General features: G+C 50.3%; 2 protein-coding genes and 2 long non-coding RNA genes across 4 annotated transcripts in view; 3 read left to right on the top strand and 1 right to left on the bottom strand.

Annotated features, from left to right (window-relative positions):
• Nucleotides 1-14,542: 14,542 nt before the first annotated feature.
• On the top strand, nucleotides 14,543-15,877 carry LOC122384032. Its single transcript, XR_006256946.1, has 3 exons — nucleotides 14,543-14,753; nucleotides 14,892-15,006; nucleotides 15,358-15,877. It is a non-coding gene; the product is annotated as an uncharacterized LOC122384032 (long non-coding RNA).
• Nucleotides 15,878-17,380: 1,503 nt separating this feature from the next.
• On the bottom strand, nucleotides 17,381-27,016 carry LOC122384033. Its single transcript, XM_043370999.1, has 3 exons — nucleotides 26,888-27,016; nucleotides 19,068-20,627; nucleotides 17,381-17,747 (listed from the first exon to the last, which is right to left on the bottom strand). The coding sequence occupies exons 2-3, from the start codon at nucleotides 20,528-20,530 to the stop codon at nucleotides 17,564-17,566; spliced, it is 1,647 nt and encodes a 548-aa protein (XP_043226934.1). The 5' UTR covers nucleotides 20,531-20,627; nucleotides 26,888-27,016; the 3' UTR covers nucleotides 17,381-17,563.
• Nucleotides 27,017-27,023: 7 nt separating this feature from the next.
• On the top strand, nucleotides 27,024-29,487 carry LOC122384034. The gene is made up of 2 exons (XR_006256947.1): nucleotides 27,024-28,305; nucleotides 29,072-29,487. It is a non-coding gene; the product is annotated as an uncharacterized LOC122384034 (long non-coding RNA).
• Nucleotides 29,488-33,671: 4,184 nt separating this feature from the next.
• Nucleotides 33,672-71,608, top strand: part of LOC122384035 (fasciclin-1-like) — a 59,097-nt gene continuing 21,160 nt past the window's right edge. Inside the window, exons 1-5 of the mRNA XM_043371001.1 lie at nucleotides 33,672-33,889; nucleotides 64,608-64,746; nucleotides 66,710-66,882; nucleotides 70,360-70,493; nucleotides 70,851-70,947. Of these exons, the coding sequence (XP_043226936.1) occupies nucleotides 33,791-33,889; nucleotides 64,608-64,746; nucleotides 66,710-66,882; nucleotides 70,360-70,493; nucleotides 70,851-70,947 (642 nt within the window). The 5' untranslated portion in view covers nucleotides 33,672-33,790. The remainder of the gene's footprint in view (nucleotides 33,890-64,607; nucleotides 64,747-66,709; nucleotides 66,883-70,359; nucleotides 70,494-70,850; nucleotides 70,948-71,608) is intronic.

Below are 71,608 nucleotides of genomic sequence, written 5' to 3' on the forward strand. Positions count from 1 at the left end.
ACTGGGAGGGCCCGTATCATGCCTGAGAGGGTCCATACCAGGCCTTAGAAGCCCCCTAGTAGTATAAAAAAGGTCCATATCAAGCCTCTGAGGGTCCCTACCAGTCAAGAAAGGGCCTTTGCCAGGCTCCAATGGCCATGACAAACTGAGGATCTACCGAACACCAGAAGGCCCATACCAGGCCTCAGGGGCCCAAACCAGGCTTCAGAAGGACCATATCAAGTCTCAACGGGCCAAGCCAGGTCTCTGAGGCCTCTACTAGGTCTTAGAAGTTTCATAATAGACTTAATGGGGGCCTGAAAGGTTTCCGAAGGCCCAGACCAGTCCGCAGAGGGCACCTACAAGGCCTCAGAAGGCCAATTTCAGGCCGCATAGACCGTAACAGACCTCGGAAGTCCCGTATCAAGCCACCAAGTGCCTATACCAGTCTTCAGCATGTCCACAATAGGCCTAATGGGGCGGAACAGGTCTCCGAATGCCCATTCGAGATGCATTAGGGTGGGTGTCAAGGTCACCGGAAGGTCATGGCAGGTCATTGACCTTTGATGACCTCGGTTCACTTTTTTCGAGTTTTACATGTATCTAGGCTAGTTTTTGGAGCTGAATTCGAATTTAGCAACCATTTGAACATTTACGAAGTAATTGTGGCCGTGCCTTCATAACATGTTACGAACTACGAAGCTGTCAGAGGCGGTTGCCTTCTACTACGAATACCCGGCAAAACCCTTACTGGTTGAACTGACCTGACCTGACCCGACCTGGTCTAAATGCATGAAGACATCATCTATGATCATAACTAACATGAGATTCGTGATCACCACCGCGAAAAACCTCACAGCAGCCACCCTTTACGACGTTCTGACATGTCCCGATTTTCCGACTTTTGGATCATTGACCTGACCTGGAAGGTTAGCGATGACCAAGGACCTTAAAATTGGGTATCATCGGCTTCCTCTCGTCACGGGCAGCACGCTCGTTTTTTTTCTGCGAAGGTCTAGCTTGATCAGGGGCGAAACGGCAAGGGGGGCCCAACGGACTCCCGCCCCCTATACGTTCGTGGCTGGAAAAACACCAATACGGGCGAGGGTTAACCTTCGCATGTGTGCAGCGCTTGCCAGCTTCTAATGTGTATGGGGGGGGGGGGGGTCGGTTGGACCCCTTTGCCGTTTGGCCCCTGATCGAGCTAGAGCTTCGCGAAAAAAAAGCGTGTTGCCCGTGACGAGAGGAAGCCGATGATACCTAGTTTTAACCCTCGCACGACCAGGCCATTTCTCATAACACGAACGACCAGGGGGGGGGGGTTGTTACGACCCCCCCCTGGCGTTTCGAAACGGAAGGTCGTAGAGCTTAGCGGAAAAAACCAACGGATTGCTCTCAACGAGATCTCGCGATTGGTGGTATATGTTTTGGTCCTAGGTCAACATTTGACCTACTTTTGACCGGTCAAAGGTCAAATTTTCGGAAAAATAGACTTTTTTCAACTTTCGGCGGCGATTGCGGCAAAACGGTGGGAGATATCGACTTGAAATCTTCACTATCGTGTTCTTTGATCAATTCTCTATCGTTTGGTATGTATTTCGTTTCCCTAGCTTTAAAAATGGCGCGTTGGGAGCGCCGGAAGTCGGCAAGGTCACAGTCGGCGGCAGAAATTCGAAAAATCAAAATTTAAATTTTTGAAATCTGATTGTATTTTTGGATTTGGGAGGTCCATTTGCTCCCTATAGAAGCTAATATTGCTGCATATTCCCATTGAGGTGACAAGAATTAGCAAAATAGTGGTTCGGGCGCTTTTCAAAAATAGTACCGGACGCTGTTCCTCTTGTGACGTCATAGCTCCGTGACCTGACCTGACCCGGTCAAATTTCTTATACCATATGATAGCCAATACTTGCCCCAACATGCATGGGAAGTTTCATCACGATCCATCAACCGATGTCCGTACCACCGGCAGGAAACCTCGGGCGTTGGCACTCAGTTTGTGAAAATCCGGCCGGAGGCTGTACCTCTTATGACGTCATAACTCCGTGACCTGACATGACCCGATCAATTTTTTTTTTCGGCAAAAGATGCGCAAAGGTTGCCCCAGAGGGTATTGAAAATTTCAGCCCGCTACGACAAGCCGTTTAGCGTGCACTTCGAAAAAACCTCAGGGGGGGGGTTGATACAACCCCCCCCCCCCCTAGGCGTTCTAGGGTTAAGGTCCTAGGTCATTGGTTGACCTTCCAGGTCAGGTCAATGACCCAAAAGTCACGAAAATCGGGACCTGTTAGAAAGTCGTAAAGTGTTGCTGCTAAGGGGTTATTCGCGGTGCTGCTCACGAATATCGTGTTAGTTTTGATCTCAGATATCTTTAAGCATTTAGACCAGGTCGGGTCAGGTCAGGTCAGGTCAACCAGTAGGGGTCGTGACGGGTATTCGTAGTACGTGTCAACCGCCTCTGACAGCTTCGTAACATGTTACAAAGGCACCAAAACTACTTCGTAAATGTTCAAATGGTTTCTAAATTCGAATTCAGCTCCAAAAACTAGCCTAGAAACATGTAAAACTCGAAAAAGTGAACCGAGGTCACCAAAGGTCAATGGCCTGACCTGACCTTCAGGTGACCTTGACATCCACACAAATGCATGGAAGCAACATCAAATCACATGTTTGAACGTTTGAAGCCACGAAAAGCTTGCAAACGCGCGGCTAATGCGAGCCGACATACGCCGAATCGCGATTCCGGCCAAACATGGTCTCGGAAAATAGGTCACAGGTCAAAGGTCACTTGGGTCAGGGTCATGAGATTTTAAGAGTAGGTGTAAAATTGATCAAATCGAGGGTACTGAAAGTTTCGTCTTGATCGGCCGCTTTTTGCGCGAGTTATTTGCGAAAACCCGTGGGGGGTCCATCCGACCCCCCCCCCCCTACACATGCGAGGGTTAAGAGTGTGTCTTTTAACACAAAAGTTATTGTGTAGAAGGCAACGGTTGTGGGAATGGTAGGTCAAGGGTCAAGGTACAAATAAAGGCTTGCACAATGCACAGTATTGGTGGTATTGACGATATTTCGTAAAGTTTGGGCCCCCATCTTGTTTGGGCCCTTTTTCTGAAAACCTGCCCCCGCAAGGCGAAATCCGTGGCGCCGTCCCTGCAATAGGGCTTCATACCGATTAACCGACGCGACGGACCGGTTTATAAATCGCCGTGTTTATTTGCAACATGACCAAATGTTACTGATTAACTGCTAACAAATTTAAGAGATAAGATATATATTAATATTTCCAACCGAGCTTATAATTTCACTTATTCCCTTCGTAGGTGTGTCGCAGTAGACACGTGTACGGGAGCTTGGCGGCCTCACTACAAAACAGAGCAAAATGAAAAATGGTGTTACCACGGTAGAGTCAATGCTTCACTGTCAAATTCAAGATCAACTCTAATTTTATTTCATTTTCAATTTGAATCGAACAACGTATATGTATTTACCTTAAGTATTTACCTTAACCCTATTCCTGGCGGGGGGGGGGCCTCAGGAGCCCCCCCCCCCCTGAGGTTTTTTGGTTATTTCTCCCAAACGCGTTGAGCTAGGAAGCTCAAATTTTCTGACTTTTCCTAAAAGGCTTCTACGCAACATGTCTGAAAATTTTGAGTTGATCTGACCTCAGGTCAGGTCACCAGAGGCAGTTTGGTGACCCTACCTCAGAAAAGTTTGCAATCACGCCAGAGCTAGAGTTTTTGACCGATCAATTTCTTCTCTTCAGGGTTTTGTTAGGGTACCAGTATGTGCAATTTGTGTATCTCGGAATTTTGATATCGGTGACCTAAGGTCAGGTCAATTTCGCGACCTCCCCATTATAAGTCAATGGGGGAAAAATCAACTCCCTGTTTTTACCACTAAAACGGGTCGGAGTGGCCCCATATACCATACATGACTTCATATACGATCAACCTTCACTACCTTGAGGTCTGTTTTGCTGTTGGGCAGCTGTGAGGTCATGTGACGTCATCAAAGGTCACCAAAGGTTTTTGGCCAATAACTCCGTACAGGAACAAGATACAGACGCGTGGATGGTCTCATTGTGTTCAGCTCGTCAAGGCGCATCGAATGATATGCATGATGACCTCGAGGTCACGTGACCTGAGGTCAACCTTTGACCTTGACCTTTCGAGGTCAACATATATATCATTCGATGCGGATTGACGAGAGGATCACGATGATGCCCTTAGTTTGTTCCTATCTTGACTAATTCGAAAGTTATTCGAGAAAAACTCTCCATATCTAGCGCCGCCATTTTGACTTTTTCGACCCCTGTGACGTCATCTTTGACCTGACCTGAAAATGACCTTAGTAAAAATTGTAGATCTTGGCCGTGCGTATCCGATGCCGTTTACCGCTTGTCGCTATCTTGCTTCGTTCTCGAGATCTCAGGGGGGCCGAATCGGCCCCCCCCGCCAGTTTCTTGTCCCGGCGGAGCCCGCCAGGAATAGGGTTAAGTAAAGGTCATTAGGTACCCTTTCGAGTAATCAGACCCTTTACTCAAGAGATGCCTCCTCTTCCTCTGACGAAGACGAGTAGGCTGCCATGCTAGGTGAGGCCATACATTGATGGCCACGATGATCATTAGTATGAGAACTTGTAGTTGAACTTTTCAGGGTGGTCCTTCCATTCCTTCCCCAGTCTGTACTTAAACACATCGACATTTGGAGCATCGATGGTGTGGGTTGACAGCTTGTTCCATGTCTGAGTTACTCGTGCCGCAAAGAAGGCTTTTCTGGGTCCCAATTGATGTTGAACTTGAAGTTTTTGATCGTGACCTCGGGTGACACGGCTGAGAGAGTTCTTGAACATGCTGTTGTGACAACACGGGCACTCTCTTTGGAAGTCCACCTTGTCGAAGCCTTTCAATATTTTGAAAGTCTCGATGATGTCCGACCGTTTCCGTCGGAATTCCAGAGTAGGTAAATTAAGGCTCCTGAGGCGATCTGAATATGAAAGGTGATACAGTCCGTTCACCAGCCTTGTTGCCCGCCGCTGCACCTGTTCGAGTGCATCTTTGTCCTTTTTGAACTTGGGACTCCATATAACAGTTGCATACTCGAGGTGGAGCCTAACAATGCTTTTGTACAAGGCTTGGAAAATGTCGCTGTCAATGTTTGCAAAGGTATGCTTGATTGCACCAAGAATTCTATTGGCCTTGTTAATCTGGTTAGTGACATGTTTTGAGAAGGATAGCTTCATGTCCATAGTGACTCCCAGGTCCTTTTCCTCATAGACTGCTTCAAGGGTATGTTTGCCTCCACCCATAGTTGTCATGGTATACTCACTTCCAGGATTTGTTGGTCCTAGATGCATGACCTTGCACTTGAGTGGATGAAAGATCATCTGCATTGTTTTTGCCCAATCTTGCAAAGAGTTGATGTCCTCTTGCAGATTGTGAAGTTCACCATCGCGCTCGTTGATGACTTGGTAGACCTTGGTATCGTCCGCAAACATAGAGATATGAAAATTTAAGAGGTCGGGAACATCACAGACAAACATGGAAAACAAGAGAGGCCCGAGCACTGAGCCTTGCGGCACTCCACTTGTTACATACTCCCAGTCTGAGAGTGATCCATTGACGTTCACCCTTTGCCGCCTGCCTGTTAGAAAACTCCTTATCCACTGATGAGTCTTTGCATTCACCCCTAGAGCCTGGACCTGGGCTAGAAGCCGTTCATGGGGCACAGTGTCGAACGCTTTGGCATAGTCCAGAAACACAACATCCACGGGTAAGCTGTGGCTTAGCGCTTCCGTCCAAATATCAAGAGCTTCCAGTAGGTTTGTGACCGTAGATTTCCCTGTGATGAAACCATGTTGTTGGCGAGCGATAAGATTGTTTGTCTTCAGGTGAGCAATGATGTCCTCGCATATGATCCTCTCCAGAATCTTGCATAATATTGATGTCAGTGACACTGGTCGGTAGTTCGCGGGATCACTTTTGTCGCCTTTTTTTAAATATTGGCGTGACGGTGGCCACCTTCCACTGCCGTGGAACTTCTCCAGTTTCAATACTTTTACAGAACAGAGATGTGATGGGTGTCGCAAGTTGGTCAGCAAGTTCGTGCAAAACACGAGGGTGCATGTTGTCGGGGCCTGGCGATTTATCAATCTTCAGTGTTTTCAGCTTGGCATGGACTCGCTGAACAGTTATCGCAACTTGCATCTCTGCCTCCAAAGGCTTTGGAGCTAACGTTGGGATCGATGACTTGTCTTCCTTTGTGAAAACGCTTGCGTACTGATGATTCAATATATCAGCCTTGTGTTTGTCGTTAGTTGCCAGTTCACCATTAGCACTACGCAAGTCCGAGATACCACATTTTGATTTCCTGCGACGGTTGACGTAGTTCCAAAACACTTTGTGATTTCCTTTGACTTCTTTAGCCAGCTTCGACTCGAATTCCCGCCTTGCTTTCCTGGTCGCGTGGGTACCTTCATTTCTTGCCTTGACATAACTTTGGTAATCATTACTGTCCTTGGTGTTCAGAAAACGAACCCAAGCGTGATGTTTTTTCTTCACCATTCTAAGAGCACTCCGATTCATCCACAGGGGATTTCCTCTTTTCGCTTTCTTGTTGGTGTCCAGCTTGGGCACGTACCTATCCATTAAATCCGTGATCGTTTGTTCGAGCGTATCTGCCATCTCATGCACAGATTTGCCTTCAAATAGTCCTTGCCAGTCAACGTCCAGTGCTTTCCTCATTTCTTCATAGTTGGCTTTGTGGTAATTCAGTACCACACTCTTTCTTAATGGAACGTAAGGGACAAACGATATAGTAAATGAGACACTGGCATGATCGCTTGCTCCAACCGGGTCTCCAATTGTCAGTTGTTCCACCAAGTCTCGCTCATTTGTAAAGAGTAGGTCATCGAGAGTAGAGCGCTGTCCATCTCTGTATCTTGTTGGCTCTGTTATATGCTGTAGAAAGTAGGTATCGTGTATACATTCGATAAACTTACGAGCTGGACTGTTCTGGCTGACACCTTCTGGAACTTCTGGGTCCGGGGTCCAGAATATTTCTGGGTGGTTAAAGTCACCGACTATAACCTTGTGCGAATGATTTGTGGATGCTGCCCAGCCAAGCATTTTGTGAAGATCAGGATCTTGAGGAATAGCTTTACTTGGTGATCCACTTCTGTAGATCACCCCAAAAAGCATACTTGCTCCACGCCGAGCATTAATCGTAATTCAGGTGCAATCCTGAAAGTTGCAGTCTCCCGTGGGGTAAACTTGTTTGGCCATCAGATTCTTTTTGACATAAATTCCCGTGCCCCTAGTAGCTCCGGCTGAAAAGTTGCTAGTAAATAATTCGTAGTCGGGCAGTTCCATTACAGGGTGTTCAGTAGGGTTGTTCAAAAAAACCGAATTTTGGAAAAGTATATGGGCTCATGGCTCATGTGGTGCGGTATTCTTTTCTGAGACCAATGATGCCCTTTTTACTGAAAAGTATTAACTGTTAGGGGCTCCTCAAACGGCTTAAAGAGGACCATGTTACGCCCGCCGACCGACCGGTGTCAATAAGGGCGAGAGTTCGACGCCGCACGGCGGCGGCAGCGCCTTATCGGCACCGCGCGCCACGACATCTGCCGGGCGGCCGGCTGGGCGGTGGGAAGTTATAAGTGCGTGGTCTTATTGCACACGATCGGGGTGAGCTATCCCATGTTTTCGGGGCGGAAAGTTTCAGTGCAGCATCGGTGCGTCTGCCACGGTGGTCTGTGTCGATGGTATAGAAAATAACTCAAGCAGAGCTCAGAAAAGAATGAATGATTCCGGGTAGTTGCCTCGAAACAATCCGTTTCAAGAATACAGCTGCCTTCTTTACGTACTGTATCACTTGTTAATTCTTCAAAAAGCAAACTCTGAGCAATAACACACCTCTTTGCGTTGCTGTCGACAATTTACGTTAGTTTTTGACGGTGGCTCGCACCCCAATATGCTGCCGCGCAACTTTATTCCAACGGCGAAACGGCAACTTCGCGAGAATCGAAAATTCACGATATACGTACAGCAGGGGCTGGCAATGCAGTATGCACAAGGACAGAATATGGAGGAGACCCGACAGTCATCGGCCCAAGTTTGGGGGTGGCTTTGACGAGCATATGCGTCACCAATGTCATTATTCAGATACGTTGATGTCAGATGCTGGGGCAACAGAATCGACGCCAGGTGTAGGTAACTTAGATTAGCGGGTCGAAAGAAAACATAACATGTCTGGGAATGACAGAGTGGCCACCCTGACAGTGTGACGAAGTGAGACATGAGTAGAGACATTAGCCGGAGTACCTACTCATATAAATCAAGCGCCGTTTATCCAATCCTTCGAGCATAAGCGACGCCGGCAGTCCGGCCAGGGCGGCCGTGCCCACCGATGCCGAGGGCTGTTCACGGGCCCTGTGTGCGGTTGGACCGCACACAGCCTCCAAGCTCCGCCCACTGCGTCCCTACGTCAGCCTTCCGTCACCGCACACAGCGACCGCTGTGGCCGGTCGGGACCGGCCACAGGAATCCGTCCACCGCACGCAGCCGTGACGTCAGAGCCGCCTACCCATCCCCTACCCCCACGCCTGCTGGACGCTCCGCACACACCGCACGCAGCAGTGTGCGGTGCCCGTGAACACCCCTCCGACCAAGACCCGAATCCAGACCCGGCATAGAAAACAGCTCTGCCCTGACGTGACACATTACCCCGGTGTGTCACTCATGACGGATAGACCAATGCAGGAGCCTTGTCAGCTCCTGTTGTACCTACTTCGTTAAATTTTCGATTCTCGCTAAGTTGCCGTTTCGTCGTTGGAATAGAGTTACGCGGCAGCATATTGGGGCTGCGAGCCACCGTCCAAAAGCAACTTAAATTGTCAACAGCAATGCAAAGAAGTCTGTTATTGCTCAGAGCTTGCTTTTTGAAGAATTAACAAGTGATACAGTACGTTAAGAAGGCAGCTGTATTCTTGAAACGGATTATTTCGAGGCAACTACCCGGAATCATTCATTCTTTTCTGAGCTCTGCTTGAGTTATTTTCTATACCATCGACACAGACCACCGTGGCAGACGCACCGATGCTGCACTGAAACTTTCCGCCCCGAAAACATGGGATAGCTCACCCCGATCGTGTGCAATAAGACCACGCACTTATAACTTCCCACCGCCCAGCCGGCCGCCCGGCAGATGTCGTGGCGCGCGGTGCCGATAAGGCGCTGCCGCCGCTGTGCGGCGTCGAATTCTCGCCCTTATTGACACCGGCCGGTCGGCGGGCGTAACATGGTCCTCTTTAAGCCGTTTGAGCAGCGCCTAGCAGTAATACTTTTCGGAAAAAAGAGTATCATTGGACTCAGAAAAGAATACCGCACCACATGAGCCATGAGCCCATATACTTTTCCAAAATTCGGTTTTTTTGAACAACCCTAGTGTTCAGGCATCGACCCAACTTTAGGTTTCATTTCTGTTAATGCAAGAATATCATAGCTCTCAAGTGCAGTGAGTGCCAGCATCGCGTCGTATTTGCTCATAATAGAATTGTCGATGTTGGCAAATGGCATAAAACACTTTCAATGAGTTAACAGTATGGGTTACAGGCCCGGCAGGTTTCTTGTCGTCTTGAATGTCTAGTCTCGCTGTGATGGTACCATGACAATTTCGTTCCGTTTGATCATCCATCTCTTTTCTGGAAAAGCTTGGCGCTTTTCCTGGAGCAGTGCTCACAAGTTTTTTGAAGCTTCAAGCTGGCATTTTGTCAGATCTGGACGGATAAAGACACTAGCATACGTTTCGTCGTGGCTTGTTCGCAAATCCTTCGCTTTAGCCAAGATCAGCTTCTTCTCACTCAGCGCTTCAAGTTTCACTCTTAGTATTCTGGAACCTGTGTCTTTCTTCTTTCCAAGCAAGCCGTGTCGCCTCCTGTAACTTCACAGATAGTTTAAACTCAGATTTGATCATTTCCTTAAATGCTGTAATGTCTCCTTCGCTGCTACCGGTCTCAGGGAGGTTGAAAACTGCCAAGTTGAGTTTCCTATTTTCGATGTCTTCTAGTTCACTGAGACCTCTCTTCAGGGCTCTGGTATCAGTGTCCTTTTTTACTAGGTTTGACTTTACGGTCACGGACAGTTCCTCTAGTCTGGTTTCCAATGCTGTCATGCTAGCTGCTGCTTGAGCGTAGCTGGGACTGCGCACTTATGTGATATAATGCGTCGTCATTGAGAAGTTCGAGAGCTAAAAGTTCAGTGTAGATTGTCGTATTATGAAATATGAACAATAAATAGCAGTGCACAAGCTGTTTGGAATTAGCAGCGTAGCAGTCAAGCCAAGTGACTGAAGTGGGATCTCCAGAAGGTACAGGGTGACACAAAAAAGCGGTCATCACCAAATTTCGAATAACTTCGGAAGTTTTATTCAGATCATCACCAAACGTCGGCCACTTAAGGTCACACCTATGTAGCAGACATCCACCAAGTTTCAAGTCTTCACTACGAATACTTTTAGTACAGTGTGTGTTTTACGGACGCTCCACAATGTGCTCCAGGTGAGCGCCCCGGCGCTGCAGGGCGTAGGCACACTTGCATCCGGCGGGCAAAGTTGTCGATAACCCGATGGCTGTGCACTTTACAGAGTGCAATGGCCTCTGGAGACAGTGCTCAGGGGGTGTGCTACCCCTGAAACGTTATTCTTATCGGGTTATCGGCAACTTTGCCCGCCGGATGCAGGTGTGCCTAGTGCCTAAGCCCTGCAGCGCCGGGGCGCTCACCTGGAGCACATTGTGGAGCGTCCGTAAAACACACACTGTACTAAAAGTATTCGTAGTGAAGACTTGAAACTTGGTGGATGTCTGCTACATAGGTGTGACCTAAAGTGGGCGACGTTTGGTGATGATCTGAATAAAACTTCCGAAGTTATTCGAAATTTGGTGATGACCGCTTTTTTGTGTCACCCTGTACCTTCTGGAGATCCCACTTCAGTCACTTGGCTTGACTGCTACGCTGCTAATTCCAAACAGCTTGTGCACTGCTATTTATTGTTCATATTTCATAATACGACAATCTACACTGAACTTTTAGCTCTCGAACTTCTCAATGACGACGCATTATATCACATAAGTGCGCAGTCCCAGCTACGCTCAAGCAGCAGCTAGCATGACAGCATTGGAAACCAGACTAGAGGAACTGTCCGTGACCGTAAAGTCAAACCTAGTAAAAAAGGACACTGATACCAGAGCCCTGAAGAGAGGTCTCAGTGAACTAGAAGACATCGAAAATAGGAAACTCAACTTGGCAGTTTTCAACCTCCCTGAGACCGGTAGCAGCGAAGGAGACATTACAGCATTTAAGGAAATGATCAAATCTGAGTTTAAACTATCTGTGAAGTTACAGGAGGCGACACGGCTTGCTTGGAAAGAAGAAAGACACAGGTTCCAGAATACTAAGAGTGAAACTTGAAGCGCTGAGTGAGAAGAAGCTGATCTTGGCTAAAGCGAAGGATTTGCGAACAAGCCACGACGAAACGTATGCTAGTGTCTTTATCCGTCCAGATCTGACAAAATGCCAGCTTGAAGCTTCAAAAAACTTGTGAGCACTGCTCCAGGAAAAGCGCCAAGCTTTTCCAGAAAAGAGATGGATGATCAAACGGAACGAAATTGTCATGGTACCATCACAGCGAGACTAGACATTCAAGACGACAAGAAACCTGCCGGGCCTGTAACCCATACTGTTAACTCATTGAAAGTGTTTTATGCCAACATCGACAATTCTATTATGAGCAAATACGACGCGATGCTGGCACTCACTGCACTTGAGAGCTATGATATTCTTGCATTAACAGAAATGAAACCTAAAGTTGGGTCGATGCCTGAACACCCTGTAATGGAACTGCCCGACTACGAATTATTTACTAGCAACTTTTCAGCCGGAGCTACTAGGGGCACGGGAATTTATGTCAAAAAGAATCTGATGGCCAAACAAGTTTACCCCACGGGAGACTGCAACTTTCAGGATTGCACCTGGATTACGATTAATGCTCGGCGTGGAGCAAGTATGCTTTTTGGGGTGATCTACAGAAGTGGATCACCAAGTAAAGCTATTCCTCAAGATCCTGATCTTCACAAAATGCTTGGCTGGGCAGCATCCACAAATCATTCGCACAAGGTTATAGTCGGTGACTTTAACCACCCAGAAATATTCTGGACCCCGGACCCAGAAGTTCCAGAAGGTGTCAGCCAGAACAGTCCAGCTCGTAAGTTTATCGAATGTATACACGATACCTACTTTCTACAGCATATAACAGAGCCAACAAGATACAGAGATGGACAGCGCTCTACTCTCGATGACCTACTCTTTACAAATGAGCGAGACTTGGTGGAACAACTGACAATTGGAGACCCGGTTGGAGCAAGCGATCATGCCAGTGTCTCATTTACTATATCGTTTGTCCCTTACGTTCCATTAAGAAAGAGTGTGGTACTGAATTACCACAAAGCCAACTATGAAGAAATGAGGAAAGCACTGGACGTTGACTGGCAAGGACTATTTGAAGGCAAATCTGTGCATGAGATGGCAGATACGCTCGAACAAACGATCACGGATTTAATGGATAGGTACGTGCCCAAGCTGGACACCAACAAGAAAGCGAAAAGAGGAAATCCCCTGTGGATGAATCGGAGTGCTCTTAGAATGGTGAAGAAAAAACATCACGCTTGGGTTCGTTTTCTGAACACCAAGGACAGTAATGATTACCAAAGTTATGTCAAGGCAAGAAATGAAGCTACCCACGCGACCAGGAAAGCAAGGCGGGAATTCGAGTCGAAGCTGGCTAAAGAAGTCAAAGGAAATCACAAAGTGTTTTGGAACTACGTCAACCGTCGCAGGAAATCAAAATGTGGTATCTCGGACTTGCGTAGTGCTAATGGTGAACTGGCAACTAACGACAAACACAAGGCTGATATATTGAATCATCAGTACGCAAGCGTTTTCACAAAGGAAGACAAGTCATCGATCCCAACGTTAGCTCCAAAGCCTTTGGAGGCAGAGATGCAAGTTGCGATAACTGTTCAGCGAGTCCATGCCAAGCTGAAAACACTGAAGATTGATAAATCACCAGGCCCCGACAACATGCACCCTCGTGTTTTGCACGAACTCGCTGACCAACTTGCGACACCCATCACATCTCTGTTCTGTAAAAGTATTGAAACTGGAGAAGTTCCACGGCAGTGGAAGGTGGCCACCGTCACGCCAATATCTAAAAAAGGCGACAAAAGTGATCCCGCGAACTACCGACCAGTGTCACTGACATCAATATTATGCAAGATTCTGGAGAGGATCATATGCGAGGACATCATTGCTCACCTGAAGACAAACAATCTTATCGCTCGCCAACAACATGGTTTCATCACAGGGAAATCTACGGTCACAAACCTACTGGAAGCTCTTGATATTTGGACGGAAGCGCTAAGCCACAGCTTACCCGTGGATGTTGTGTTTCTGGACTATGCCAAAGCGTTCGACACTGTGCCCCATGAACGGCTTCTAGCCCAGGTCCAGGCTCTAGGGGTGAATGCAAAGACTCATCAGTGGATAAGGAGTTTTCTAACAGGCAGGCGGCAAAGGGTGAACGTCAATGGATCACTCTCAGACTGGGAGTATGTAACAAGTGGAGTGCCGCAAGGCTCAGTGCTCGGGCCTCTCTTGTTTTCCATGTTTGTCTGTGATGTTCCCGACCTCTTAAATTTTCATATCTCTACATGTTTGCGGACGATACCAAGGTCTACCAAGTCATCAACGAGCGCGATGGTGAACTTCACAATTTGCAAGAGGACATCAACTCTTTGCAAGATTGGGCAAAAACAATGCAGATGAGCTTTCATCCACTCAAGTGCAAGGTCATGCATCTAGGACCAACAAATCCTGGAAGTGAGTATACCATGACAACTATGGGTGGAGGCAAACATACCCTTGAAGCAGTCTATGAGGAAAAGGACCTGGGAGTCACTATAGACATGAAGCTATCCTTCTCAAAACATGTCACTAACCAGATTAACAAGGCCAATAGAATTCTTGGTGCAATCAAGCATACCTTTGCAAACATTGACAGCGACATTTTCCAAGCCTTGTACAAAAGCATTGTCAGGCCCCACCTCGAGTATGCAACTGTTATATGGAGTCCCAAGTTCAAAAAGGATAAAGATGCACTCGAACAGGTGCAGCGGCGGGCAACAAGGCTGGTGAACGGACTGTCTCACCTTTCATATTCAGATCGCCTCAGGAGCCTTAATTTACCTACTCTGGAATTCCGACGGAAACGGTCGGACATCATCGAGACTTTCAAAATATTGAAAGGCTTCGACAAGGTGGACTTCCAAAGAGAGTGCCCGTGTTGTCACAACAGCATGTTCAAGAACTCTCTCAGCCGTGTCACCCGAGGTGAGGTCACGATCAAAAACTTCAAGTTCAACATCAATTGGGACCCAGAAAAGCCTTCTTTGCGGCACGAGTAACTCAGACATGGAACAAGCTGTCAACCCACACCATCGATGCTCCAAATGTCGATGTGTTGAAGTACAGACTGGGGAAGGAATGGAAGGACCACCCTGAAAAGTTCAACTACAAGTTCTCATACTAATGATCATCGTGGCCATCAATGTATGGCCTCACCTAGCATGGCAGCCTACTCGTCTTAGTCAGAAGAAGAGGAGGCATCTCTTGAGTAAAGGGTCTGATTACTCGAAAGGGTACCTAATGACCTTTACTTAAGGTAAATACTTAAGGTAAATACATAAACGTTGTTCGATTCAAATTGAAAACGAAATAAAATTAGAGTTGATCTTGAATTTGACAGTGAAGCATTGACTCTACCGTGGTAACACCATTTTCATTTTGCTCTGTTTTGTAGTGAGGCCGCCAAGCTCCCGTACACGTGTCTACTGCGACACACCTACGAAGGGAACAACATTCCCGAGGCGGTGGATATCTGCAACTGTCTGGACTCGTGGCTCGGCCTGCTGGATGTGAGTACAGTCTGCTCGCTTGCTCGTGGTTTATAAATGCTCCTGCTGCAAAAACTACGGTTCATTGATTTTGTTTCAAAATGAGGGTTTGCTTGATTCGTTGAAGCGGCTGCCTGCTACCTGCTATTTTTTTTTTTTGGCATTTGCGACTCTTCTAAAAAAGCAATGCTTACTTCAGCCTGCAGTGGCTCTTAATTTATTCAAGGCGTTACGTGCCTATATGATTCATTTGAACACATTGGCAAACTCTGTCATGCCGTTGTCCAGTTTCAGCCGGGTGCTGCTACTGCTATGCCCTTGTTAGCACGTTCTCTACTCACATCTGACATATTCTTCCCCTGTCGTGTTCAGGAGAGCCAGAAGTCCCGGCCCGACCCGAACTCTGTGCTGGGTCGCTGGCGAACGCCGCCCACCTGGTCACACCTGTTCGACCCGGCTCCCGACGCGTCGCTCTACTGAGGCGGGGTCACAGGGGACATCGGTCTTGGCATCGCTCCTCCGGCGCAGGGCCAGGTAGGGCGGGGGAGTGTCACTTGCCTGGACTGCCTACTGACTACTCTACTATGTTTCATCTGCCAGCGCTGCAAGTAAAGGTGGTATGGTTTGCTGATGTTTTCTATCATAGTTTGTGGGCGAGAACTGGAAACGGTTGTGCGGTGTGCACTTTGGGCCGACTAGCATTAAAAGACTGACGTCGTACCGTACTTCGTCAATGTTCCAGTGACTGTGTTCGGTGAGAACCTGAACTGTGATGCTATAATTTGTGGTGGTGTCAGCTCGTGTGAATCGAAATGATGTGATACCCGGGTGGTACCTCTCCATTACGAATATGAGCCATGGGCTGCTACTGTCCAAACTCCGAATACAACAAACACATACATACATACATACATACATAAAGGTTTATTTGACCACGTGACGGTCAACGACTGGTAAAAAGGCCGTACATGAGCTGTGCAATGGTGGCACCACATGAAGAAGTGAAAAGCATCACAAAAATTAAAAACACAGTGCATTTCAAAAGAGCTCCGAACATATCTACGTGGGGATCACATCCTGTTCATTAGATCTATGAGTACAGGCACAGTGGACTTTTTATACCGCTCAGTTTTGGCCCGCGGTACGACAAACTTTCGCTGCCGGCGCAGAGGGCGCCTCACATTTTCCAGCTGCTCGCCCGGGTACAGTGGGTGGGCGGGGTTGGCGAGGATGTCGGCCGCCAGCTTGCAGAGGACAGCATCGCGACGCTCACTCAGAGTCTCGAGGTTGAGGAGCTGGCAGGCAGAGGCGTAGTCGGTGTAGTTTTCGTATCCTATCATGATTTTGCAAGCTCTTTTCTGAACTTGCTCGATTGCTTGTGCTTGTTGCTGTGTCAGTCCCGTGTGCCACAGTTGAGAGCAGTATTCCAGACATGGACGAATGAAGCTGATGTAGACGGCGCGGATATCGCTCAGATCTGCATGGAACTGACGGAGGACTGTGAGCATGAACAGCCTGCGAGAGGCGTTTTTTGTGATATGATTTGTATTTGCCGTCCACTTTAAGTCAGAAGTAATATGGACTCCGAGAAGTTTCATGGTAGAGACGACAGGTACTGGTTCGTTGTTAATGATTACTGTGCCGTCCATATCCGTGTTGTGAGAGAAGTTGCAGATGAGTATATGACACTTTTTTCCGTTGATCTTCATGAGATTGTTCTCTGACCATGTTTCCAGAGTGGATGCGGCCGTCTGGGCTTTCTGAAGGACAATGTTTGCATCTCTTGCAGGAGACAGGATGCCGATACTGAGGTCGTCCACATACTTCCACCGATGATCTTCGGTAACTGCGCAGTCATTTATATGAGCCAAAAATGCAATCGGGGCGATTTTTTTCCCTTGGGGCGTTCCACACGTGGTAGTGAGCTCTGATGAGACAGGATTCGAGCCACCAAGTCGAACGACCTGTTTCCGCTCGTTGAGGAAGCTGGCTACTGTAGGCACGATGGAGGGACGAACTTGCTGGTCCAGTAGTTTCCTGAGCACGACATCATGGCTAACCAGGTCGAAGGCCTTGGAAAAATCGATCGCCAGGATGGCCGCAGCGTTTGAAGAGCTGTCTGTGTCAAACACCAGCGAGTTGTGATATACTGGTGTACCACGAGTGTAAGTGTATTTCCATTAACGATGGACATAAATACACGAGTCACAGCCAGACTATCCACCGGTAAAATCCCTGCGAAAAGTAGCGACGAGACCATCCAATGACAGCAGTCGAAAATTGCAGAGGCCAGTTATACCACGAAGGCACGCTAGGAAGTAGGAACGCTCATTTGCGGCAACATACGAAGACAACTGCCATAACATTCTCCCTTATCGCAACCACAGTAATTATAAATGGTATCATAATTGTCTTATATGGGACGGGAAACGTATGAGGGTGATTCTGATTCTTGATATCTCCCTGATGTCGGACTGCAATTGCGTGCCTGTCTTGCTCAATAATTGACGGTCGTGCCTTGCTGAATCTTGTTTATTCCGCCTAAGCATCGCCATAGGCAATCTTAATCCCCCTCGTATCATTGTATATCACTTCCCACATCACTGGTGTGCGCTCTGTGGTCCCCGTCGGCGTCGCTTTCGCCGTCCTCGTCACTCGGCGGCTCACCCTCGCTGTGTGCCGTCCCTCCGGCCCCACCCTCCCCTCCCAGTGCCAGCTGTGTCAGTGTCTGTGTGACCGCAGCGACCAGCTGTCCTCGGTACCTCTTCTTCTTCTTCTTCTGCATCCCGCCGCCAGCCCGCTCAGGGGGGCGGCGGCGCAGGCGGGTCGAGCGGCGGCTCGGTCCGCCCGACACCCTCGATGAAGTCGACGACCCTCGCCGCCGGGCCGCCGAGGACGTCGACCAGGCGAGGGCCGACACCCCAGCGGCGGCGGCGGGCCGCCTCATAGGCCGGACAATCGGTCAGCAGGTGCGTCACGCTGTCGGGCTCCCCGCACGCGGGGCATTCGTCGTTGGCTGCCAGGCCAATCTTGTAGAGCGTGTCGCGGGTCAGCGGTGATGTGCCGGTCCTCAGCTGGGACAGCGTCACCGACCCCCAGCGCGCCAGGGAGTCGTGACCAGGCGTGGGGTCCGGGTGCGGGTGGGCAGCGGTTGTCCTCCGTCGCGACAGCTCCCGGACATGGCGCGTGACGGCGGCCCGCGCACTCGATAGGTCAATCGGTGCGCTATCTTGGTCGCCCGCCGCGGCCTCGCCAGCCAGGCGGTCGGCGGTCTCGTTGCCGTCCAGCCCGGCATGGCCTGGCACCCACTGGAGCACCGTCTCGGTGCCGTTCTCGGCGAGGGTGTTCAGCAGCCTCCAGACCTCGGCGGCCAGGGCCATGGTCTGGCTAGCTGGGCCGCGGCCGAGTAGTTGTAGCCCAGACCTTGAGTCGGTGAGGAGGCGGACCGACTTGATTGATGCCAGCTCCCCTTCCTCCAGGCCGGCCACAGCCGCGAGCGACTCGCGCATGGCGGTCAGCTCTGCTCTCAAGCTGGAGCAGACCGCCCCTACAGGAGCGCGCACGGTTTCTTCTTTGTTGAGGAGATGAAACTGGATCAGCGCGCCTGCGCCGCCCTGTTCCATCCCGCCGCGAGCCGAGCCGTCCGACCAGATAGTAATATCCGGTTGCGGGAGCTCCGCAATGGCTCGTAGGGCAGCTTCCCTGCGGACTGCAGGCGGGTCCGACCGGCGGGTGGCCACGGGCAGGTCTACCCTGAAGGTGATGCCGCCGCGGTGGCCCAGCCATGGCGGGTCGCAGCTGTAGAACGCCATGGGCTCCACCGGGAGCTCCTCGATTCCTGCCTCCTCGGCGAGCCACTTGCCGACCCTCCTGAGGCACGGTCGGTGAGGGAGTGCTGTAGTCTCGTCTCTGGTGGCTTGGGCGGTGGTCTTCCCGCGGCGGTGGCGTCGTTGCATGTTCTTTGCCATGCCTTGTAGGCTCGGTGTTGGAGGCGCGGCTGTACCTCCTTTCGGAAGAGGGACTTGCCCGGGTCGCTCGGGGGCAGACGGATTACACGCTGGTACTCCGTGCCTGCTCAGTACCTCTCCAGGCTGTGGTCCGTCTCGGTGTACCTGTAGTAGTTGTTACGGCACTCGGCACTCAGGTCCCGCGGACACTCTGAACGGTAGTGGTGGAGCAGCGCCTGAGCAGGCACTATGCGTCCCTCGTGCGCGGTGTAGGGGTACAGCGGCGCCAGCGCGTAGTGGTTGAACACGGTGAGCGCTCCGCGCGTGCTGACGAACGCCTTGCTGCTGAAGCCGCGCCCGCTGATGTTGGCGCTTCGCTCCGTGTGCCGCAGCGCGTGGAAGTGCTCGGGCAGACCGGGGTCCGGCGTCTGCGTCAGGTTGTCAAAGAAGTAGACGTGCCGGACGGAGAGGGAGGCGAACCGCTGCAGCAGGTGCGGGTTCACCTCCAGGTGCTCGATCAGCTCGGCCCAGGTACGGTACTGGCGCGGTACGAGCACCTCGTCCACGTCCAGCGGTACCACGAACCGGTACCGGTACAGACTGCGGTACAGGCAGTCGTTGTAGTGCACCAGCTCGAAGCGGCGCTTCTGCCAGACGGCGGCTCGCAGGTAGCGCCGCCGCGCCGGCGGATAGTTGGGCTGGAACCCCGGCAGGGTGGCGTTGACCACCGTGGCCACGCCCTGGGCCTCGTAGTGCTCCAGCACCCTAGACACCTCCGGTCCCGTGTCGTACCGGTAAAACACGAACGCATCGGCACCGATCAGCCTCAGCAGCTCGATCCACTCGACCAGTCGGCCCGCCCACTCGTTCCCCAGCTGCAACCTCTTCACACACACGGCGAGCCCGTCCCGGCGCCGGGAGCTCTGCCACTCGCGCAGCGGCGCCACATCCACGGCCAGGTCCGTGTCGGCGGCGGCACACGGTGTCGGCGTCAGCGCCACAGAGATCGGCATCAGTCCGCCGCGCAGCGGGCACGATACCAGCACCGGATCGAACAGCTTTCCCGTGTTCTGCGGGTCCCAGCGGCTCTGCCAGATGAGCTGCTCCAGCGCCGGCACGCTCTCAGTGCCGTTCTCATAGCGCAGCTGGCAGTGCACCTGGCGTCCCGCGCTGTGCCTGTAGCCGTCCCTCATCGCTATCACCCGCACATAGGCGAACACACGCCGCTTGGCCCGCAGACGCCGGTCCGGGTAGGCGGCCAGCGCGTACAGCGACGTGTTGAACGGGTGCTGCCAGTGCTCGTTGTTGGTAAACACGGGGAGCTGCTCGGGGCTGTCGCACGTCTCCCACTCTCTGCTGTAGAAGTCTCGCTGCAGGAGTCCCTCCAGAGTGTCGGGCTGCGCGGTGGGAGTGGGCGGCTGGGTGATGAACACCGGTCGCGGGCTGGCCCCGAAGAACGCGCCGGAGGACGTCCAGCGCAGGTAGAGGAGGATGGAGAGAGCGGTGGAGGCGGCCAGCAGCGCCAGGAGGCGGCGCGGCGTCAGCAGCCGGCCGCCCCCGCCCCCGCCCCCGCCGCGGCTGCCGGAGTCAGCTGACATGGGGCCGGCAGTGTCGGTGGCGGTGCTCTGTGGACCGTCACCGTGTCACGACAGTCGGTCCGAGAGCCATACTCCAGCCGGGTCGAAGGTCGGCCGCCTGTCGGAAAAAGGGTGTCTGATTATCAGTGCCAGAGCACGTCCACTGTGTCCGCTTCTAGCCGGTGTAAACTGGATTGGGTGTTCTGCAATTCAATGCAGCCAAATACATTGTCAGTCGGCGCGCCCTAAAGCCCCAATTAACAAACAAACAAATACATTGTCGTTAAATTACCAAGAACAGACTGTGTTATGTGTATTCTTAAAGTCATTAAATGTTACCAACCATGATACTTGTAGCCACACTTCTTAGATATGTGAATATTAGTATGTGTGATTAAGGTTTAAAGCTGTTCAGATGTATCGTGATTTGTGAAAGTCCTGTGCGTACTATTGGTCTCAAGATAAGGGTCCAGGCGGCCTGTAGGTTTGATGCGGTGAATACCCTCACCCTCGCCACAGCTGGAGTGGGGGTAGGGGAGGGGTTGCGTTCGGCCCGAGTCTGACAGCGGGGTCGCTCGCCGCAGTGTGGTGTCCAGCGGTGCAGTCGGAATCAGGCGGAATTGTGCCGGCGGCGCGGCGGTAACCGGTCGAAGGGCCTGGCTCAGTCGCGTCTCGAGACGAGTTACCGAGCAGGGTGTCAGCAATAGATGGGAGGGGTGTGGTCAGGGCGCTGTTTGATCACCAAATCAGCATGCTGTCAGTTTGCTGGCGTTTCTCATCTTCTCATTGGTCGTTGGTGGGGGGACCATCAAAGCGTCCAAAACCGCAGCATCCAAGGTACGCAACATCCAAAACCGCAGCGTCCAAAGTACGCAACGTCCAAAATACGTCCAAAATCGGGTATATAGGGAGCATTCACAACGTCCAAAACCGAAACATCCAAAACCGAAACATCCAAAACGTATCATCCAAAAACGCAGCATCCAAGGACGCATCATCCAAAGTACGCAACGTCCAAAGTACGCAACATCCAAAGTACGCAACATCCAAATACGTTAGGTTAGGTTGGGTTAGGCTAGGTTAGGTTAGGTAAGGTTTCCTTATCCCCGGTAGGCATAAATCAGTAGGTTAGATTAGTTAGGTTAGGTTAGGCTAGGTTAGGTTAGGTTTCCTTATCCCCGGTAGGCATAAATCAGTAGGTTAGGTTAGGTTAGGTTAGGTAAAGTTAGGTTAGGTTAGGTTGGGTTTCCTTATCCCCGGTAGGCAAAAATCAGTAGGTTAGGTTAGGTTAGGTTGGTTAGCTTAGGTTTCCTTATCCCCGGTAGGCATAAATCAGTAGGTTAGGTTAGGTTAGGTTAGGTTAGGTTAGGTTAGGTTGGGTTTCCTTATCCCCGGTAGGCAAAAATCAGTAGGTTAGGTTAGGTTAGGTTAGGTTAGGGATAGGCAAAAATCAGTAGGTCAGGTTAGGTTCGGTAGGGTTAGGTTAGGTTAGGTTAGGTTAGGTTGGTTTTGGATGTTGCGTGCCTTGGACGTTGTGGTTTTGGAGGTTACGTACTTTGGATGTTGCGTCTTTGGATGTTGCGTTTTTTGGATGATACGTTTTTGGACGTTGCGGTTTTGGATGTTTCGGTTTTGGACTTTGTGAATGCCCCCTATAAACCCGATTTTGGACGTATTTTGGACGTTGCGTACTTTGGACGCTGCGGTCTTGGATGTTGCGTACTTTGGGTGCTGCGGTTTTGGACGCTTTGATACGGACCCGTCGTTGGTGAACCACACGTGGTGTGTGCGATTGACCAATGAGAGACTAAGAGACGCCTGTAACTGGCTTCCATATATTGGAAAACCGACAGCAAGCTGAAAACACGACAGTGCATGGGGCGCACTAGCGTTGAAGGTCGCTCCGCAAAAGCATAACTTTCCATAGATGAGGGTGACGGGTGTTACCTACACCAGACTTCTTGCGATTGCTCTCAACAAGGAAACCTGAAAGCTAAAAAATAGCACACTGACACCTGACTTGATTCAAGCCGATTCTCTGGTGACACCAGCGACTAATTACATTTTCAATTCTTGTCGAGTCACTGACCTATGACGTCATAAAAGACTTCACTCGGTCCCAAAATATTGCGGCTTGGCAACTCCGCCATTGCTAGGTCAACTTCTGCAGACAAATAAAACTCACAGGACTTCATATTCTTCCGAGACCTTGCAACTTTTATGTCTCGTAATTTCTAGAAGTTCACGTAAAGCTAGGTCAATGACGTGACCTCCCTCACCATCATAATCCAACAAGGGAAATACTAGGTAAAATTTATGTTGATGACAAAAAAATGATTTACGACTATCGTTTGCACATGGAGTCGTGCTCGTGTCGCTTCACTCCTTGCAAGATCGATGCTCAATTTTTGCGTTGAGAACCATGTGCAACGTCATAAACGACGTTACAAAGATATTGGAGTTTTTTGTCATTATTCCGCACCGTAGACAGTGTTTACAATTGCTTCACGTGCAAAGAGAGAAAATTGTAAGATGTCGTTTACCTGATTTGTTAAACGTCTAGACTTTTGTCTAGTCTGAAATATGCCGTATTTTTAAATAAAATGTATTTTTTAACTTAAGTGCCGAAAGATGCCGGCGGTACGGGATAAAATTATTAAACCACTCGTAGGTAGACAAATATTTTAAACGTCTCGCCTATCGACTCGACGTTTAAAAAATTTGTTCTACCTACTCGAGGTTTAATATACCTATATTAACTACCGTTCCAACTGAAATACTACCGTTCCAACTGAAATATTATATATTAAACCGCGAGTAGGTAGAACAAATATTCTAAACGTCGAGCGGTTAGGCGAGACGTTTAAAATATTTTTCTACCTACGAGCGGTTTAATAATTTTATCCCGTACCGCCGATATCTTTCGGGCGCTTAATGATAAAGAATACAATTTATATAAAAATACGACATATTTCAGACTAGACGAAATGCCTACTAGACGTAGTTTGTTAATCGTCTAGACGTTTAAAAAATCAGTTACACGACATCTGATAATTTTCTCTCTTTGCACGTGAAGCAATTGTAAACACTGTCTACGGTGCGGGATAACCGCATTTAAACATCCACGCGTTATCCTCTAAATTACAGGGTCATCAATAAAAGATGACATAAAGTCAGCCCCGCCAGAGGCGTAAGACATATTGCATAAACAGCTCACCGTTGGAATGATATATCTTAGACATTTTACATAGCACAAACAGAAATAAGTTGTGTCGCTCGAAGAAAACTTGCTTCTCCGTGCGGCAGACCTCGGCCAAGACCTTCGCTCCGTGCACATCCTTGTATGGAATCAACTTTTGTGGATTCTTCGGCGAAGGAGCCGAAGGAGCCTGTATTATTCTTGCGGTTGCTTGCTGTAGCGCGAGCCACTTTTCGTCACTCAATATCACCCTTTCGAACCATTCTTCCGCTTCACTGAGCCGTGAGCCAAAAGGTGCACGCTTCCAGCCTCGACACCATGCTGTCGGGGGAGATGACGGTCATTAGGATCGGACGATAGGTAATGTTTCCAGTTCAGTTTCTTCTTGTGGAGGATTGTCCATATTAGAGATGTCAATCAAATACCAACTTTTTGGCATACCGATACCAAACCCATACCAACTTGGTATTTGGCGTTTCGAGGCTAACACATTTGGTATTTTGTTGGTATTGTGAATCCTCGCTACTGTAAAAGAGACTGTGACTTTGGTAAAAAGTTGGCATTTCCCTGATATTCCCAAGTCGGTTCGGTTTTGGTATTTTCCCACGGTTCCTGTTGGTATTTGGTTTGGTATCGGTATCACGACTTTCTGTAATTGACATCACAAGTCCATATATTTAAAAATGCCTTCCCAGGTTTCTTAAGCCATTGCGAACGTGAATACTGGACAGATTACTGAAGAATTGCTAGACTCTCTTCACCTTCGAGCAACTGAACAAGATCCCAGCACCCCTGGTCATTCTGCAGTCTGAATGTTTTCCCTGCTTGGACTTCACCGTTTAACCTCAAGCAACTCAAATTGCGGAGCGAACTCTAGGAGTCCAAGACCCTTGATGAACTGAACGCTGCCGTGAGTCGTCGAAGGCTTCGTCTGCACGATGGCCGGCGATCATTTGGGGCTCCAGCGGGGGCTTACTTTACGTCATTCGCTTATGAACACCCTGCACTTGTGCACGTGACCTGACCTCAGAGGTCACATGCTGATCTGACACTTAACTTGATTGTGAATCGCTGGGTGTTGTTTTTGCTTGCAAGGCTTTTAGCTTAATAATGGGCGAAACGGCGGCGCCCCCCCCCCCCCACACACACACACTCCAGACGTCTCTCGGTATTCTGAAAGCCGATAGGTCTGACAAGGAATAACGGTTACAACGACAACGAGATACGTGCACTCTTGAAATATGTTTGTTACGTGTGGATTTGATTTTTGAGAACGTTTCCTTGTCTTGTCTACAAGCTGAAGTTCGCCAATCAGGCTTATGCATTACCTAGCTGCATCGCTTCGAGTCCCATCAGTGGGAATGGCTTCTACAATCTACACTATTAGTGCTTTCTTGGAATGACATCACGTTTGATAGAATTATAAAGCCAACACATAGCGAACGGGGCGAGAGTAACACTTAACATTTTGTTTAATGGTTAACCCTACCGGAGGTTTCACAATGCAGTTATTGAAATGAACTGTTCAACACTTGTTCAGCGCCATAAATGAGATTATATGAAACAGTAGGAAATTAAAAGTTATGAAGGTTGAAATATGCAACCGTTAAGATGATATAAATAGTGACGTTCTCGGCGGTATGCCGATCATGACAACATTAATTTGTCCTAAACAAATTGCCATGTCTTGCAGTCTAAGGTGAATCTGCAATGAATGATGCGTGGGCTACATGATCCGGCATAAGTTTTATCCTCTAAAAAAATGCTATAAGTTACTACATAGGGGACAGCGATTCTCTTTAGCGTTCAGTTTATTCCCCACGAACAGGGACTTACATACGAACGCAAATTTGCATGTTGGCAACTAGGTTGTGCAGTAAATACGGCTGGATTTTTTATCATGCCCGTTTGAGCTGTATCGACAAGGCGCCGAGGTTGGCCGCCGGCTTCTGTTTGTCCAGGTCCTGCTGGACGACAGCCCGAAGTTCGTCGATCAGGATGAGGTCCGGATGGCAGCCGGCTAGCATCTCTTTCCTACAGAAGTCTGGCACGTTCAATTCGCACCACCGCTAGGCCTTGGCAGAGCGATGAGTTGGCGCACCGTCCTGATTGAAAATGCATATCAACATGTCATTGACCATGCGTTGGCTAAGCATTGGGCCGAAGGTAGGTAATCAGCCTTGGAAGAGCTCTTCCTATTGCGTCTCACGGTCCTGTTTGGAAATGTGATAGCGCTTCAGCGCGAGCCGCTTGGCCAATTTTGTCGCCAACTACTGGCCTTCCTTCCCGGCCGCCTTTTTCAATGCGATTTCTGTAACGTTTGAAATGGTAGGCGCACGCCGGCAAACTGGAACGACCAGCAACACTGCCAGCAGCCGTATGCTTATCCCACCAACACCGGACTGTGCAACAGTTCGTCTATAATTAAGACTTGCAAACAAAAACAACAGGCAGATGTCCCAACCAATCAGCAATGACACGCTGTGTCATTTCGGCCTGGAGATGCCGACTGTCTGGTTCAGCTCCCTTGATAGAAATTTCAGACATTCACGTAGCGACGCAGCCGTTCAGGTGGACAATCTCAGTGAAACTGGCCGTAGCTCGGTGATCCGTGACCCGAGGTTCGTTCGTCACCTCATGCTCTGCGGCCAAGGACCGCGCAATGCAGGAGTGCAGCCTGAATCGTCATCCCTCAGGTGTGGACACGATTAGGAACAGGAAAGTGTTGTCATAGGTAGTGGGCATAACTTTTGCGGAACGATATATTGTCGTCCTGTAGTGTCTTTCATTGTCAGCGAGACGCTACATGGAGTTAAAATGGCGAGCGGCCCTCCCGCCGGAATGGTGAGCGTCCTTCTCTGTCAAACGCGGCGCTAGTTTCCGCCTAAGCTCCGCTGGCCCGCTCGACTGCTATGTCATGCGGCACAGTCTACAAGTACAGGTGACCGGTCGCGAGATCGGAGCTCCGTAGCACCGAGCGAGTGTGGCGAAGGTGGGGGTAGGTATTCACCGCATCAAACCTACAGGTCGCCTGGACCCTTATCTTGAGACCAATAGTACAATGCAACAAACATTTTCAAACAGTCACTGGAGGGAGCGAACGCTGCCAGCCGGCCCCGCCCGTCTACGTTCTTTAGCCTTAGTCTACACACCAAAGGACCAATTATCCTCATTCTTACCACTTGACTGCGCCTCGACTGCGCCGACTACCAGTGCCGCTTCATCCTCTGAGCGCCGTGACCTTGAGCGACGTAACACCCCACCGCGGCCTGCCCGTCTCCCCACGTGACACGCCCCGCATGGACAACACAGCTCAGTTGGGCAAACTACGGGGAGGTAATCACGAACTTGATTAATCAAGTTCATGATTATGACGTCATGAAAATGGGGCGTGGCATGACCATATAAGGAGTTGTAATCAAGATTTTGATTACTTTTCGTGCACCGAACTATTCAAGTGTTTCGTTTCGATTGTTATAATGTCCATATCGACACGATTTTTTACCAGGTGAAACGCAATATTCTATTCTCCCGAAATGATATGGACCGGTAGCAGTGGGATATGTACTTTAGCTCATATGGCGAAAGATAAACTGCTAGCCTAACTTTTTCAGAAAAGTGATATTTTTTAAAGCCCTTTTTAGGCGGATATTATTCTTTTATCCACATTTTTACGTTTCTTATTTAAAAATAAATAATTGAACATTCATTTTACACACGTCTTAAATTGGTGGTAATAAACATTTCTTCCAAAAGGCACCGTCGCCTGTTAGCACGCCGCCATTTGTCGTGTTGTCGGTGTGTGGGTGAGGCCGGAAATTAGCGCTGAATTATTGGTAATTTGGTTCTTATAGGTAAAATTAGCATTTTTTTAAATAATTTAGATCATGTTTGTAAATTTGAATAGCCTCAACGTTCATGTGCGTCGGTATAAATGTTGAAATATCGCGATAGAATTTATGATGATTTTGTAGGCTTTCATGGCGCATGCTTTCCGCGGTATAATATTTTAATTATTTACGAAATGTATTGCTATTTACAGGGTTATAGTTTATCTTAAAGTAAATAATAGGCCTATTTTGTTGTTTGGGGCAATCGTTGATTAGAGAGGCACATTTAACTGCCCACAGTAGCTAGAAATGTTATGGCCTGGCAGGTTGTGCAAAAGTTTGCAGTGTGGCCATATCATTTATTCAGTCAATTGTTTGTGCAAGCAGGGACCAATAGGATTATATCTTTTAGTTTTTAATGAAAAGTTAAATTTGGGCTTATGCTAGGTTATTCATACTTGCATTCTAAGTGGCTTTGTCATGGATTCATAGAACAATAATAGAAGTGGTGACTGCAAATGTGTCTGTTTTTCCACAGCTCATCAAAGCACCACCTCCTCGCTGTAGCAGTGGGCGTCGCCGTCACCACAGTATTGTTCAGGAAGCTCGTGATAATGGTACCTATGGTCCTACGTTGAGGAACGCTCAATCAAAAAATGATATGATGAACTTCTTTGGAATTAAGCGGACTAAGTACAGCTACATTTGTATTATGTGCATCGCTCATGCAAGACAGCAGGCCAGGATGCAGGGACACACAGCTGCAGGTATGTATGAATTGTTTTTGCAATAGATGGTTGTAGTGTTTTGTTTTGTCGCTGGTGTGTCACGTTCAGTTTTGTGCATCACGTTCAGACACTACAGTGGTCCAGTCCAGTGTACATTTTGCACACTCAAGCTGGGCATGCTGAAAATAATTCGCTGGAGCTCCTTCAGTGTGATCTCATGAAGTTGCCTGGCACAACTTTGGAACTTTGCGAGCTCACATGACTCATCCCCAGTTTTGTCCTGACACAGCCCAATCTAATCATTTTTCAAGATACAGGCATTGTCTAATGTTTTCAAAACAATTCATTCTAATCTAAATGCAGAAACTTCTTCACTAATGCATGTGTAATTTGTACTTACATTTTCCAGACTGCTGAGTCTGAGGCATTGTACATTATTTTCACATCATGTGCCGAAATGTAGTACCTATCAGTGCCCTGTGCCAACTCATCAGGTCCATGTCTTGTCTTGTTCGCCTTGTTACATCCGCCTACCTCTCCTCCATCATTTCTTCATTCCATCTTTCCTTGCTTCCTTCCTCACTCCCTCCCCTCTCGTCTCCTCTCGTCTCCTCTCCTCTCTCCCCTCCCCTCCCCTCCCCTCCCTCCCTCCCTCCCTCCCTCCCTCCCTCCCTCCCTCTCTCTCTCTCTCTCTCTCTCTCTCTCTCTCCTTTACTCTTTCCCTCCTTCTCTCCTATTCTTTCTCCTCCATTTTCTCCCACGCAATGTTAAGTGTACCTATAATTTGGTTATGAACATTTTGCAGGGGATGAGCTGGAGAACCTGCAGCGCATTCTCCAAGAGACGACGGAAGCCAACGGAGGCCCGCAAAACTTTCCATCCCATAATCGTCAATGGAGAGCTGGGCGGGGAAGACGCGGTATTCGTCGAGGCCTAGGAGGTGGTATCGGCGCCACCAGACCAAGCATTCCCGCTGTGGCAGGCCGCCTTTTGGATTTTTAACATCAAAACTCCTAAAAACATGGTCAATCTGAATTGGTTTCTGAGAACCAAAGTGTTTGGTGGGGTGAAGGCCGATGTGCCGCCATCAGCGGCGGCCATTGCGACCGTGAAGCAAGTGGAGTGAGATCCCCGTAGAGCATGCCGCTGCGGGGTGTCGGAAGCGTTTGCCAATTCTTTGAGCCTTCCACCGGCAGGACTATAAATACACATTTCTTGAAATATATCTTTGATCTGTGCTTGGTTACACGGGCTCTGGGTTGTGACGCTATTCGTCCAATATATGTGGTCGACGGTCGTATGCAGATTATCATTTGAGCTGACTTATGGTCAGGCCGCTTATCGTGGACAGCGGTGTTCTTGCTCGGGGTGGTCTTTTTCAGCTCCGTGTTCGGCAATGTGAGCGAGCAAGCGCGAGAAGAGGTGTGCTCGTGCACAAGTTCACATGTGTGTGCCACATCCCTAACTCGTCTAAAGCTTACAGCTATTGAGTCTCTAGCCACCCACCAAAATTGAAAAACAATCGGTGACACCGTTCCGGAGATACAGAAATAAGGTGCGCGTGTGCAAATATATCCTATCCCAGATTCGTCCAAAGCTTATAGCTAATCCGCTTCCAGCCACACACAAAATTTGAACAGGCTCGGTCAAGTCATTCATGAGAAACATTAACTGCAACATAAATTCCATCCCACCAAAACTGATTGATTTTGTCTATTATATACATCATTATCATTGTATCTTTTAATTAGCTGCATTGTTCAACGCTCGCCAGTAGCACGATCAGCGCGATCAAAATCGTGATTAGCCAGCTGAATGCGAAATCAAGATCATGATTAGCCAGCTGGCTGCGTAATCAAGAAGTTGATCATCGCACTCCCGGGACGACGCCTCGTAATCAAGTTGTTGATTACGTTTTGGTTGCAATCTACCGCCTCACGATTTTCAACTTGAATCATTCAAAGATTACACTTGTAGAGTGACTTCTTCTCTATCGGTCTTAAAATTTTCGTGCATCTCCGTAGACCCTGAATCGAGATTCGGCCGTTTTCGTGACGGGCTGCAAACATGTCCAAATATGGGCATAAAATAATCATGAACTTGATTAATCAAGTTCTTGATTACCTCCCCGTAGTTTGCCCAACTGAGCTGCCGACTCTGACCCACGTGGCCGCTCGCGGGGCCGCCGCTGCACCTCACACCCCTGCCGAAACACTGCCGTACCCGGCCCAGCCCGCCGCTGCAGTCCCGAGTCGCGAACCGTCCCAGTCGGCTGGCGACTCTCACCCAGACACTTGCACCGCCTCAGGCAGTTTGGTGGTGCTGCCACCTGTTGCGAAATGATAGTACTATAGCTTTGCCACTTCGTGAAGGGGTACGTGTGGCGCTCGCGTCGGGCCAACAACTCCGCTCGGTGCTAAAAGGACCAACAGGCAGAGGTGGGAGTTATAGGAGGAGGGCGTGGTTTAGGGGAGTTTGGTTTCGCCATGCCATACTTGGCACGTGGGTCTATTGCAGGAATCAGATAGAAGCTGACGGCTATCTAAATTCCGTCAACACTCATGGAAAGGTCAATTCTCGTAGCGTAGAACTCAGGGTCCAACTCAGAGGGTCAGTCACGCAAAGTCATAGGCGGCGGAACGGGGGGGGGGCACCGGGGCACCGTGCCCCCCTTGAATTCTGCAAGGGGGGCACCAATAGCAAGGTGCCCCCCTTAAATTTGATGGATTAGTACTAGGGGCAGATTCGGGGAAAACTCCAAGGGGAGGGCCATGAATCGAAGTGGTGCCCCTACCTATGCCCAAAATTAAAACCTCAACGGATTTCGGCCACTTAATTTTGGTGGTGCCCTATTTTCAGTTTTTTTTATTTTCTTTATTTTTGGTTAGTCATGTGATGACTGGTGCCCCTGCACCTGCTAGGCCGCTGATGCCCCTGGAAAGACTGTGGTACCTACCTACCCTGCCCCCTGACAAGCCTACGGTGGGCCCTGACATGACTTAGGTGCCCATGGGCCCTGACAGGCCTGTGGTGTCCTTGCTAAGCCTGTGGTGTCCCTGGGCCTTGGCAGGTTTGTGGTGCCCCTGTTAGAACGCAGGTGCCCTTGACAGGTTTGTGGTGCCTCTGACAATCCTAAATTGCCAACGACAGGCTTGTGGTGCCCTTGACAGGCCCATGGTGCCCTTGCGAGGCCGGTGGTTCCCCTGCGAATCCGATAGTGCCCCTGGCAGGCCTCTGGTGCCCCTGGCAGGTCTGTGGTGCCCCTGGAAGACCTGTAGTGCTTTTGCTAGGCCGATGGTGCTCCTGACAGGCCTGTGGTGCCACTGACAGGCCCGTGGTGCCCCTGCTAGGCCTATGGTACCCCTGGCGGGCCTGTGGTGCCCCTGTCGGCTGTCAGGCCTGTGGTGCTCCTGGCAGGCATGTGGTGACCCCAGGCCCTAAGTCATGGCCCATGTGACCTCCACCCTGGGATTCGCCATTGATTAGTACCATGCGATGGCTTCTTGGTAATTTGTTACATGTAGGATTAATGGAATTTATCAAACGAGAATAAGGAAGAGACAAACACATAGGTACTTGGGGATCAGCTTAAAGTTAACCACACATACGGGCAGGGGTGTAATTTTCCTAAAATGATTGTGGGTGCCCAGCTGTAGGGGCGCCCGGCGCCAGGCCGTTTTGGGGCGCGATAGATATTCTTTATGTGGGAGCCTAAATTAACACCGAATTTGATAACATTGCTAGCCGAATGGCACTTCAAGTGACGTGTCTGACTAAGCAAATACACGCTTAAAAGTGGAAACTGACCGGAAGGACGTAAAAAGCTGTAGAGGGCGCCATCCAGTAGGAGGGGCACCAAATGTGGAGGCACCAGACGGTTACGACTTACGAGGGCGCCGTGAGACGATGAAAAGGGCGCCATTCTCTTGGGAGGGCGCCGAGTGATTGAAAACGCTATGTGGTCCAGGGGCGCTAAGAGGCCAGAAGGGCGCCGCACAGTCAGTAGTGCTACGTTGGTGGGGACGTGGGGACGCCAGATGGTTACGAGGGCGCATTGAGATCATGAAAAGGGCGCCATTCTCGTAAAAGGGTGCCGAGTGATTGAAAACGCTATATGTGGTTCAGGGGCGCTGAGAGGCCAGAAGGGCGCCGAACAGTCGAGGGATGCACGGTGAACAGAGACCTAAGGACGCGAGACGGTCAGGAGGGCGCCGTTAGACCATGAGAATGGCGCGGTGCTGTCAAAAGTGCGCCATTCTCCCAGAAGGGCGCCGAGTGATTAAAAACGCTATATTATCCATGCACGCGAGACGGTCAGGAGGACGCCGTTAGAGCATGCGAAGGGCACCGTACTCTCGAAAGGACGCTTGCAGCCTTGTAAAAGACTTGTGGGTGCATTTTCATCATTGTGTGGGCATACATAATTCAGGATTGTGGGTGCATATGCCCCCACAAAGAGATATAAAATTACACCCCTGCATACGGGGGTGAACTGCCATTTTCGTTTAGTAAAAAATAAAATTAAAAAAAAAATCATCGTGTCAGGGCTGTGACGAAAAATAAGTGGCCTAAATCCGATGAGAAAACAGGATTTGGGGTTACCCTAGGTTTGGTTCCTTGAGCCATGGTGCCCCCCCTTGTCTCAAATCGTTCCGCCGCCTATGCGCAAAGTCATAAAATTCCAAAGTTTTCATACTCAAGGGTCATTTTTACGAGCCTCTGGTAAAATTTGAACTAGGCTTTCCTTTTTCACAGCTGTGAAAATCTGAGATACCGATACATATTGGGGTGACAAATGAGATGATTGCGCAGTCAAAGTGCTGGTCTGTGACCATTTTTTTTTTTTGTCGAAGTTCCGTGAAACCGGGGTCCGGGCCCGAACATAGGATCGGGCTGCCTCCCTGGAGCCAGGGGTGGCTAGGGTTGGGGACCTGACCTCAGAGGTCTTTGGACTGGTTGACCTAAGACCTTAAAATCATGAGTACAATTGCAGCGCCTTGTGACGGCTCTCAGCGGTGACGGCTCCCATACGTTCGTTGCTTCTGGCAAAGCTTTAGAGCTCTAGCTTTAAGCTCTAGCTCTAGCTCTAAGCTTTAGGAAAACGGCGGGGGCCGTGTACCCCTCAGCCGTATGTAGAAAACCGATAGGTCTGGCGAGGAATAGTGGACGTTGATCCCTGGACAGAAAGAACTAAGTGTCGACCAATAATATGAGCCAATTAACACGTTACTCCCTCTTATCCCAGCCTACTCTAGCCTCCCGTAGCCTCTCCACTCCTCTATCGACGCGTCTAGATCTAATAACGTGCGCTAAAGCGGCTCAGTCACACCCATTCAGCGGAGCGGACCATTGCATCGAGCGGGCTCCCGGCGGCGGCCGGTGCTGCCGCCTGTCGGCCGTCTGGCGAACTAGCCCGTCGCGCGGCGCGCCGGCCGGCGAATCGGCCGAGTATTGTGAATGAGTCGAGAGCGGGAGGAGGTGACGGGAAGGAACGAGTGCGGAGCGGCGCAGACCGAGTGTAGCCATGAGGTGGTGGTGTGTGTGCCTGCTGCTGGCCGGCCTGGCCCGAGCCCGCGCCGCCAGCGTGTTTGACCTGATGAGCAACAACCCTGAGCTGTCGGAGGTGAGTTGGAACGGCACAGGAACCTGCCGGTTGGGGTCAGCGTGGTGCGAGTGGTACGGGTTTCAGAAATACGATCCAGATCAAAAACATCGTCACTTGTAGGCGTGGTGCTTGTTTCGTCCTGTGACACATTATTTATATTCGGTGAAGGAGTGCACATCATCAGATCCAGAAGATCGCGTTTTGTGATTCATCGTGCAATGAAATGTGATCCTGTTAGCACACATGACACGATGTATGTCCTGTCCCCCTGTTGACTCATCCTTATGCACATCCCCTAGGAGATCCGACCCCGGCTAAGTGGGTACAATGGCTCCCAAACCACCAGCGGAATGTGACCGTGTCGTTCTATCGGTTGTCGCCGGGGTGTTGTCCCGCGACCGACCGGCCTTGGGCGCCAATTATCATTTTATTTACCGTATCACGGACTGACGCCACCGGTGACGGAGCAGGCCGGGGTCCGTCAACCGGCACTGGTTCGCCCGATTGTAGCCGAGATGGATTGCCGGCTAAGAAACAGATACTTGGGCGGAAAGGATGGAGTTTTGTTGTTTTACTTGTGGTCGTCTAGTTACGCAAATGCGTTGTTTCAAGCCTTATTAAAAATATATCAATGATCGGATCCGGATGACGCGTTGCGATTTAATGTGGCTCAAAACTGGCTCGAAGCATGGTTATAAAGAAAACCGTCGTCATTTTGCCTAAGTGGCTGTTCGTGTCCGTCAGCTCAGCACCCATCTCTTTCAAATAACTAACCGGGAATACGAGAAGATGCTTGTGCGGTTCCTGAGCAAGCAGCCTCTTATCGTTAAAGTGACGGCACAATTATTAAAATGATAGGAATTATGCGGCTTTTCGTCATGAGAAAGAGTAGGTTAATACTTTTATTGGGCTACAGCTTTTTCAGAAAATCATTGGTAGGTATTTAGCTATTTCCTACCTATAAAAAGATGTTCGTATCCGACTTCCGAGATGAAATGAATAAACATTCTGGCCCTCCGTTAGTTGGGTAAGCATTCAAGCGCACAAACTGTTTGCATCGCTCCAAGACATCTATTTGACTGTCTGAACATTTAATAACTTCCGAGTTCCCCTGAGGCGATAACCGGTGAATATGGGATAAAAGGCCAAGGGGCGCCTGCCGGCCCATCGATCACTCGTCGCCGCAGATTGCTTCAGATTGTATCCCAGCAGCTGCATTTCAATCACCACCAGTCACCTGAGGTCTGAGGAGACCGTCCCGACTTCCTTCCGTCTTTGATCGATGACCTGCAGACTGCAATGCGCAGCGACCTGCTCGAGATACCCGACGGTGCAATAGTTCACAGGTTACCAGATAGGTACCTATCTGTTAACTGTACTGCCTGACAGAGGATCTGCGAAACACTGCGTGTGGTCGCATCGCTTAGCGAGATCAAATCGTGTGTATGTGTGGTGCGTGCGTGTGCGTGCGCGGGCGATTGCGTGAGTGCGTGAGCGGAGCGTGAATCCGGTCTGCTCCCCCGCGATTGTCTGGGTCTCCCGTTCGGAGTCCGGGAGCGAGGACCCGGAACAGTCGGTCCAGATTCAGAATCCCGGGGCGGGCAGTCCGGAGTCCGGAGCGGTCGGCCCGGAGTCCGGAGCGGTCGGTCCGGGATCCCGATCCCGGAGCGTTCGGTCCGGGGCGCCGCTCCCTGGGGCGCCGGACGCCCGGAGTGGGACCGGTATCCCGCATTACGCCCCAGTTCTCACCTCTCAGTCCCAGGTGGCCGTTTGGACCTGAATGGATCGAGATCCTAGTTCCGTCCGACGCATGCGGGCGGCGGGCGGGACGGGTGGAGTTCCGAAACCCGCATACACACTCAGCAACGGTTCACAAAGTTTCAAATCGGGAGAATCTGTGTTTAACAACTCCGTCGGCTGGCTCTTGGCGCGGCAGAGCTCAACTGGTGGGTCGTTTCTGGCCCGAATGAGGCGAGCCGGCAGAAGTGCCACTCATTCGGGAGTGGGGAGGAAGTGGCTCCCGTGCTTTTATGGCTCTGGGCAGAGCCGCAGAGTGGCATTTAGTGGCGGTGATTGCTGGAGGCTCTCTCGGTGCCGTGCTGCCACACCGTGACTGGCGCGGTTGTCCCTGCAAATTATACACCTCGGCGTAATTTGATCAATGGGCCACATGGTGGTGCAGATGTTAATAAGTACCTGCGCTCTTCATTAAGCAAATTGGCTTAGCGAAGTCATTTTCCGCTTCGGGAAGCGTACAATTTCCTTCTTTCAGCAGTCATCATCAAGCTATTTAATTTAATACAACGTGCTCAAACACATTTGTATAAAGATACGCCTTGTCTCGACTTACAGTTATCAACATTAATAAGAAGGTAGGCATTAATTATAAATCATTCAATGCTAATATCCTAACATTTGTCTTGGAACATATTAGTGCATACATGTGGTCCACCAACCTATATCGGTGGATCAGTGCCGTCAGCCTGCCCGATGAACAATCCCACCACCGAAGACGGCGGCACTCTCCCGAACGGAAGAGACGGCTATATCAGTGCTCATCTGATTACATCTTGTGGGCATGTATGCCCGAATGCACTTGTGTGGTAATCCTATACGTCCGTCGGTGGTTTCGCGGTTCGGTCTGGTCCGTATAAACACATCGCGTGTTCCCGGACGCGTGATGTGGATTATATGGCGCAGACGAGACAGACGATGGAGGAGTCGCGAGAGGCTGTCCTCCCAGACGTTGTTCGGATGTACTCGGCGTGTCAAGTTCACTTCTGTTAGCGTCATTATAATAGTTCATTGAAGATGATGTGTGTCGTTGTCATGGTTTTACGTTGCCTCGAGTTGGAAAAATTGCAGCAGGGATAGTTTCCAAGCTTCTTTTATTCCTTTTTAACTTCTGCAATGTTTACAAGAATTGTATCTCTTCCGTCTACAGTCTAGCTTTGTTAAGTTTCCTGCTCGGTCAAATATTTCATTTCAGCTGAATATCATCGATCAACCTTTCTACACAATTGATCCTCCTAATGGCCGCTATCAATCGCCGCCCAACAGCTCAGGGCTTGTCCGGGGCCTGGCCTGCACGACTGACTGCCGCTTATACAAGGCGCTAGAAGAAGGAACGACGATAACTGGACAAACAAACCGGTCTGTCGTTCCGCCTCCGCGGCCACGCCTCTGCACCGCACCGGAAGGGGTTAGCCGACACAGCTGCAGCGCTTGCAGTGTTGCAGTGCGACACAGTTGGCCCATTCGTCCGATTCCGTCAGTCGGGCGCCATGGTTGCCGTCTACGAGTATTTATGTCGTCTATCTTCCTTTTGCCTGTCTTCTCCGCATGACCCCCTCTGGTCATGCCTGTCCTGCACCTTTGCCCCTCCCTCCCCAGACTCCGTGGCCGCTGACCTCCAAGTAGCCCTCTACCTGACCACCCCTGACCACTCCACCCCACCCCGTGACCTGACCCGAAACAGCGCCGCAGGGCTCACCTGCAGGGTGTTTTCGACGACAGACACTACCCGATCGATGCCCTAAGCTAGGTAGAACAACTATAGCGATCCACCAGGCACGGCCCGCGCCGCTGACACAATCAATAGCGTGTTGAGGAGGGCGCCGTTCTGCGAACCTCACGTGGACTAACAGACACGCGGAGTCGTAGATCGTGGTTCGATAGGTGCACCTGACATCCTCCGCTGGCGGTGGACGGTACACGGCAGCTGATCGCTCTCCCCCAACCTGTTCTGTTCAGTCCACGACCATCCATCGCCACTCTGTCACAATCAGCATGTTCATCGTGTCCAGTGTCTTCCAAGACAACCTCCTTCCTATATCTTTCCGTCCAGGTCATGTTCTGTCTACTGATCAACGCTATCGACAGGCGAACGGTTTGTCTAGATTCTTTCTCGAGGCATCCCAAGTATTTCCGTTATCTCCTTACCCAAGACAAGACATCTAAGCCGCGTTCCATTGCCCCGTTACCCTGTTTCCCTTTTTCCGTGAACCGTCATCGTTTCCCCACGCGTCAGGTAAACGTCGTTACCCTGCATGCCGTCTCCGTCTCGGCTTTGATCCGACACCCCACCCGCTGGTGCCTGAGCTCTGGAGACGCCAATAGACGCACCAATTGACGGCATGATTGCTCACGACATAAATCAATGCGCCGGCGCTTACGAGCCGGGCCTGGAACTGAGGGCGCCCACTCCGGGTCAATATGTTTGCCCACCGGTCGATGTTTAGTGCAGGTGGCGGCGACTGCACAGACGCTCTAACGTGTCTGCTGCTGCCCTGTGCACGAAAGCTTAGTCGCTGGAGCTCAGAAAGGTGACATTTTAGTACGTAAATATGCTTGACAGAAAGGTACATTTATTTCTATATTATTCTGCTACGTCTGGTATTGCCAACATTCTAGCAGATATAATCCGTCGACCCAAGTCCAGTAGATGTATATTGTATACATAGTGAATAGATACCTACAAATTTACATTTCAATATTAATGTTACCAGTGGCCTAAGTTGCGACCAGCCAGGGTTGTGCTCGACTCAAAAAAATTTGCCGACTCGACTCATCATTCAACTTCAGAATGCCCTGACTCAACTCTGACTCAAACAAGGAGCTGATTTTTTCCCTTGACTCGACTCATGACTCAAGCGGCTCAATAAAAATATGAGTTGACTCAAACTTGACTCAAATTTTTTGTTGAGTCAAGTGTGTTGACTCAAAATTGACTCAGATAAAAAAGTTGTTGAGCGGGGGGGGGGGGGGTGAAAAAATCCGGCAGCAGGGCCAGGCCTAAGTTGTTAAGCGGGGGAGAATGAAAAACTTATACTATATATTGTTTCTAGAAAGTTGAGTCAGCTGACTCATGTTCCTAAATGTTTTTGACTCAACTCAGTGTCAAAAGTTATTTTACTGACTCAACTCTGACTCAACTCAACACCTTTATATTTTTGTCCGACTCAACTCTGACTCAACTCAACAGCTCAACATTTTATCCGACTCGACTCAAATCTGACTCATTTGAGTCAGAGTTGAGTCAAATTTCTGACTCGACTCATGAGTCAAGCACAACCCTGCGACCAGCCTCTCCCTGCGTTTGAGCTGGAAGAATGTCACTGCGACTGGAAAGACTGATGAGGTGTCGCGTACGGGATCTCGGCCGGAATATGAGGCCGCCGCGCCGTCGCCGCCGAGTTGGAAGGCTTTCATTGCAGACTCTGCAGAGTTGCAGCCTCAGCTGATTGCATGATCCTCCGTGAGATTTTTTATGCAGGCCGTCTTGGATAATGCTGGTAATGACGTTAGTTGCTTCGCCCCCATCCCGAGTCTTATTCGGTAATGGTTCTTCATAGTCATGAATGAAGCTGTGGTCGATTTTTTTTTCGTTTCTGCTGTAGTTTTTGTCACTTCTTGTCCTATGCTGTTTCCCTTGCGGCTTGACACGGTCGTAAAGATTAGTCACCAACAGTTTTCCAAAAGTATTTGGTCTTCTGTCAGAAGTTCAGTTCAGTTTGCAGCCGCTGTTTTACTGGTGCGCGACTGATTGCCGCGGCCCCTATCGCCGGCAGCGATCAGCCCCCGGGCATGTGGACGCTGATTGTTTTTGGCGCCCGTGTCGTGGTGAGGCGGCACAGTGAGGCCTTTGTCTGTTACGGCGGCTGATTGGAACTAAATCGGGGCCGGCGCCACCTCGGCGACTGCTGGTGTGTGTTGGCGACACTCCGAACTGCGGCGACGCTTCGGTCATTGGGACCGTGAAGCGAACCCATAATCATTTCTCAGGAGATTCATGGCGACAGGCGAGGCGGTAAGTCACCAAAACACACAGCGCCGCAAATACTGTGACATCGAGTAGCCTATTTCAACAGACGGCGCGGCATATAGCCTCGCTCCTCCTGGCATACCACGCCGCATGGAAGCTCAAAGACCTGCGAGGGACCAGCGCGCAAACGACCGTCCCGTTAGATTAGGCGCCGGCCGAGGCTTTCAACCGACAATTGATGGTCTAAGCCGGCTTGTTATCTTTTTTGTAAAATTAATTTATGTCCTTTGTCGGTGCTCCAATCTCTCTGTGCTGCGGCAAATGGGTAGTAGTTGCGGCGCTAACCACGGGCCCGGGGTCTATGTCGACCCAAAACCACCGGTCTGGCTTCCTCACGCTACCGCCGCGCCGACCGCTCTCTGCCCGACCGATTATCACAGACCGGCTGAACCGCCCCAGCACGCGCCGCGCGGTCGGTTGAGCAGCGCTCGGACACCGATCCGATCCCTGACAAGCCGGTGTCGACGATCACAGCTGGGGCATTCCACGATAGATCGACCAAAAATAAATAAAATCTTCACCCTCATATTTTATTTTTTGCTTAAAATTGGTCTAATGGGTTGTGATGGGCGGGGAACCCAGCTGTGGCAAGGATTTTTTTTCTTCGAACAACGGTTTCTGAGATATAGCCTCGGGCAATTCCTGGAGGTCACGCTGCAACCCTATGTTTGGCGGCTTATAACTCAGAAACTATTTGTTTTCTATGGTAAAAACTTTATATGGTTCAACTCGCAATCAACCAACAAACGTTTTGGCTATCTCGGATTTTCGATTTTTGAAAATTTTGATCACGTGACATCTTGACCTTTTTTTTCGAAGAGTGACCTTGATATTTTCCCAACTGAAAGTCGCAATTTTGTCTGACGACGATTAAAGCCTTGTCAATTGTCATTAATATGCGATAATAAAAAAGTGGCTTTCGGCCTGCGTTGACCTCACGTCAGGTCATTTTTATGACCTTCCCCTTATTACGAGCGGGAGCGACAGCGAGATCTCGAGAACAAAGCAAGATAGCGACAAGTGGTAAACGGCACAAGGTACACATGGATAAGGTCTACAATTTTTATACAGGTCATTTTCAGGTCAGGTCAAAGATGACGTCACAGGGGTAAAAAGAAAGTCTAAATGGCACTACATATATATGAAGTTTTTCCTCGATTAACTTTCAAAGTATCCCAGCTAGGAACAAACTAATAGCACCATCGTGATCCTCTCGTCGATCCGCATCGAAACATGTGTATGTTGACCTCGAAAGGTCAAGGTCAAAAATTGACCTTAGGTCACGTGACCTTAAGGTCATCATATATATCATTCGATGGGCCTTGACGAGCTGAACACAATGAGCCTATCCGCGCGGCTGTATCTCAAACCTGTAAGGAGTTATTAGCAAAAAACCATTTGGTGACCTTTAATGACGTCACATGACCCAAGAGCAACGTCACAGTTGACCAAGAGCAAAAAAGGTCTCAAGGTAGTCAAAGTTAGTCGTATATGAAGTCACTCATGGTATATTAGGCAATACCGACGCGTTTTAGTGTAAAAACAAGGGAGCTGATTTTTCCCCAATTGACTTATAATGGGGTGGTCAAGAAATTGACCTGACCTTAGTTCATCGGTATTGAAATTGAAAACGAACTGGTGCTAGGCGAAAGGAAACACAATGGTGCCTGTTCCACGTCTCTTTCTTTATTAGATCAAAAGGTACAGCCAAAACTATTTTGACTTCCTTTTTACCCCTGTGACGTCATCTTTGACCTGACCTGAAAATGACCTCAGTAAAAATTGTAGACCTTATCCGTGTGAATCCTGTACCGTTTACCGCTTGTCGCTACCTTGCTTTATTCTCGAGATCTCGCTGTCGCTCCCGCTCGTAATAATGGACAGGTCATAAAAATGACCTGACCTGAGGTCAACGCAGGGCGATAGCCACTTTTTTATTTTCGCATATGAATGACAATTGATAAGGCTTTAATCGTCATCAGACATAATTGCGACTTTCAGTTGGGAAAATACCAAGGTCACTCTTCGAAAAAAAGGTCAAGATGTCACGTGATCAAAATTTTCAAAAATCGAAAATCCGAGATAGCCAAAACGTTTGTTGGTTGATTGCGAGTTGAACCATATAAAGTTTTTACTATAGAAAACCAATAGTTTCTGAGTTATAAGCCGCCAAACATAGGGTTGCAGCGTGACCTCCAGGAATTGCCTGAGGCTATATCTCGGAAACCCTTGTTCGAAGAAAAAAATCCTTGGCACAGCTGGCTTCCCCGCCCATCACAACCCATTAGACCAATTTTAAGCAAAAAATAAAATATGAGGGTGTACGGCTTTGGTCGATCTATCGTGGAATGCGCCAGCTCAAACCAGACGCCGACAATTCAGGCGGCAAGGTGACGGCTGTCGCGCCGGCCCGAGTCCCTTATTACTGGGAAATGTGCGACCGAGTGCACCACCAGCGCACGGCAGGGGGTGAGATAATTGGGGCTTACTCTCTAATGACGCTGGCTTACGACGGCGAGACAGCTGCCCGGCGGCGGTTGCGTGATGATAATGGTCCAGAGTTTGCTCAATATTTATTACATGGCGGACTTTTCCTGCATTTTGAAAATTGTTTCCCCATATGTATATATAATTTCATCACATTTAAAGACCGCCATGCCCGTTTTATTGACTTGACATTGAATATGTGATATTCAACGGTAGAAGTGTATGCTCCTACTAGCTTATGTGCTATACCATAGGGAGAGGGAGAGAGAGAGAGAGAGAGAGAGAGAGAGAGAGAGGCGAGAGGCGGGAGGGAGGAGGCCGCTGACTGCCCCGGTCGTCGTTCCGTCGCCCCTGTCGGCTGTCCGTCCCAATATGACGGCCGGCGGGTACCCCCGGGTCGGAGGGAGGGCGGCAGCCAAACAGTGTAGCGGCGCGCGGCAAACAGCGCCGCGGCTGCGGCCTTTGTGGCGCGCGCCGCCCTCAATCAGACGAGTGCGGCGCTCCCGGCGCCAGCTGCCGCGCCACCAGTCGCCGCCGGCTCTGGAGCGGCGGCGTCTGAACAGCCGGCCGGCGCGGGCACCGCCTGGTCCGTCGGTCTGTCGGCCGCCGATGTCCCAGCCCTGTTGACCGGGGACCTTTGACTATCGTGGAATGAAACTTGAGACCAACGGGAAGAAAATAACCGCTCAAGCTTCATTAGTCTGCTTCTTTAAATCGCATCGAAAAGTTTACGCATACCTACATGTCAAGTTTGCAGAACTTATATAAACTCTTGCCGCAAAGGCTACCGCTGTGAGATAGTTGGCCTGCAAACCTGATGACGCTTTTGGCTTAGAGACTAGAGTTACCCTCACGGCTGCCTCGTGTCGGGTCCTCCCCAGTTTGTGTTTGGCTCCCCACTGACGGTTATTAGTTCCCTTCTGGCGGTACGTCGTCCTCTGACAGCTCATTGTGGCTCCGGGCCGGGTCTGACCAGGGGCGCTGCCTACAGTCCCCCTCGCCATGGTCCGGCGACTGCGCTCCGCCGGCGACGGGCTCTTCAGCTCAGTGACAAATGGTGTCTCCGGCGGCAGCCACCGTTTCCGCTGTCACCCAGAGATGACGCGAACAATGGACGACGCCGGAGGTGTAACCCGCTCACACGCCATCTGAGGAGATAATATCACAACTTCGGCACGTCCTTTGTCACGGAAGGGATGAGACACGTCCAACTTACCCGCCGCATCGTTAATATTATGTGGCAGCTCGGTAAATAGCACGCACATCTCGTAACACCGAGCTCATGGATGCTAATCACACCCCTCTGGCCGCAGAGCAGCCCCTGTGTCATCGCTGGGGCTCATTCCGGACCGGGTGAATCACCAGACGTGGGGCTCGGCCATCATCAGGGCTCGACGCTCGATAATCCACCGCGGACGATGGCTTCATGCCTGACCGAGCGGCAGGCTGACGGGTCTGCTCGTGCCACCGCCGTCCAGCCGAAGAATAGCTCATCAGCATGCTCCCCGCTCCTGACGCGGCTGTCGGCAGTGGTAGCGGTCGACCAATTGGCCGGCGCCGGCCGGAGGGGCTTCACGCGTCACGTCGCCGCTGCCCCGAGTCGTTCTTTTGTTGGATGTCGCGGAAACGACTCGAGGGGGACTCATGAATCGGTGAGGGGTGTTCATATAACGTCAGACACGTACAGATCATGTCTAAGACAGGCTTCCTGTCGTTAGTGACGGCTCCAGTGCGGCCTGCGGGACACATCCGATGGGCAGGGGTGCAGGCGATGAGTCGACGGTGGACACGGGGGGGGGGGGTCGTCGTTCGATGTCGTCCGGCCCAGTTACGGCCAGTGCTCCCAGTACGCCGACCCTGCACGGACAAACCCTCGCCGCGGGGTCCGAACAAGTGGGATGACTCATCGGCGCAACAAAAACGACCGACGCTGATCAGGCCTGTGTCCCGCGGCTGCGATGTTCTTTTTTCACGGCTCTGTGCTCAAACTGCCACTGTGAGAGAGCGGCCCTCCCGCCGCGCTGGTCACTCGTTCCGCGTGCCTCCCCGCCCCTCGCATGCTCCCTCCCCCGCCCATAGTTGTCCACGGCCCCTCCCGTGTGCTGTTGCCCCGCCCTCTCTCGTGCTCCCTTCCCCCTTCCCACCGCGGTCCTCCCGTCTGTTCAGCAAGCTCCCCTCCCCGCTATTCAATCCATTCCGTGACCGGATATGATCGTAGTTAGTCATGCTTTAGCAAATAAATCGAAATATGCCCGTTTGCCGATCGGTTTAATCAGCCCGCATGCGTCCAAAAATGCGGGAGGGAAGGGTGGTTGCCAGGGCTGCCTTGTTTCATTGAAATTGGGATAGCTGGACCGTGATCTTAACTTCCCGTGATGCCGTAAATTGATGTGAAGCGTATAAATATCAGGGCATGTATGCATAAAGGGAATTAACATGCCTGCATGCTACAAGCACCATTTCTCTTGCCTCAGTGGTGTACCATAATTGATTTTCGTTTGAGCTTTTTGGATTTGTCTCGACCTTTATTATTATCTCAATTATTTATTGTTGTTAATGGTTCGCCACTTATCTTAGCACAATGCGCAAAGTCATCACACTGTCCAATATTTTGTTAATTTTGTATTATCCCCACCCTCGGGACGGGAGATTGGAGAAATCCTCGTAGTTACGTACGATGTCAAGGATCACACTCACGACTCAATGCAGTCGAGAGCACTGTCGTAAGTCGCAACACCCTGAACTTGCGTACAAGTAGATAACCTCTGTACACTCGTATGCATGTTGAAATGTTCAGTTTCGCCTCTCTTGTGCGTGTACGCGAGTGTGGCGTGTTTGTTGATGGTTCTGTAAACGTTTACCGCTCTCCACCACGGCTGGCCATCAGTCAGTTGTGTTTGAAATATTCCGCCCAGCTGGCGGGCTGGCGAGCTGTGCGGCGCTCCCACGCTTTGAGACGATGTTTTAGCTGGTGTTGACGGCCACGAATATTACCAGGACGGCCAGGGTCATTCATAAATACAGCAGTGGCAGAGACCTACATAGAAACGTTATTCGTTCTGACTGTTATCCCTTTGATTCTTGTTGTTCAGTGTGTATGAGCAGAGTTCATCCGACGGATACAGCCAAGTAAAGAAGCCTCCGTTTTATGTTTCCCGGCGTCAAGCTACCACTCTGGGGTTGTCGGATCTGATGACAGGAAGCCGGAACGTGGTCTATAAGGCCGACTCTGAGGTAAATAGGTATTGTAATATCAGGATTACCTATATCCCCATTGTTTTTGGCCGGAGAGCGACTGTACGGCGAGTATAATGGATATGAATGCATTGTTCTGTCTGTTTGGGGTATGATCTTCAACTTCCTGTGTGGCCAAGGCACAACTGGGTTCGAATTTCTGGATTCGAAGTTGGGCCTAGAGACGGTTCTGTGGTAAAAACGGACCTTTACATAGCATTAGCGCAAGCAAAGGGTGGAGCGATCCGATGTTCCTACATGAGACACCAGCCATCACAGAAACTATCCGTGGACGGTGAACGCTGCCAGGCTATCAGCCCTTCCACCTCCCCCGGTAGCTCCGCTGCTGCTGCCATAACCGCTGGTCCGCTGCTACTGCAGCCGCTGACGGGCGATGCAGTGGTGGTGTTCTGACTTCTGAGGCCGTTCATGTCCTCACCCCAACTCCGCGACACAGCGGGACGAGCGGCCGCCGACGGCGCTCCCGGTCGACAGGGTTCAGTAACGGCCGATCAGCGGGGGTCTCGGCCCGCTCCATCATTAATCTGCGGTCTAGTGGGGCGGCACGTGCCTTGTGGTCGGTGCCAGCCGCCCGGCAGTGGAGCGGTGTCTGTGGGGGTAGCGGCGGCCACAGCGTGGTGTCAGAGGACTGATGTTAGTCGGAGAGACGTGAGGTTCGCCGACTGGCCATCATCTTCCTCCGCTGATTGCAGACGGTGCTGGCCCAATACTCCGGAAAATATCGAACGGAAGGCTAAAAATAGGATAACTTGCGTATTATCCGCACCTAGTTATATTGAGCATCAATCCGGGAGGCAGCACAAAATAAAACTGACTATGTGGACATACCAAAACCCTTAGCCTACTCCTGGATCCATTGAATTGCCCTTCCTTCCCTTCATTCAACGAATCCATGTTTTGTATCCTATTGTAGTCCACTTCATGCAATATCCACGGCATACCATCGTCGGCCGTACCGTCCAAATCCAGACCCGGCAGCCTGGCACAGCCTCGGCACGGACAGCCGACGGATGTTGCCGGTTGAGCTCGTCCCTGACGGGCCGGGCCGGGGCGCCCCGTCAGAGAAAACTGGCTACCTCGCCGCCGTGACAGTGATTTAGTGACGGTTCAACCGTCATGGACTCGGGAGCTTGTGTAAATTGTACAGCTGTCTGTCACGGTTGTCTTTGTTAGCTCAGAGGCAGGTGCCAGGTGACGGCGGTAACGGCCCGGACATCGATCCGGGATGGAATGGATCGCTAGGGACTGGACAGGGCAGGACAGGATACGATAGCGGCGGGCGCTGGGGACCGGACAGTGGACAGGACAGAAAGTGGGAACACTGGGGACAGGACAGTGGACATTGAACAGGACAGAAAGTGAAGGCACCTTGACCCATGGGAACATGACAGTGGGCGGGTAACGATAGCCGGGCGCTAGGGGACCGGGCAATGGACAGGACAGTGGACATTGGACAGGACAGAAAGTGAAGACACCTTGGCCTATGGGGACATGGCAGTGGACGGGTAACGATAGCGGCGGGCGCTGGGGACCGGACAGTGGACAGGACAGAAAGTGGGGGCACTGGGGACAGGGCAGACCAGACGATATTGGGACGCAGATGACCGGGCAATGGACACTGGACAGGAGAGGTAGAAGAGCACTGGAGACTTAACAGGACACTGACAAGAAACGAGGCAGGGAGCAGGCCTGTGAATTGAGGAGCTGGCGGAGACGACAGGGGCCGGACAGGACAGGAGGAACTAGGGATTCTATGACCGGACAGCAAACAGGAAAAGGAGGGGTACCAGGGGTTGGGGACAAGACAGGACAGACGGCGGCTCCAGACAGGACAGAAGGCTGTCCTGAGCTACTCGCGCTGCCTCGCCCTGCCTCGAGTCTCTCAGAGCAGTCCCCAGAGACAGAGAGAGCTCAGGATAGTCCCAAGAGACCCGGGCTGATCCGACGTGACAGTCTATCAAGGAGCGTCGAGCTCGTCCATGAAGACTGATTGGGAACGAGAGATGAGAGAGAGGGGGAGAGAGAGAGAGAGAGAGGGGGGAGAGAGAGACGCGGAAGGGGGCGTTATGAAAAAGCATAAAATAAGACGGTGGTTACAGTGAGTGAATGTGACGTTTTAATAAATATTCAAAGCACAAACCGAATACCGACAGATAAAGAGTCTCTAGGTGGCCAGAATCAATACCTTTCTTTTCATATCTTTTCTTCCACCATTTTCGCGGATACTCCGACTGTAAATGATCGACGATTTGGTGAGACGTGCCCCGGCACGAAAGTAGGCATTGTTGTCGAGTCTGCGTGAGCCATTGTACGCAGGAAGTGGCAATCATCGAGGATGTTGTGCAGATTTCGGCTGCCTTTGTTCAGTCAGAGCTGCTTCTGTTGCCGCTGAATCAGACGGTTATGTGAACTCACACTTCCGGTGGAGCAAGGACTACCGAAATGACGGCCTGAGCAGTGAGCCCGCGGGCTATGCGCAAGCATGAGCTGATCTCATCATCGCCCCATTTGGAGATGCAGCACAAATTCCACTGCCCCATCGTCTCAGCTTGCCCCAGCTATTGGAGACAAACATACCTTCCCGAAATGTCAAAGATCTAGATGTAAACGGTTTACAGTTGCACTTTTTGGAGACTTCCCGGTATTCAAGAGGCATTCCAATGCAATGCACCTATCAGTCTCAGTAGGTATGCTATGATTTAGTGCCTGATATTCTCTTTTGCATAATATTCCGTTTCGATTGCTTGAGGCATCACGAAGGAAAGGCATTGCTTGCATTATACGGCACGGAACTGCCCTGCATTATGCCACGTCCTGGCCTCCCGACAGGGTGCCGCCCTGTTCAGTGTTTACCCGAACCGAGAGAAAACTCCCGACGCACACTGACCAGTCCCGGCACACCCCACTGAAATACTGGCCATTTTCCACCGGACCTCGTTGCATTATTGATCGCGTCTGGCGCCCGCATCTCTTCGTTTGCTGGTTGGTGCCTCATTGCTGGAGCGTTGATGTCCGCCCGACTGCATTCAGAGTGCCTGCCTCGTGCAGCTCTGATTGCTTTTCAGGTGGACTTCTAACGCGTGTGTCCCGGCTCTCGGCGCCCCTCGCGAGCGCTGCCACCGCTCTGACTCTCGGTGGGATGACGGCACAGGCAGCTGGGCCTGTCAGGAGGGGAACAGGCACGTGAGAGTTGTCAGAACTGTCAGCTGGGCGTGATATAGCTGTCAAGAACATCACACGCGGGGCGAATCAAACGGTGCAGCGCGGCGGGAGATGCTCACTTCAGTTTGTTCGATGGCACGGCTGTCAGGTTGGTAGTTTATCGGACAAGCGTATATTGTGTTATTCTCAGGTGATTGTAGGAGCGACCGTGCTTTGGCAGTCGACGGATGCTATTGCACGCCGATGATTGATCAATGTTTATTGGCAAGTAACTATACTTCATGCAAGTTCTCAGTAATTTACCTGTGTTTTGACTGTGCCTTCTATGGTTGTTGTTTTGGTAATGAGCGTGTGCCGTTTCTGAAATTAAATGGCCGCGCCTCGATAGAGAGTCTAGCCAGGCTGCTACATCAATATTTTCAAATGATACGTTGAAGACGCTCAAGGCAGATCCCCGCAAATCTCTCAATCATATAACCCCGAGTGCATCGTTAATCGTTGCCTGTCATGCTGCTAAGTGGTGCCCTTTTTATAAGAGAGGTATGCGAGCATCTGACTGCGTACCTCTGCGGGGCTGCCGAGTCCAATTGCGGGAAAACATTCCCCCCAGTTCCCACCGCGGCCACCGTCGTCTCTCTCCACTCTGTGACGTCCATCAGATGGCCGGAACGCGCACATCCCACCGGATTAACACACGGCTAATTGACGACGGCACGGCGAGGAATTGATGTTTGTTTTCCGTGACTGGCTCCGGGACCTATCGCGAGGATCGACCTCCTCTGGGACTGGTCAGTCACACCTCATCTGCGCTCAGCTGGGCCCGGGAATTGGATCGGAAGTGAGCTGTCCCATGTTTTCTCATTAGAGGCGACTATAAATGAACGGGACTCTAGATTGTTACGACGTATACTGGATCACTTATGCTCCTATATCGACAAGCAATCGATCAGACTAGTTTTGATTTTATGTCAAGCATTTTTCTTGCAAGCGTTTATTTTCATTTCGTGGAGATGTTTTCTGTTTTTGTGCTGTGTTTGTGACTGTTTCATCTGTTGTTAAACTAAGATGTAGGAGATATGAAATGTTTTTGGTCCCGTAATACTCTTGTCAGCACGATGTTCTGGGCCACAATCTGCCAGAACTTGCGTCACAAGCTTGTCTGAAGGCATCTTTATACCACGGCCTAAGCTGCTTACCTTTTATACGGTCCGCTGAAAGATTGCATACGGTAGAGACTGCAGTTAGCAGTGCCACTTTCAAACCACTCTCTGTACTTGCCTAATTGTATTCCATTAAATAGTCATAATAGGCGGATTCCTTGCTATGCCAAACCCTATATATACGATTAAATGCAGCTTTCACAATTATCCTGGCTCATGTGGTGTTGTTAAATGTTGCTTGTTCGTGTCACGTTAACTGTGGTTTCATGATTCATCCTTTGATTCAGACCAAGCAGAAATTCTAATTAGGTGCTTTCTAATGCACACTTAAATATTTAAGATCAAATATACCTACATATATTTGTAAAATATTAGGAAACCTAAATTTTAGCCATTATTTAGACTGTTTTATCCAGCGCCAGTCTATCGAAAACATAGGCTTCATGTCGTATGGGCTAAAGAAAAATGGGTCCCGGATGTGCATTCCATTTACAGCTAGTAGGTATTTGTCCAATAGGTAGCGGACCATGTCGGAATGTGATTGTGATTTGTGATGTGTGTTAGGTGTCACACTGCTGAGCTTTATATCACCCATCGTCGATATTGGATCGCGTAAAGTCGTCCCTCGGGTCCTTATAGGGTCACGGAATGTGTCAAACTTGTTCAAATTGTAAACGATGCACCGCTTATCCATGCTACCATCCGTGTTCGATTATTCGCCTCCGTGCACCGTTACTGAAGAGGACCGGACTTGTTCGATTTAGCGCACGAAAACTGTGTTGTAAACGTGTCTTCCTTTGCTCCAACTCGTATAAAACTGAAGCCGGGTAACGGGTCTATCGTTCCTGGGCTACCTCCACATAATTCGTATTCCGCCAGGGTCATCATCGTTTCGTTATAGTTATACAGGCACATTGAATGGCGCACCGAAGTGCTGTAGTTTTCAGCACCTGAATGAATGGATTTTCGGCATTAGCGTATTTTTTTAATATTGGACGAGCTGATTGTATCTGGATGTCTTGGGCGTCTGTCAGTTTGTTGCCGGTCATCGCTGAGCTGCGGTCGTCTTGGAGGCATCGCCGTACGTCTTTGAGCCATCCCTAACCGTCTCAGAGTCAACCTCAGCCATCTCTGAGCCATCCCCAGCTGTCTCAGCCATCCCCGTCCAGTGTTTCATTTTTCAGCCTTTTTGGTGGCAAATCACACCTAATGGGGAAAATATTTTCATCCCTAAAATATGAATGACCAACTTTACTTCATCTCTGAAAAGAGTTTCATGTATTCCCAACAGCCAGTTCACTTGTCACTTGACAGTTGAAGCCGTATGGCTACCCATCTACGCTGGAGTACGAAAAACACCATCTCTCACTTGACAGTTGATGCACCCACATCCTTTTGTTCCACACCCTGTCAAGATCCTGACATGAAATCCTGGTTTATCAGTTAGCATAAAAATTGGCATTACACCATTTTGCAAAAATACTGCAGTTATTTACTTTCTTTTTTTCATCCTAGGATTTTTTTCTTCATCGGCACACCCAACCAATATCCAATTTTAGAACACTGTCCCCGTCCGTCTCAGCGCCACCCTCTGCCGTCTTGTCGGCGCGGCACTGCTCTCGGCTCCACCGCTGTGTGGAGGAAATGGAGTCCAAGGACAGGCCGCGCTCAGCTATTATCCAATCAGGCCTCATCGGACCGACCGGCGGCCGCGCGGTCGACGACACCCGCGTCGGTCCGTCGCCCGCGCGCGCGCGCTCAAATCGGCGCACGTCGCCGGCATAGTCGACAGTGGCGCGCCGTCAACTGGCCTCTTTCGTGCAGGCTGAAAAGGTAGCAAGAAACGGGACATTGCCCTGTCGGGCGCACGTGACCATTCACACACGCTCACGCCATACGGTGATTTAAACAGACAAAATAGGAAGGAAAAACGTGCCGGAGAGAATTATAAGGTCGCACGGGTGAAATAACTTGCGGTATATTTGATGCAATACAGAAATTCTCGACTGCCCGTCAACGAAGCTATAAAAGAGGAAAGGGGTCTATCCTTTTATGACAATGAGTTTGAAAACCAAGATGTTTTTCATAACTGCGTGCACGGCTCGGTGATGCGTCGTTTCTGGTATTCTACCAGAAATTTTCATAAGAATGGAATGTGCAGGGCTGTGACACCGCAGGCATACCTCCCGCGCTCGATGTCACTGCTGGGTACCTACCTCCGGACAGCGGCGGGGGTGACCCGATCGCGTGCAGCGTGACTCCAATGTAGGAACAGGACGGGCCCGTTATTGATCGGCGCGCTGGTGTCCCCTCTGCCTCCCCTGTGCAGGCCTGCTCACACACACAGGGGGAGCGGGGGACCCCCGGCGCCCCATAGACACAGCCCGCACGGCCCGCGCGCGTGGCCAAACTGATTAGATGATCCGATAAACGGCTCGAGTGCGCTCTTCAGAAGAGAGAGGCTTAATCTGCGTAATGGAACGCCGTGGTTCGACCCCGCGGGTGGGAGAAGTAAACGGTTTGCTAGTGTTTTTAACGCTGTAAACAGTAATTGTGGCAGAGCTGGCCGCAATAAGTTGAGTCTAAAAAGTAGGGTTTCGAAAAAATATCCCAGCTGAACTATTCTTGGAGACGATGATCATTCGAGATGAGTTTTAAGTGCAAGTCACAGTCTTTTTTTATAACCATTGTTTTAGAAGTGATGCCTAACAGTTCACGCCTTTTATAATCAAGTGTTCGTACAGTCCATGCTACTGGAAATTATCTTTGGTACGCCGATTAGGCATAGTTGAGCAGATATTGTCTCACAGAGATAGTCTCTGTCTTAGTAGCCACTTAGTGCTAGCTCTCACTCGAGCCGAGCCATGAAGCATGACGGCATTTTATCATTGAATCGTTGCCCGGTTGTGACTCAGTCTCTGCACCCCTCCTCTCCTTTGTCATCACTCTCGGATGGTGGCAACTGGTAGCCTAGTGGCTCATTGCTGTCGCCCCTGGGTATCATCAGTCGGCTAAAGCTCTGCCCCCAAGGCATCATCTCCCGCTCCCACCTCGGGGTTCGCATAACCCGAGCACTGACCCCACTGACACACCGCCACTGCTACCACCGCTGCCGCCATCCGAACCACCGCCGAACAATCCACAGCACGCGCCAGGCCAATCTCAGCGCGCTTACGGCGCTCCTGCGATATTCACGGCGCGCTGGCACCGCTACGGCGGCGTTTGTAGCTCAAAGTAGGCAGCTGCGGCGCGGCTGAGGCGTTACTGACACACTATTCTCTCGACGGCATCGCTTTCGTCGCGAGCCGGGCGTTGAAGAAGGGTCATCTGACGTTATCCCTCTTCTGATGAGGCCGGGCGGGTGGGCGACGTTCGACCCTCTCCTCTGCGGGGAACGGCGCGTCATCTGAGCTCATCGACGCCTCCTCGGGCGGCCCAGGAAGGGTGCGAGGAACGCCGCGCGTAAAAGTGGTGCCGCTGATGAGCCGGAACGGCCCGCTAACAGCGCGTGGGACGACGGGCGGCGGCGCCTCCTCTCTGGGGTGCCGCCACCCTAGGATCTGGGGTACCGCCGCGATGGGGTGCCGTCTCTCGGCTCTCACCACTGCAGGATGCCGCGTCGACCTTCTCGGGTGCCGTCTCTCTGAGCTGGCGCCTCCCCGGAGTCCTTCTCTAAAGGGGTGCTCCTATCGAGGGGGTGTCACCTCGCGTGTTTTTGAAGTATTGGAATGTTTCTCTTTTTGGATGGCACTTTTTTAAGCCTCTCTTCTCTGAACTGACAAAACTGCACTGATGCCAAGATTATGAACGGTGCAGTGAGGGGTGACAGGCTAGGAACGGTATGTTCCTATGTGTCATGTGGGGTATGGTATGTGGCGTGACGTGTGTGAAACGCCAGCTGTTGGCCATTATTTTCAGCGTGAACCGTTTGTTAATGACCATTTCATGACTGGTTTATTTTAATTGAAATGCAATGATCAATCAAAAGCAATTTGTCTCATGGAATTATACTGACTTGCTTACCTATTTAGAATTATGTGCTATGTGTTAAATGCCTGTGCATTTCTCATTCACATTGAACTGAAAATGCGTTATTTCAGCGACGATGGAATATGGATGTTAGAGAAACATTTTGGCTAGCCTAACGGTACGATGATTACGCGAGTCATTACCGTTTTAGAGACCACGCTATTGTAATTATTAAAAGTAATTTTGTGTAGCAGCACATAACGCTATATGATTGGTCGCTATTGTACAAATGATGGAAAACATCTGCTCCTTGAACAATTATAGAGCGGAAACGCGCCACGGCCAGCATTGCTGGAAGTTAAACAACATTACCTCACAGCAGAGCCTAGACAAATTAGAAAAGAGCAAGAGAACTCAATGCAAATGAAGTAATTGAATTTATATCTAACAACAGAACTTGGAATCATACAGGCTCCATAATACATTTTAAAGAATACCTGAGCTCAAGTATTTCAATGTGTATAATTTGCCAACGTGAATTTCCGTCATACCAGAGTGTGTTGACCCTCAAATTTTCACCTTCCCTAATCTTGTGCTACTTTCCCAATCCGTTCCTTTGCTGGTGTCTTGCCCGTTTCCACCGAGCTCAGCCAGGCGCAGGTGACCCCGCATGTTGCCGACGGCGGCTCGCTGGATCGATCCCCCTCCGCCTACCTCCGCCCCCACGCCGGTCGTTCGCAGAAGTGTGTTGCCTAGACGGCCGCTACCCGCCCACGGCATCGGTAATGGGTAGACGCTGCCGGCGTGTGCACCGACCGATGCAAGACGTGCGACAGGGTATACGGGTGATGTGTGGGTGGATGGGAGTGGGACTGTCGGCAATTGGACATGGGCTGACTGACGAACGAGCTCCTAGACTGGAAATGTGTGAGGTCTGGTACTCTCATTTCGGGGTAGGTACTATCTTACTAGCTTAATTTGAAGCCTTTCTTCATGTGCAAGGAACTCAAGGCCCATGTCTGGTCTCAGACATTCTATGCCGGGTCCTGAGACTGCTTTTGAGTAGGAATGATACACTAGCACCCGGTAGATCATACAAGACCATTAGATTGCGGAATGTCCTACGCTCTAAATGGTTGTCCGTTTAATTTGTGGTCCGTCATATGGCAGGCATGCCGGTTCACATGCTGTTCAGCGTTCACATCTGGAGCGGAGTAGGGCACCGGCTGGTCGTGCCGACTGCCGCCGCATCTGCCGACAGCGACCACAGAGCGGTTCGGTCGACAGCGGTCACGGCGGTTAGTGGTCGCAGCGGATCGCTCGCCGGAAGCTACAACTGTTTGCCCGAATTCGGAGGCTCGTGGAAGACGTCATGGTTCCTTGAGACTCGAGCTGTGCGAGAGTCACATGACGCCGAATAAACTGACTGGGCGCTGCAGACTGAGTCAGTGGAGTCAAAGAAGCTCCTGGCTCCTTGTCGGAGTCGGAGTCGGAGAACGCTCTGACTCTCTGGAGCCGCCTATTGAGTCACTGTAATAGGTGGCGAGAGGCGGCAAAGACCATGATGGATCGGCTGACGAATTCCTCCCGTCTGCCGGCGGCGACCTCCGCACCATTTGTGACCGATCTCCGCCGCGGCCAATTATGAGCCGGGACGCTCTGATTACTCCAACCGCCTAAACGCACCAATCGGACGTGATGATTAGGCCGTCCGGGCGTCTCAACGATGGAATAAACAACCCCGGGTCCGCTGAATTTCCATCGGAGAGCCGGTCCCCAAATCCGCCGCCGATTTTACAGCTCCGCGACCCCATACACCTGGCTTCCTTCTTTACGGCGAGCGCGTCTCTGACGTCAGACGTGTCTTCACCTGGCACCGGAGAAACATCTGCGCGAGCCAGTGAGTTGAGTTTCGCGTCACCCGCTGCGCTCCTGCGGCGGCCGCGGCTGCGTCGTGTCCACCGCTCCTGTTGTCCAAACACCAGTCCTGTGGCGACGTCCAACACAAGCGCGCGCTGCCTCTGTGTTTACCCGCTCCGCCGCGGAATGGCGAGATACTCCGCAGCAGAATGGCGAGACATTCTGTCCGAGCGTGTATGCGTGTCTGTCTGTCCGCATATTTGTGTGTGCGTCTGTCCAACTGTCTGCCTAGATGTCTGTGTTTGCATCCATCTCGTTAGTGGCGACTTGTATGCTAATATATGTTCTTCCCTCCTAATTGGCACATCACCATAAATAGCAAATACACCCATCGTATAATCACGCAATAAGAGAATGCCAATTAACACTGACGTGTCCTAACAATGAAATGGATATTGATCGCAGGCCGTTAACCATATTTTAGCATAAACTGGGAGTTATCGAATCTCTCGTACTCCTTGCCGTTCGATTCGACTGCGATACTGCAGCGTCTGTTTCCCGGAATTACGTTCTGACATGACATGCCGAAGGTCTGACGTGGTCCGCCGGCGCCTCTGACGGTCTAATTACCCGCCACAGTGACGTTAATTACGCCATGGAGTGACGCACCGTCAATTATATTGATTACGCTGCCGGCCGCTGGCCGGTCAGCGTAACATGGCGCCGTCCAATGTCTGGTCAGAGCAGCATGGCGCTACCTTTCGTACTCAGTTCTCCAGCCCACCCCGCGTTCTACTCATTGGCCATTGCAAGGCGTGGAGCCGGCCTCTGTCGTTAAAGGGACCCTCCCACCTTCAAAAAAGTTTATGAATTGGCATGAAAGTGATGTCGCTCGGTTCAGAAAGAGCGAAAACGAATATCTACCAAATTTCACCGAAAAATATTCACCGGTTTTCAAGATATAAGTTTTTTACTTTTGTTTACTTTTTGGGATCTCCGCTGTTTCTAGCGACTTTATTTTAGAAGTGCGGCGTTTGCGGCAGATGTTGCGCGCAAATAGCATATACCACCGCGTGCTACAAAACGTTTTAGTCAAACATTTAAAAATCGTTAGATATTTGCGCTGACGTCACACATTCAGAGGGGTATTCCTAAGCATTAGCCCCTCTGAATCAAAATGCTGCAATTTTGAAATTCAATATTTCCGATTTAAGGCATTTCTCGATGTTGTGAGTGCCGAAACCGGTAATTGTGAGCCAGGGACCCCATTTTGGCTATCTCAACTCAAATCTAATGTTAAGGTGGGAGGGTCCCTTTAATGGTCAAACTGCTGGATTCATGTTGAGGACACTGGTTTTTCTCCAGACGGACATTGCGTTCAATCAACGTTCGAATGACATGGATCTGATCCGGCAATGTTTATAACATATCTGTCTTCCTAGGCATTGCTTCCGAATTCCGGGCAAGCAGCTGCAGAGAGCATGGTGATGAGCTGTTTGGTCGCAAGGTTGCTTGATAGTTGAAGGAAAACTGAATACTTATACGAAGGATAACTGAATACTTGACATTTCACGTTTGTTTATGACATCGTGCATGCGTCATGTCCTTGCACGTGACCTCAACAGCTCCCTCAATCAATGTGCCCTGCATGATATCACCTTTCTACGGGAATGCAAGGGGACAGTTTGACTCAGCCACAAGCGCCTAATGCATGATTGGCACAAGTGCATCAGAATAAGGCCGTCAAGAGCATAATTTGGTACCGTCACCCATGATATCAGCAGTGCCATTTTCAGAGTGCAGCGGACCAGTTGTTGTGCCGACCGATCGATTCGTCATAGGTGGGCGTGCACTGCACAATGTACATTCACCGTTCACGGGTAATGGGAAGATCGGCCTGCCAGATCAGCCCTCAGCTACTCTTGTGGGCGTGACTGCGGCACCTTTACAATATCTCACTGCACAAGTGCACAGCTCATACAGTTCTCGGGTAGTAGCAACCTCAGAACGGCGGCCGGCCAAAACGGCACTTACAGGTGCCCTTGGGCATAGGTACTGGAGGCTCTTTTTATGGGGAAGTTCATAGCACAGCTGAACTGAAGTGAACAGTCGCTGCTAATGGACTGGTTATCTATGTTCCAGTTTTGCAAAACGGACGTTAATGATAAACCCTGCTAATGAGATCTGCTCCTATCCAAAGGCTGGCCTGAACTCGTTGTTTTTGTCCATTTTCTGTCCTTATCTATGAAATATGTGAGCTTTAAACAGTCCATTTCGAGCTTGAAACGAACAGATTAGGTAAAACCAGATCGCAAAAGCTGGTAAAAGGCCATGGCTGAACAATACCGGTCACGTAAAAGGCTATTTACTCCTTAATGTTGATAGCCTTTGCTGTTGATTGCTTTTAGCAAATTATCTCGAGACTAGGTTGTTGACCTTTATAGGCAACTTGATATAGGTAAGGTCTTTTTTTCTGTAAGTGATTTATAATTGGAAGTGAATTGCCGCTTCACTTAATTCGCAGCACATTTCATGCTGCTGAAAATGGTTGTGCAAAGAGAGCAGCCGAATATATCTGCACTTCAAAACGGTTATGCCGGTCAGTGTAACTGGCTAAAAGAAGAAAACGGCTTATCAAATGCCCGGGCCCTCTTCGTTGTTACATGAAGTCAATCATAGGCCGTAGATTATAGAACTCGAAAGCTGGCATCCTTAGCCAGCCTCCGATACGATTCCCGTGGCAAATCAGACACGGCGCCGCCCGCTGATGACCGCACAGCCGTCATCTCGTCAATACAGAACCACGCCGGTCATCCTCGTTCGCACCTGCCGCCGACCCTCCACAATACACTGACCGTGTCATCCAGCTTCAATCCGAGCCACAAAACACCGGGTCCACCCCGCCCGCGGCCGTCAGCACGCGGACTGCGCTGGGCCGACCGGCCGCTTCCGGGACGGGGGGGGGGCGGATGCTCGGATTTGGATGACGGTCACTTCCGGTGTCCGTTCGACCGTCACCCCGCCCAGTCCAGGCCGTAAGCCCCGCCCAGTCCAGACCGTCAGCGGTCGACCCCGCCCCATGGTTCAGTGTGTGACTGTGGTTAAAAAAAGCTAATAGAGCATCCCGGCTGAAACCCTTTCTTTCTCGTCTGCACGTCTTCATGTTTTATCCGCGTCCCGCATCGCAACGTCAGGGTCTAACTCATAGGTTTAGGAACGTTTTCGAAAGTGGGGGGGGGGCACCAGAGGCACAAAACCTCACCTACCCCCAAAATCCATTTTCTCCTCGGATTTGTGCCACTTTATTTTCGCAAGCATGCTAAAATTGGTAAAAAAAACGTGACAAGAAAAAAATCGACCAAAATCGCGGGGAGACTCCCGTCCAGAAATTAAATCTCATGGACGCGTCCCCCTGGCCTCCGCAGCCGCGTTGGCACCAGGAGCGGATCCAGGAAAACTCCAAGGGGAGGGTCATGAGTCCAGAATTGGAGGATCAAAAGCATGCTTTTGCATCCGGAAATTCCCATTGGTGGGTCGCTGAAAAAAAGTTCGGCCGAGCCTGTTTGTCAGTATGTGAGTGAGTTTGTCCAAGCTTTTTTGGACCTGGAGTCAAAATGGGTGGACCGATCGGGACCAAAGTGGTACCGTTCGACTCGTCTCCGGCGAGGTAAACTTTTGGTGCTGGCGTCGGTTCGCTCAGTGATTCGTGGCACACGCTATTCTGCTTCAAAGTTTCGGTGACACGAATTTTTTTGTCAAGGCTACAGGTCAACCCGAGGTCACGGACAAAGCCACACTGGCGGGACACATCGGTAACACCTTGAACCAGTTTCCAGGGGGGTCACCGTCTACGAGGGGTGCAGGCTGCACGTGCTGGGGGCGGAAAACCGTTTGGACGTGAGGTCCTCTGGCACAAAGAAATTTTGAGCTATCAACCTCAAAATCGGTTCAATGGTAGTCCCAGGCAAGGCCTCCAAAATAGTGCACATTTGGTTGAAATAAACTATGTGGTGCATGAGCTATGCACGTGCAAGCCGATTGCACCCCTTCGTACGTTGCCACGCCTGCAGGGTAAACGGCAGCTCTAACTGGTTCAAAACTTGCAGGTTATAAGAAGAATACATTGAGTCATGACATTCCGGCGAGATAATATCCGAGGGGTGCAAGCTGCGCGTGCGGGGGATGGATAACGGTTTTGACGAGGGATCCTGTGATCCCAGGAAACGTCGAGCTAGCGACACAAAAGTCGGTACACTGATAGAACTAGACACACGCTACAGGATGTCATGAAAATGACTGCACTGGGGTGCCTGGGACATGAACTATGCATGTGCAGTTAATTCATATCTTACTGTTGGTAGATATCCACACCAATCTCACGTGCTTCCAAGCATTTTTGGGATGTTTCGGTTGGTTTCAGGTTCAGTCCAAGCTTGGTCATGGCCTTGGCTCAGTCCAAGGCGTCCAAGGCCATAGAAACTACTCCAAGGCTGAGTCTGGGTTTCGGTGGTTTGGCCCGGTGTGTGCCCTCAGTACCGTTCCTCCAATTCTGGCCCAAGGCAACGCAAGAGCGCTGCCGGCATCTAGTCCAACGTTTAGCTTTATCTTTTGCGTTCGTTTGGCGGTAGAGTACATTACTATGAGCTCCGGCATGTATCAGAGCTATAGGCGACATTTCACACTGGTCGAAGTGGCGTTCACACATGGCAAACCACCGTGCCTGAGTGCACCGGCCGTCGGCTCGTCACGCGGTGCAAACCCATGAGCCGGATGACGCCGTGGTTCGTTTGTTAAACCTGGAACAACGGACCGCGCCCGACGGCGGGGGAGGGGAGGGGAGGCAGATTGGTGTAGGTTATGTCGCCGTGTCACCGTCTGTCGCCACTGACGAGGCCGGCAAAGGTGCGCGATGACGGGCCGTTTGTCGGCGGCGCTGCAGCTGGCGCAGATGCTCTGTCGACTGACAGATCGTGTATCGATTCGGGAGGATCGGCGCGCGGCGTGTCAGCGGAGGGTGAGTGATCCCTGACCGTATATCACCGCCGGGCGCGTGGCTGAGGCTGTTGTATCGGTTGATGGTCGGGACGGATCACCGACCCCCCCCCCCCGTCTCCACGGATCATCGCCCCTCCCCCAGAGATCACAGCCCCCCCCCCCCGCCCTCATCGCCGGCAGACGCTCCGGTGTAGCCCGAGCCATGCTATAGAGATGAATGGGGCTCGGCTCAGACACACCACACTGACACAGTCAGAGGAGGGAGGGTCAGAGGATGATGGAGATGGGTCGGTTTGGTGCCCCTCTATCTTACTAATGCTGGGAAATGGGGCCGACCGTCCAATATTTCGTGAGGTTCTGTAATCCGTGAGCCGGATGGGAGTGTGGTTTGGTCGTTGCATACAACATACCGATGTTTGATTCACTTCGACCACACACGTATTGAACGATTTCATGTTGCTCTGCCTGTTTCCTGGTTCCGTGATATCGCACCTGTATATGGGTTTTCCATCGCCGCTGCTCACGACACGCTATACTTCCACGTCATGCTTCATGGCTCAGCTTGTTGCCGAATCCTTGTTTCTACTTGTTCTGGCGCATCTTGGCCACGATCTTACGCTGGGTTCCTGTTTTACATGCTTTACAATGATTTACCTAATCTTACCCTTGTCCAACCCACCCCGGTTCCTGTGTAGCCCTAATTTTGATCTTACTACGATTTTAATCTTACCGCGGTCCTGTTACACCCCGGTCCCGGTCTCACCCCGGTCCCAATTTTACCCCACGGTCCCGGTCCCGATCACTCCCGCCGACCGTCCATGGCTCGCTCCGGACCGGGTCGTTATAGCGCGCTCGTGGCGTCGGCGCTTTGTTCACGGGGCCATCAGTGTGCAGCGGGCGGCTTTTTACCTTTGATAATGGAACGATAGGAAACATCATGTCTCGGCGCTGCTACGTGCCCGTCGTGCCCGAGAGTGAAACCGGTACTGGTTACACGAGCTAGATCAGACCGATAAAAGTCATTAGCTATTGAATGCGCTGTTTTCGTGTTCAATTGTTCATGAGCGTAAGACAATAAGACATCAACAGAATCAGATCTGTTGAAGTGATGTTTCACCTCCCTAAAAATACAGGTTTGCCCGTGATCTCAGCTCACGACTGTGGTCTGTGTGGGTTCTGATGACTGCTGACTCCAGTCAGTTATGATGACGCCGACCATCTTGATGACGTCTATTGGGCCCAGTGATAATCTAAACGATTTCCTCTTATGGTAATCGTCCTGTCTTCGCGCTCAAAGACAGCTATTTTTACCGCGTACCTATCTAATGAAGATGAACAGCGCATAAGATTTGCTGAAACGCAATGTGTAGTTATTCATTAACTATTCCGGCTTATTAACGTTCCATTGAGTGCTGTGGACCCGCTGGCCCTTTTCCGTCGTCATCAATGTACGAACGCACATCAATCGATCATTAGCCCCACTAATCACTATTATTTCTCGAATCCGACCAGCGATGAAACGCTTTACGACTCGACTTCACCTGGCGGGCGCGGCGCAAGATGAAGGAACATTGTATCTTGCTGCGAACGAGCTGTTGCTGAAGTTTACGGCAGTTTTGCCGGCTGGCTTACAATCATTCCGAGAAATTATGTCCCGCTCTGTGATGGCGCCTTCAGTGGGCGAGTTATGCTAATGGACGACTGGGAACCGGCGGCTGCGTCTTATCTGCGCCGCTGGTATCCCGGGGCTGTGACGTCAGCCAGCCGTTCCCCGGCATGTGTTGGACGTGACGTTACATAGAATACCCCCGATTACGAGCGGCCCAGATGGGAAGCCTCCGCGATGCGTCCCTCACCCCCTCGGTGCCTTATGTCCGCTGCGTTACTTTGATCGTCCCTCCCAGTTCGCCATTCTGCGGTATTTTGCCGTCCCGGCGTTCCGATGCCACCCTCTCCTGGCCTATCTACCCCCCACCCCCACCCCACCCTCGCGGTCCCTCGCCCTGTTCTGGCACGGCCGGCGGACGGCTTCATTCAGACCCGCTCGACGGACCCATTCAGGCGAATCGCCGAGATAACCGGCAGAAAAACGACGGTGGCGGTGGGCGGCACTGATGGACGTCGTGTCTGTCGCCTTCACCCCACCGCGACGGAAGACAGGTTGGGTTGGACTGGGCTGAGCTGCAGACTGGACTGGACTGACCAGACCGGACTGCGGACTGGGCTGCGAGCTAGACTGGGAGAGGCTGTCGAAATAATACTGACTGCACTGAATCAGGCTAAACATAGTGACCAGTTTTGATACTCTAATGTGAGTTCTTAGGCATTCATTATTCACCCCCATCAGAAACATTGTCGTCCCTACCACTTCCTCTCTCTGGTATTTTCCTCGGCTACCGAAGCTTACACTTCACTTTTGATGCATTCAGAGGACCCTCTGTCAGACGGCAGAACTGAATGTGTGCGGAGAACTAATATTTATGAACCAATCCCAAATGTTTTCCCTTTCATCAAACACCCTATCCTCACGCACGCATAATGAACTGACTCGCGACTCGCCTTCGTTTATCGGCTGAACTTCTGTCATGTTTAGGGGAAGCGGGGGTAACACCGCCACTGTGGGAAACACCGCCACCCCATCTGGCGGCGAAAGTATGAAATGTGAAGTGTAAAAATCCGTTATTTCCTATTGACCGCACGCAGGTAAGCGTCTTCTGATTTGTGTTCCGGTGTTTCAGTGTAATCGAAGCTCAATGTGGGCATTTAAAGAAAAATGCACATTCTCTTATAAAAATTCGATGAGTTGGGAGCACTTTTGAATGTCTTTAAGTAGAGACTCATTTTGATTTACTTGATTACATCGAAAAATATCTGATCGGCTTTGTCCAGTAAGATAAGTTTGCTTGAACCGTGTAGTACATTCTTACCGCTGGCGATTTTTGCTTGTGATCATGCTTGGGAACACCGCCACCCCGTGGCGGTGTTACCCCAATTGAGGTTGCGGTGTTTCCTGTTTGTAGCGTGATAAGTGATGAAACTCCAAAGACACGCTTTATTTATGTTCGTAGATGTTCCTAAGTCGGGAATAAGCAGCTTATTTGATTTTTTACTTTATATTTTTCATGCATCCCGACCAAGCACTTGTCAGCTGATGAACTTATACCTATTTAGGTGTCCATTACCGATTATTTGCGAAAATTACCACTTACCGACAGGAAACTCATCGCACACGATCTCTGAACAATTAAAAGCTTTCGTAGGAATGGGTTGGGTTAACATCAACACCGGTGGCGGGGTTACCCACACAATTTGTAGGCAGCAAATATGCAAGGTATTTTTAAAAGTCGTGATACATGAAAACCTTTTAGGAGCATGCAAAATAAGTACCTAAAACACGTGAGAAAATGTTTAAATATTGTAACCAAAACAATAACTACCAAGAGACTTCACACATATTCTCTCATTTTGGCGAAAAGCTTAGGGGGGCGGTGTTACCCCCGCTTCCCCTATTTGCTTTATACTGTCCCACTTCGGTTGTCATCAAATACACAATTGGAGAGATATTAGCCGTTTTCACGACGGGCTATCCGGTGAATGCACCTAATTTGACCAAATCTGCACCTAATCTCTTTTACAGCAAATGTCTTCATTTTATGAATTTATTTCAGTGTTTTAATTAATCGATGATACTCTCTGAAAATGACATATAGCAGGCATTAGGTAATTAGTGTATCCCGCTGATAGCTACTAAGCGATACACTGAACCTAATTTGACCAAATCTGCACTTAATCTGCACCAAATGTGCACCAAATGCGTACCAGATGGCCGTCGTGAAAACGGCTATTAGCGACTGAATGCAGCAATGAGGAAGGCTCGAAGGGGCAGATACATTGTCTCAATCATCAGACAGTTCTCCCCTCATCCGCTTGTCTCTGTGTGTCAAAGTGACTTTTGTGTGCTGTATTGAAACGTCCATCTCCGCACTTCTCTGACCCGTGTGCGGTGTGTCTATGCCTCCCACAGTTCCTGGACTTGGTGAAGGGGGACGAGCTGGTGTCCGCCTACATCAGGAGAGCCGAGGGCACCGTGTTCGCTCCCACCAACGCCGCCCTGCAAAAGTACAAGGGCGAGCGGAGTGCCAACGTTCTCCTATACCACATCGGTGAGTAGAGACGATTACTTTTAGCGATTAACGTAGAATTGCGGTGTTTTAGGGAGTCAAGTGAGGAGCCGGTGATTTTATAGGGATTAAAATAGAACTAATGTTTTCAGGGAGTCGAGCGTAGAACTAGAGTCGGCGGTTTGTAGCGATTAGAGTATTAAAGTCGGGGTTTTCAGCGAACTTGGGGTGCTACAGGACCGCGGCTGGTGAGAAACTGCCGTAATTGTGGAGATACTGGCGCTTCTCATGCGCCTGTTGGTCGCTGACCACACCACCAGACTCCCACTCTCAGACGGTTTTATGGTCTCATTTCGCCGCCAGACTGCGGCACTGCAGTGATATAAGTCCACTCTGAGACGGACTGGGGCATTGCTCCGGCGCTCTGAACCATTACTGAAGCGCGGTTAAACTCCGGACATAGACACGGTGACCGCCGGCTCGTCCGGTAATGCCGAAAACAGGGCCACTCCGCGGCCCGGAAGAGACGGTGCTGGACGGCCCGATTCACGTGGGTATGTTTCAGCCGGGGGACGTCTATGGTGCTGAGACGGCCGGTGGTTCATGGTTTCTGCAGGTTAGCTCCAGCGCGGGCCTGGCGATATCCAGGAGTCTCAGGGTGCTGCGGGCTATAGGCGCAGTGCGGTTGGCACACCAGGCGATGTTCAGTGAGTCCATGGATGTTTTATATGGATGCTGGAGGGGTCCATTGCGGCTGGCGGGCTGGGAGATATCCAGTGATTCCTTGGCTGCTGCGGGCTAGTTCCAGCCATGCCTGCGGCCATGAGCGCCGCGCAAGGAACATATATAATAATCCCGGGTCCCGCCGGTAACACGGTAACACGGGCGGCAGCACGTGATAGCCGCTGCCCCCGGCACGGCGGCGGCTCCGGCAGCGTCGCTAAGTGGCCCGGCGCACGGGAGGTTTTTGTCCTCCGGGGAGGTCGACAGAGGCTGGGGCGGCCCGACCCCACTCTCACCGGCAGCTGGTTACTGTTCACCCTGAGGTTACCAAATACACGCCCCGCTCGTCAGGCAACGGTGGGTCCTGCAAAACAGGCTGATGCGGACCGACCCTCGTGGCTCATGGAACTACAGTTTGTTGTTACAAATACGCTCCGACAAAGATGTGTCGCATTGCGACTGCATGTTTGAGACGACATGTGGTTATTGATAGCTCGTGAAGGCAAAGGCTATCAATTGCCTAATGCCTTATAATTACCAGAACACGAAATGAGCTGTAAAATTTGATCCTCAGCTCACGAAGGCAATGCCAACTTGTTCCATAAGAACACTCGAGCTGTTGCTTACCTACTGGTAACATTTGGTCAAGATTACTTTAATGTGCAATTGCTTATCATCTGCCTAGGGCAGATGCCCTATGGTCTGTAGTCGACTTTTTGTCATGTAAGAAAGGCGGAGATCTTTTCACACAGACAGTAAGGAACATAATTTTAACTTAGTGTGATCGTTCGAGCTCGCGGCGTTCCCAAATGGCGTCAAATGGCAGAGATGGATGGGGTTGTGGCAAAAACGAATGAAGCGTCTCCATGGCTATTATTTAGCCAATTCATCACTTTCCTCCCTTCCTCAGCTTCACATCTTTGCTTCTCTCTCTCTCTCCCTCAGTCTCACCGCTCACGTCTTTGCTTCATATTTTTAATCGATCGTTTTCACGCACATTGAATACGGACGAAATATTCGCCAGAAATCACGGCATAACCCACATGTTTCTATATCAATCGTGAGCAAAGGAAAAGCGCTTCTTGTCAACAGTTGTTTACTGTTCGCCCTGCACGATGAAAATGGCAGATTTGTGCGCAACTTCATGACCCCTTACTTGAGGTCTAACCAGCAACTGTTCTCAGTCACTCAATTAACTGGACTTATGCATGGTCCGTAAGTAACTAATGTCCAATGCCCAATGTCCATGGACCAGCTGACCCATGACTTCTCCCTTCCCCAGTGAACCTGGCCATGTCCATGGAGCAGCTGACCTCGGAGCGGTCGGTGCCCACCCGACTGAAGGGCAGTCAGCCAGTGTTCGTCAGCGTCCCTCGTCCCGGCCACGTGTTCATCAACAACGCGCGCATCGTTAGCAGTGACGTCAGAGCCACTGCAGAGACACAGGAGAATCAGGTGGGTATGTTAGAGACGCGACAAGGCTGAGAAGGCGAGGAGAACAGTGATGTGCTACTGAGACAGGGAATGTATGAATATGAGGTCATGGATCAGACTGGATGGGCTGCAGGGGACCGAATCAGTCGTGTGTTATGTGTTGACTGCTGACTAAAGGTATCGTGATGTTTGTTCTGCCTTTCTGGCGTGTCTCCAATGGTTTTACAGGTTTGACATCTTAGTTATGTGTTTTAAAATAATTCTACTGTTCGTGATATCCTGCTTGAAATAGCAGACGAATGATACAACTGGATTCCCTTTCGATTTAAGAAAAAGAAACAAATCAGTACTAATTGGCATAGTTTATTCAGGATTCAGGAAACACATGGTAGGTAAAAATAAATATTAGGTCATATGGAGTGTTTCGCATTTTCCATGTTTAAGCACATGTGGCACAAGCGCTGGTGGGTAAATTCCTACATTCTTTCTGCATTGTCGTTAAAATGCTTACAGGCGAAAGAACGGCCCTCGGACATGTGCTATATGTGGGCTGTGAAACGGGCTTAAACGTTTAAACGTTTTGTCCATGAAATTTCCGTTTATGCAGGAAAACATTTATCGTGATAAATAACATCTTTTAGCTGGGAAAATTAATTAAGATATTGAGGAGCGCTAAGAAGAAATTATCTCACATTTGCCCATATATGTAGGTACCATATATATTACTGTATTATATATAAAAACTCATGGACATTGCATGCAAAATTGAGAAACAAATATTACTATGCCGATAAAAACCAGGCATAAAGCTTTACAAACGATCGGCCTTGTAAATACAATAACACTTCCCTTCCCGGTGATCGCTACGTTTACAATGTACAATGCGGGTCCACGAAGACGCCGGCCATAAAAGTCGGCACTGGTTGAGCAGCACAAACACAAACTTTTCTACAAACATCTGGAAGAAGACACATGAACTCACTCCGTTAACAATCCATCATTCAACGCGAACCCATGTGGACGAAGCTGACACAATCCACCACTCAGCATACCGAACTATACAAACATTTCGATGACGTTTCCAAGCGTGTGGAGATGATGAAAGGTGTGGGTTGATTAAATTTTGAATGTAGGAGTGAACGGACACAAGGTAGGTACGGGGACCCGCAGTTGGTACTGTACAGCGACCCTGAGTAAATTGTCCCAGCACCTTCACAAGGAACAACGATAAACTGTCAGAGGGGGCACGCACAGAAAACCTCAGCTGCTCTTGTGCAGGGACCGGCAGTCGATCTCAATGCTATCGGTTGTTAATGGACAGGACAGACGGCTAGAGCAAGGGCTAGAGTTGGGGTTCGTGTACAGTAGCAACTGCGGGTCCCCGTACCTACAAGAATAGTATCATCTCGTATATCTATGCCTATATGCAATCATGCCGCAAAGATTGGATATGGAATGGATTGGATATCAATAAGCAAATATGTGCTATATGAATGAGCTTACGACTGAATACGGTTAACGAAATTGACCTTAACCTAAAAACAAGCATTAAAACATCACTTAAGGAATTGCAAAATTACTCGCTCTGTTGATTATCAATGTCTTTTTGGAAATCAAAATTGTTTGAACATTCCCAAATTGCTGTTTTATATAGATATTTCGCCCACAATTCGTCCGTTGATTTCCGCTATGCTCGCTGAATTTATTAGCCCTAAGCCCGTCAGGGAGCCGCCCACATGCGACCTTCGATGTGCCGAGAACGCTTCATCGGTCTGTTCCTTGTGGACACTGACCGTTACTCCTTGGACGGTTCACCCGAGCGAATGACGTGCTAAAGGTCGGTTATTTAGTTCCACGTGAATGGACTAATGACCCTGTCTGGACGAGCTGGGTCTTCAGCGGTGCCGATGTACAGTGCACTCCCCTTTGTTTTTGTTATCTGCGCTGCCTGAGCTGCTTACGGATGGCATTTCTTTGTTTTAGTGATGCTTTGTATTGATTTGGTATCAAGATCCTAATGCACATCGGTGATTTATATACGAAGTGTAATCACTAATCATAGCATAAACTTAGACCTCCAGGAGCTCAGCAAAACTCTGGATCGTAACCTTACTAGCGTAATAAATGGCTTGTAAGAGTAGACCACAAGGCAGCGATCACCACCAGTTTTAAAACCAGTAAAACGCCTTTTGGGCGAAGAACGAGCGAGCGAGATCGTGAGCCCTGCACGTGCGGAAGGGCGAGAGGGTACTTCCAACGGGCTTGTGCAAAGCACCCTTCTAACCGGTCGCTGGCGGTGTGCCAAATTTGAACGCAATCGGCCCAGCCGTTCCTGAGATCTGGAAGCGGCATTCTGCACGTGCGCACGTGCAAGCGGGGTCCAAACTGACTTTTGCACGGCACCCTACTAACTGGTCCCCAATCGTGTACCAAATTTGAGCGCAATCGGCCCAGCCGTTCTCGAGATCTGGAAACGCCCCCTGCACGTGCGCACGTGCAGTAGCACCCTAACCCCAACACATGGGGATGCATTGCCTGGTGGGTGCCTACCTGTATGCCAAGTTTCAGCGAAATCGCCCCAGTAATTACCGAGTTACTGAAATGGAAACAAATTTGGCACCTCTTATTGTTGTATTTTGCACGTGCACTGGGGGTGACCCACATGCATCGAGAGTATCCTGTTTTGGGTAGAAGGGATGCTGCTACCCTACAAAAATTACCGCAAGTCAATCGCCCAAGCGGCTGCTGAAATATGAGCCTCTCAAAATCACTACTTTTGCAAAACAGCTTGAACACCCTTGACTTTTCACGTGGCACGTGCCACGACGGCCACTGAGATGTATCAAAAGTAGTCAATTACGGGGTAGAAGGGATGGGGCTACCCAACAAAAAAGACCGCAGTCCAATCGGTCCAGCGGTTGCTGAGATATAAGCCTCTCAAAAGCGTTACAGGCCGGGCCGGGCCGGGCCGGGCCGGGCCGGGCCGGGCCGGGCCGCTCATACTGAGATTTTTCCGTTATATTGAAAAGACTCACTTCGCTCGCTGCGCTCGCTCGCTCGTAATCACGCTCACAACAGAACCATTAACGAACCAGGGAAGGTATGATCAACCTTACTGCGCCAGCGGCAATGTTGCAATATGCTGTGGAACATTCCCAACAAACACCGTATTTCACTCTAATCGAGGCTGGTGTAATTATGGAGGAGCGCCCGTTGGAGTGTGCTTGTGATAATCATTGCTGTAACAGAGTCAATGTGTCAAGCTCGTGACCTACCCTGGGCACAGCCCTCCCTCCCTCCCGGCTTTTCACATTTGAAGATGTTGAAGATGATGATGGTGATGTTCATACTTATCATGATGACGATGGTGACTGGTTGTGAATTCACCTGCGATCTTAGCGGTGACCGGTGACGTTGAAGGTGACGACGGTGACCATGATGCTGAAGACGGTGACGTTGATGATGCTGCTAATGCTGGTGGTGACGTTACTTTCACAGGTGATGCACATCATTGACGAGGTTCTTGAGCCGACCATCCCAGCCGAGGCCAGTCAGTCGATGCACTTCAACCCGAACGCTCTGGAGCTGCTGGCCAACTCCAACAAGTTCAGCCTCGGCAACGCCTCCATCGGGTAAGGCATGAGTGGACTGTGGAGTGGGCCGGCAGTGTGTGGTGCAGTCTCGTGGAACTTCTGTAATTCTGTAATTCTGTTATTACATCTCTTCTGTGGATGTAATAACTTTTAACTCATTTGAATTGTTTGTTAGACTTGTTAGCCTTTTTCATCGTTTGTCAGACTGATATAATAGCGTCAATTAATAAATGTCAATTGTGTCAATTGATTTAAAATTCTGAAAATTGACAGTGGTTATTGACTTTAACATTTTTTAAGTTTCAATAGTTAACTGAACGTGGAAGTGATTGATCGACATTTAACTCGTTTTGCCCTGTGCGTAGCATTTTTACCTTTCTTATTCTCTACCGACAGGAAATTCTACCAGGCGGTCCAGTCAAATGAGAAGCTCGGCGTATTTAGTTCCGGATCCTTCAACACTTACTTCATCCCAGTCGACGAAAAGTTCGATGTGAGTGTGCAATAATTTATTTGCTCCTAAATATGTACAAATCTTGCGAACTTGGGATGTCCCAACAAGGTTTTTCGATATATTTATTACGGAGCGAGCGAAGCGAGCGGAGTCTTACGTAAAATAACGGAAATTTCTGAGTATGAGCGGCCGGCCGGCCGGCCGTGGTCACGATTCTGCGACGCTTATATCTCAGCAACCAACCACTTGACCGATTTACATAAGGTAATTTTTGTAGGGTAGCTTCATTCCTTCTACCAAGTATTGGACTGTTCCCGATGCATGTGGGTGACCCCTTATGCACGTGCCACGTGCAAAACGAAGAGGTGTCGCTTTTGTAATTGTTGCAATATCTCGGTAACTACTTGGCCGATTGCGCTGAAAGTTGGCATGCAGGTAGGCACCCACTAGGCAATGCATATCCATGTGCCGGAGTTGGGGTGCTGCTGCACGTGCGCACGTGCAGGGGTCGATTCCAGATCTCGAGAACGGCTGGACCGATGGCGCTCAAATTTGGTACATGGCTAGGGACCGGTTAGTAGGGTGCCGTTCAAAAGTCAGTTGGGACCCATTTTGCACGTGCGCACGTGCAGGGTGCCGCTTCCAGATCTCGAGAACGGCTGGGCCGATTGTGCTCAAATTTGGCACATCGCTAGAGACC

This window comes from Amphibalanus amphitrite, unplaced genomic scaffold (assembly GCF_019059575.1).
Source record: "Amphibalanus amphitrite isolate SeventyFive unplaced genomic scaffold, NRLGWU_Aamphi_draft 000180F_arrow, whole genome shotgun sequence".
NCBI lineage: Eukaryota > Metazoa > Arthropoda > Thecostraca > Balanomorpha > Balanidae > Amphibalanus > Amphibalanus amphitrite.

What these genes read in the sequence shown, in the direction of transcription:
- LOC122384033 (XM_043370999.1), bottom strand. Translation starts at nt 20,530, where the DNA reads ATGTCAGCTGACTCCGGCAGCCGCGGCGGGGGCGGGGGCGGGGGCGGC. An exon ending in ACGGACCACAGCCTGGAGAG is followed by an intron (nt 17,748 to 19,067) that starts GTACTGAGCAGG and finishes GAAGAAGAAGAG; the next exon opens with GTACCGAGGACAGCTGGTCG.